The 58,920-nt window shown below is 42.9% G+C and overlaps 3 protein-coding genes across 6 annotated transcripts; 2 read left to right on the forward strand and 1 right to left on the reverse strand.

Moving 5' to 3' along the window:
- Window positions 1-1,691: 1,691 nt before the first annotated feature.
- LOC116444064 (T-cell surface glycoprotein CD8 alpha chain-like) lies at window positions 1,692-3,348 on the forward strand. The gene is made up of 3 exons (XM_032109122.1): window positions 1,692-2,022; window positions 2,621-2,728; window positions 3,206-3,348. Exons 1-3 carry the CDS (start codon window positions 1,692-1,694, stop codon window positions 3,346-3,348), a joined length of 582 nt encoding a protein of 193 aa, XP_031965013.1.
- A 5,998-nt stretch (window positions 3,349-9,346) lies between these two features.
- RMND5A (required for meiotic nuclear division 5 homolog A) lies at window positions 9,347-34,712 on the reverse strand. Its single transcript, XM_032108335.1, has 9 exons — window positions 34,444-34,712; window positions 29,759-29,901; window positions 23,343-23,477; window positions 23,082-23,182; window positions 18,303-18,469; window positions 17,438-17,603; window positions 14,806-14,908; window positions 12,575-12,729; window positions 9,347-11,087 (listed from the first exon to the last, which is right to left on the reverse strand). Exons 1-9 carry the CDS (start codon window positions 34,583-34,585, stop codon window positions 11,024-11,026), a joined length of 1,176 nt encoding a protein of 391 aa, XP_031964226.1. The 5' UTR covers window positions 34,586-34,712; the 3' UTR covers window positions 9,347-11,023.
- A 178-nt stretch (window positions 34,713-34,890) lies between these two features.
- RNF103 (ring finger protein 103) lies at window positions 34,891-56,701 on the forward strand. Of its 4 annotated transcripts, none has more exons than XM_032108332.1 (6): window positions 34,891-35,023; window positions 39,707-39,791; window positions 40,528-40,783; window positions 42,850-42,989; window positions 52,386-52,501; window positions 54,571-56,701. In XM_032108332.1, the coding sequence occupies exons 2-6, from the start codon at window positions 39,732-39,734 to the stop codon at window positions 56,147-56,149; spliced, it is 2,151 nt and encodes a 716-aa protein (XP_031964223.1). In that variant the 5' UTR covers window positions 34,891-35,023; window positions 39,707-39,731; the 3' UTR covers window positions 56,150-56,701. The 4 variants fall into 4 exon arrangements, with proteins under 4 accessions (XP_031964223.1, XP_031964225.1, XP_031964224.1 ...); XM_032108333.1 differs by lacking the exon at window positions 34,891-35,023 and adding an exon at window positions 35,849-39,093; XM_032108331.1 differs by lacking the exon at window positions 34,891-35,023 and having other exon boundaries at window positions 35,849-39,791.
- Window positions 56,702-58,920: the final 2,219 nt, after the last annotated feature.

Raw genomic sequence — 58,920 nt, forward strand, 5'->3', positions numbered from 1 at the left:
CATCTCAGCTGTGCTGCACTGTCTCCAAGGACAGACGCCCCAGGACAAGATGGCCTGGTCATCTCATGCTCTGAGTAGCAGCACCAATATCAAGGGCATCAAACTCAGCAGCACCTGGTTTCTGACGGACCAAGGAAAATAAGGAGCTTCTCTGCAAAGGTGTAATAAAAAAAGAAGAGCAATCAACAGGAAAGTAAAGAAGAAAGAAATAAATCAAACATCAGCCCAGCCCCTTGCACTCTGGTGAAATGTTTCTTTCCGTGCATGCAAAGGTCCAGGAAGCATCACCCATCCCCATGTGCAAGTGGTCACCTCGAGGCAGCAGCAAGGGCCCTCTCTGGTGAAGCATAGAAGGGTATTTTTGAAGAGTAGAAGACCCTGTGGTGAAAGAAGAGAACCACAAGTTTTGAAAACAAAGAGAAAGCAAAACACTCACTTGTGCAAGGGGCAGTCTCAACAGGTTCCAGCTCCTAGACCAACTACCTTGTATGAAAAGGCTTTTGCTGAGCAATAGCAAAGAAGAACTGAACAAAGAAGAAGTGCAACAAGAACAATAGAGAAATACCTGTCTGTGTGCCAGAAACCTGTGCTTGGAGACAAACCACACCTGTGGATCTACACCATGAAGCACCTGTGTCACTGTGGGCTCTGCCATGCACATGGGACTCCATGAATGTGCTCAAGAGAAAGAGGCAGAATCCCTGCCAAGAAAAGCATTCTAGGGCCCGCACCAAAGGATGGGACTGCTCTGTATCTTCTGCACAGAATCTGTGAGGAGGGAACAGCAGGCTGTGGTGCCTGATCCTACCTCAGCCATGAGCAGCATCACTCTGGATCTCTATGAAAGTCATCCAGGAAAAATCCTTGAGGCGCTTCTAAGAAATGATGAGGTTAAAGGAACCCAAATTTTGGACTTGAACTGAATGTGTCCTGATGGTGGGGTCCTGATGACATCACATCCTCCCCAAAGAGCGACACAGCCTCCCAAGTGAAGGGACAAAGATCATCTCAGCTGCACTGCACCAGCCCCAAGCGCAGACACCCCAGGAGAAGATGGACAGGTCTCCTGCCCTGCTCCTGCTGCTCACTCTGGGACTCTGTGAGTACCGACACGGGGTTGTGCAGCCCCTCCACTGGGACGGGCAAGGAAAACCCTTCTATCAAATTCAAGACATAGGACTAACTAGTTAAAGGGGAGGAAAAAATCAAACCAGAAAGGCTGGCTTTGAGGTGTGCTCAGTAATTGTGGGGGGAGAGGCAGAATCACCTCAGCCGGCAAAGGGCAGCCAGAGGGGTGGCTGCAGCACCACCCGCCCTGGGAAGGGAGACTGCTCGGATGAGTGGCTCTGGAAGGGAGGGAGAAGGGCAGAAAAAAAGAGGTTTATAAGTTAAGAGCTTGTATAGCTTATCACTTTGGAGAAGCAGGGAAGGGGTAATGTCCCTGAGAAGGCACTGGAAGGGCAGCACCCACCGTGGCTGATTGCTGAGCACCCTCCTTGCACCAGCCCAGCAAGGACTCCAAGAAAACCTTCACATCATCCAGACAGCGCGGTCTTCCCTCTGCATTTGTACCTCCAACCCATGGCTGGGGAGGGAAGTGTCCTCAGAGAACCCTTTTAGTCTTCCCAAGAGCTTCCAGCAAGGATTTCTCTCCTGCAGGCTGCCCTGGGATCCATGGCCAGTCACTTGAGATGAAGGTCAGGTCTCCCAAGGACATCACCCAGCTCCGCGTGGGACAGAGGCTGGAGCTGGAGTGTCAGACTGACAAGAACAGTGGCGCATTCTGGATCCACCAGGACAAGAGTGGGACCCTTCACTTCATCGTCTTCATCAGTTCTGTTTCCCAGACCACACTCAGCAGGGATCAGAGAACATCCCCTCGCTTTGAGGCGAGCAAACACAACTCGATCTATCTGTTGGTAGTGAAGTCTTTCACACCGCAGGACGAGGGGAACTATTTCTGCATGATGAATTTCAACCAGATGCTGTTCTTCAGCCCTGGCCAGCCTGCTTTCCTTCCAGGTCAGCAACACCTTCACCCAACCTCACTCAGCCCTGACAAAATGCCCAGCACCTCCTGCCCATGCCCTTTTTCACAGCTGTCTCTCCCACAAACCCCATTTCCCTCCTTGCTTGCCCAAGGCATCCTGTGACCAACCCACTCGTCCTCCTGCCAGAGGCTCCCTGCTTGCCACCTCTGTTCCTGGGACTGCTCCTGCCCAAAGGCAAAGATGACTGGGCAGACCCAGCATTGCCTCCCCATCCTCACTTCCCCATGCCACCCATGGCTCTGAAGGGAGAAGGCTAAAGCAAAGTCCACCACCACCATCCCCTGCTTCCTCAGCACACACAGCTCCCAAAAGTACTGCCAGGCTCAGGGGCTCAGGCTTTCTGAGCATGGTGTCAGAAAGTGAGAAATAAGGAGGCTGCAGCTCCCTCCTGGCTCTTGGGAGACCCTCCCTGGGGGACACCCCATCCAAATGGGCTCTATGTAAAGTTCCCCCCAGCTGAGCCCTTTGCTGTGCACAGGAACAGCAGTGCCCGGGTAGGAGAGAAGAAAGGCAGGAGAGTTATTTCACTGTATTTCCCTACATTCCGAATTCATCCCTTTCACTTACAGACACCACCACTGTACCAGCAGCCACCACACCAGGACCCACCACACCAGGATACACCACCCAGGGCGGCATCACTGAAAAGGATTCCTGCCAGAAGACATCAGATCCAGGTAGCCTGGATGCAGGGAGGGAAAGGGAAGAGCTGGATTCTCATCACTGATAACAAGGGGCATCCTGCAGATATTTTGGGTTGGGGGAAGAGTGAAAATCCATACAGCTTTAGCAGAATAGGAAGGATTAAATTCCAGTGTTTCATCCCCCAGAGGAAAGGCTAAGGATGATGTAAAAAGCATGAGCACATTCCATGCCTGGGCACACCAGAAACAGGGTGCAAGAGGGTAGGACCTTGGGGTCCAGGGCTGCTTTTAGCCTCATCAGAGGACACAGAAGAGCTTTTGGCCACGTGTCCTTCCTCCAATGCCCAAGAAAACACTGACAGGAGTAGAACATCTCTGCAGGCCCAGGGGAAGCTCTCTGCCTCAGGCACGCCAGGCAGGGCCCTGGGCAGCTCCCTTGGCTCCACCAGAACTGGCAGTAACACCAGCTGTGAGCACCCAGTGGACCTTCCCTCTTCTCTATTCCTGCAGACAAAAGAATGCAGGAAGATCTGGAGTACTTCTGTCTCATCTTCCTCTGGGTCCCCTTGGCAGGCCTCTGTCTCCTGCTTCTCCAGCTGCTGGCCACCACCATCGTGCTGTGTCGACATAAGGCTCACCACAACCCCCTCTAGGTTCATCTCTGGCCTGAAACCACATCCCTGTCCCTCAGGAAGATAGATGGATGTTCTGGCTGCTTTGCAAGGCATGGGATAAACAGGTCAATGCAAGAGAAGGACCCCTGTTATCATCACTGCCTGGTATCTTCCAAAAAACCATCTCCACACTTCCAGAGTGACCTTCCCCTCCCACTCCAGCTCTTTCCAAAGATTTTATACAAATGAGGTGCAACAATCTGACTGCAGCATCAGAGCTTCTTTCCCAACAAAAGGCCACACATTATGAATGGGAAGCTTTGCCTTGAAAAAGTATTTTCTCTATTCAGTGTCGTTGAATGTGACAGGTGACACACACCAAAATTAAATGTATTAACATTGAACAGAAAGCCGTTCAGAAAACTGAGTGAAAGCATTTTTCTGGATTTCAATCCCTGTAAGTTTTGTTATTCTTCCTAATTAAATTACTATGTCATGACCCAGAGATTAATTTATTGCCTGTTGTAGTACTTGGGAGCCTACAGAGGACAATCACGTGGGGAGAAGCAGGACATAGGTATTTAAATTCAAAAAAGCATTTCAATAAGATGAACACATGCACAACAAAGTCCTCACTACTGCATTGAATCCTACTGTAGGATAAACAGAGAGAAACAAAACCCCAAGCAATAAAAAAGACCTATATTTGGGCATTAACTGATGTTACTAACAGCGATGCTCCACCATGCAGTGCTGCACTAAGACCCCAGTCCTGAAGCAATATTGATCCAGGCAAGTTCTTCTTGCAGTGAAGAACTGGAAGTAGGAAATCTTTGGGTTTGGTTTTTTTGGTCATTTTGTAGGGCTTGCTTGTTAGTGCTTTTTCTGCAGTATTTCATTTGCACAGGAAATCAACGTCCAGAAAAAGAATTGCAACACTGACAGTGGTAATTACCCCCCTGAACACAGCTCCAAATCCACTGCACAGCGGAATCTTCCCATTTTGGACCTCTAGTACCACTGTAACAGACATAATGAGTTAGCATAAGCCTATAAGAGAAGGGAGTAGAAAAGCAGATCCAGCTCTCCAGCTGTGGGTTTTCTGTGAGATCCTACACTGTTGCAGTGGGGATACTGCAACACGCATATATCAAACCAGGAGTCCCGTGGAAAGGAAATATATATGGACAGACAGATTCTTGATAGCTGTTTCAGAGATGTTTATTTCTCCAGCCGCATGGCCGGAGCTCTGCCCAGGAACTGCTCCAGTCACGGGACCAAGGGTCCTTCTGCCCGCGCAGGGAACACAAACCAACCCATGGGAACGAGGCTGAGCAGGGGCAGGGAAGCCCCGTGTCTGTGCCCTCAGGGCCCCTCTCCCAGGGCTACACGGCGGGGGAGGGACCCCAACACTACACATTCATGGACTGCTGCCCATCCCAAGATACCTGGGGGTAAAACTCGTCCTTTTGTCTCTTCTTACATGAGGCTTTCTATCACTGAGCTCCTTAAATTTTAGTATGTTTTACAAATATACCCAATACGCTGCACTGAACTGCTCTGATTCCACCTTTGCTGCAAAAGCAGCACAATCCTCTTTGCAGAAGGTCAGAAGGCTGAGGGGGCCAGAACAGCTTGGAGCAAGCACTAAAACCCTTTTGTAGTCACTGCCCCAGTTTCTCCCTGAATACCCCAAAAATTACCAACTTCACCACAGAAGCCTCCAGCAGAGGCAGTGACCCAGCACAGCTCTCCAAAGCAACACTGACTTTGCTTTGCAAGCTCTTCATTCCTCGTTGATCAGCTCATGTTCCAGCACAGCTCAGCTTCACCCAGCACTGCACCTTGGATCTAAACCTATGGCTCAAAAGAGCCTCTGATGTTTTCCATTGACAGGTGGAGCTGAGGAACAATATTCTTTATAATCCACTTACAATCTGGATTTTCTTTAGAAGACCTTTGCAACCCTACTAATAAGGTACCAGTAGAAGGCAAAACCAAAACCACATCTTTTGTACTAAAATGTTAAGAAGCAATTGCAAATAAAAGTGCAGCAGTGAGAAGGGAAAGTCCCAAGAGCAACTCCAGCCCTGCATGCATACACCTCTAGCAAATCATGCAAGTTCAGAGCAGACTGGCTGGGTTTGTGGTCGAGTGGCAATGTCTGGCCAAGGAGCCTGGACTGCTGCTTGCACTAATAAAAAGAGGAGGACTGGCTGCACTGGAGTCCAGAGAAGCAGCTCAAGGGTGCTTGCTTGTGCATGCAGGAAGCTGCTGTTGGACAGGCCCTAGACACCAGACAGCTTTTTGCTTACAGCATATGGAAGAAGTTCTAGTTCCACAAAAAGGAGACTGAGCAGGGTGCAGAGGCAAAGGCTGGAAGCTGCTACAGGCTGACACAAAGCAAACTGGAGCCTGGCATAAAGAATGACTTTCAAAGAGGAGCAGAAGGAATACATTTGTTCAGAGCTTGATGGTTACCTAATTGCACACTTGCTCTATACTAATAATGGAGTAGCTCAAAACTCTCAGAATCTGATGGGCTAAAGACAAACAACCCAGGAGTTAACACTTAATGGTGGGGAGAGCAAGAGCTGTTGCACAACCTAACCACAACCTCAACTAATAAAGGAAAAAAGAGTACAAGATGGTCACTGAAAGCCTATGAAGACGAGGCAGGCATCAGATGCCCCCAAAACAGAGCATCCAGAATTTGTTGATAAACCCCTGGTTCTACCCCATCCACAGCTTCACTTATTCAGTGAACTTTTCTGAGTGAGCACGGATTTTGATAAATAAGCTCCAGATACATAATACAGCCCAGATGACCCCACCAGAGCCAGTAACTGGACTGGTCAGTTAAAGTCACTTTGTCTGTTCAAGCCTGTATTTGACAGATGACCTCCACAGGGAAGGCACCTAAACTCCACCCAGACTCCTCAGACTAATTCTGTGGTGCATTTTGTGCAAGTGCTTGGAACCATACCCTTGGTGCTGCTTCTGCAGCATTCAACACAGAAAAGCAGATTTAGGCAAGGAAAAAAGTACAAAAAGCCCGTGGAAGAACAGTAAATAGGCAGTGAAACACAACCTTCCTGTAAGTAGGTTTCTTTCTTCTGATTCATCTGACATCAAATCTGTTTGACATGCAGGATCAGCACAACCTATCCATTCTGATCATTGCTGATTCCCATCCTGATCTGTGCTGAATAAATTGACTACATGTAAATTTTTGTCATGGGAGATCAATCACATCTGTTTGTGTTCCACATTCCTGGAAACCTCCCAGGCAACTTAGAAACCTTGCAAAATACTGAATTTACTCTCAGTTCTGAGGGGAAAAAACTGTCAGTCAAAATAGCTATGTTCATATATTTATTTCCTCTCCCCCCAGGCAAATGTCTCATGGATAATGCTCAAGACTTGAATGGAGCATTCAAGGTGCATTATTTGCACCTTCCCCATCCCCTTGTTTCTTAAGCAAAGTAAAGGAAAAGTTACAGCCATAACCTGACAGTAAGAAGGAGGAAACCAAGAGCAGCGCCACCAGGTCTGAAAATAAACACAAGGCAGAGGAAATGCAGGAGAAAAGGGGATCTCCTTTTACAACTGCTGAACTCAGGGAAGGTTTGCTCACTGCAGCCCAGGTCACAGCACCCACCAGCTTCTGAGTCTGCAGCAAAGCACTAAGTCTCTGTGCCAGTCTGCACTGCTGTTCTACAACACCCTCTAGAAAGTGAGAAGTTCTGAAGTGGAATAGGAACTGGATACTTCCAGGGCTTTTGCATTTGAATACATAGATACAGCTGTCCTGTAAAAATTAGTTCAAGTTAATGTGATCCAAAACACCAGTTCCTACATATAGGCCCAGCAGGACTCAGTAAGAGCTTATAAGAGGCCGTAAACAACTCCAGTTTCCGTATTTCTCTGCAGGACTGCCAATTTAATGCAAACTTGAAGTCACAGAGAAAGATTAAGTCACTCTCATCTCACATATATACATTTTTGTAAAGCACTCTTCCTTTTTACATACTAACACTTGAATTAAATTCAGAGTAGTGATGTAACACCACATTACAGTGTTACTACAAATCATTGCTGCCACTTTTATTTTTTTCTCTGGTTCTCAAAGCTTCTTTTCCTATTTCTCTTATTCACAAAAGGAAAACAGTAAGAACTGGGATGTATTAAAGAGGATTATATCCCTCCCTGCCCAAGAGACAAACCAATCTCCGAAGTGATAAGCACAGAAAGAAACTGTATCTTGCAGTGGGCAAACAAACCTTGCAAGGAAAATCTAACCCAAACTTACTGCCTTTAACTTGGCAAGTTGGCTCCGAGTGGTCACTCCAACCTTGAATTTTAGCAGCAGCCATCCTGTAAAGTGTCAAGAAGAAAGATTCAAAGCAACAGGATGGAGACAGGTCTAAGCTACCAGGGATCAGAAGCTCTGACTCATTACTGGTAACACACAGCATCCACTTCAGTTTCTCCACAAAATTAACCTGACAGAAAGAAGACTGAAATCAATACAGTGTTTCCACTGAGGAACACTGATTTTAGGAGGGAAGATTGTTAGTTCATCCATGTCTAGTTGCAATGTGCAGTGCTGAGGTCACAGCAGGAAAAGACTTAATTAAGAAATACTTCAGAGAGCAGCTGCACATCGAGAGTACTAACAGGAGGTGAGGACATGAACTTTGTGTTAATGACAGCCAAAAAGGAACAAAACCTTTGAAGCTTAAAAAGGCTATGTACTAATTCACTTTCTACTCTTTTTAAGTTTTGATAATGCTATATAACACAAGTCAGACTCAAAACCCCACAAGAACATATCACAATACATTTCCTATTTAAGGCATTTACAAAAATTAAAACTCAAGTCTATTAATAGACATTGAACTAACACTACAAATAAGCTGCTGCTACAAAAAAAACCAAGTTTATAAACATCCATTCCTTTCGGAGCACCCAGAAGTTAAACTTGATATAAGCATGGTCAAAAAATTCTTGGCTTGATGCCCATCCACACCACTAACCAGTGCATTTGCTGCCACAGAGCTGCTGTTCTGACACAGTTTGCAGAGAGGAGAAGCATCAGCCAAGAATTTTTTGACCATGCTTATATCAAGTCCTGTACAGTCCAAGGAGTGACACAGTGATCTGGATACAGATACAAACATGCTGAATGTCTTTACTCCCATCCTGCAGCACTAAAAAACTCTTGGGGCACACAGGGCTAGTTTAGGGACTAGTTAAAGGCTTCACAACCCGGTCCAAAAGTGTAATGGAGACAGATCTCAGATACCACTGTAGCTTCAACATCCAACACTTTTTTTACCGTGGATACTCCCACCCCCTGTTAGGGACAATGCACATCAGGTGCCAACAATATTTTAAGTATGAAAACCACAGGGTTTTATTCACTTTTCCCCTGCAAGTACTTGCTCCAGTTACCAGAAGTGTATCAGGCAGGAGAGAACCCACATCACAGGGCAAAATGTGCCAACCAAACTGCAGAACTGCTTCCCAAATGCCCAGCACAGCCTCCAGTTAGGGTGAGCACACAGGCTCTCAACACTGAACCGTGAGCATCATCTGTTGGTGGAGCTGCACAACTGCAGGCAAGGACTTTTGAGTCAACATAGAGGCAGATAGGAAAAGAATGGCAATGATCTGGTGAAAACAGCTGAGTTTTTGAATTAGCTATGGATCTATAACATGCACTAGTGAAGTGGTATTTAATACCTAAGGTGAATTTGTACCTTATTTCCGTTTAACAACTGTTCTATTCTTGGACTCTAAGCTATCAACATTTACTGGTGTTCACGCCAGTGCCAAAATACCATCAGTGTAAGAGAGAAAGATGCAGCAGCACTCATACTTCAGGCTGGTTGTGAGGGGGTTTGTTATTACTGGTTGGGTTTGCTGGGTTTTTAATTACTTCATATGCCATTTCATATAGATCCAAAGCATTAAGCAGTTCCAGTCAAAAGAAAATATTAAAAGCAATTTCAGCAAGACTAGGAAACCTACATGGAAAATAATATCCTCACCCGTTTATTGTTGATTTTACCACTTGGTAACGCGGCTGTTTGGAACTCAGTGTGAATACAATGAGGTTTTGCAGAAAATCACACACCAGTATTTTTTCACATGTATCAAAACACATCTGAAGTTTAAAATTTGTGTGCCTTGACTCGCTCCTCATTTTATAATGCCTCTGTAGGTTTGTCCATTGTCACTGATCCCATAAGAGTCCGACTCAGTCTCTCCAGTCAGGTGACAGACAAATTCAAAAGGTGTAGATTTCCCAAAGACGGTCTTCTCTGTAGTGCATTGTGCTAGTGCATTCAACCAGTGTGTCAGTGTTCAACCAGACAAGCTCGGGGTTGGTTGGTTGCTGTTTTTTAACTACACAATACAGAAATATAATTTTACATGTAGCTTTGCATGCCTTATGGCTGCTTTGCCCTACTATAGGACAGTGCAATAAATACAAATATATGCACACTAAAAAAGATTTAACTGCCGTGATCTACATCTCCTTTATGAGTACAAATTTATCTAGTCAACAATATGACAAATTTAGCAGAAAAAGTGGCAATGGCAGTAATATTCTACTACAAAAACAAGGCTAGAAGCAAAGTGTTCTCAAGCTACAGAAAACTTGCTACCTCCTAATATATGATGTAGGGCCCAGTTCTGCCAAGTGCAGAGTCATGATCAGTAGATTGCATCAGAACATGCTTTTCCCCCCATTTAACAATGAATACTTCTACAATTTATTTGGTTTTGATAACTGTTTATAAATAGCACACTATAATGACTATTAAACTATACAGCAACATGACGTTTATAGCCTAATCCTGAATACAAAGTTCAAAGAACATGACTACAAAGGCCAGAGAGCAAATGTCATCGACTAAAAGCATTTCCACTTCAGAATTTATTGAATGTTCTCTTACACAAACACTGTTCAATCGTGAAACCAGAGGAACAGGATTTCCTACTCCCTCTCTGCCCCAGTAGTAATTTAGCCACACATCACCCTTATAAATTAGTGATGGATTTTAACAGGTAGCCCCTTGGGGCTATATATTTTATATACTTTATATATATATGCACATTTACTTTGAATTCTATGTAAAAGTTGAAAAAATGTTTGAAAGAAAAACTCAGAATATATCACAGCATTTTCAGCGAAAAAAATACAAATTAGTTTTATAACGACTATTCAATTTATCAAACTTTTTTTTTTCTGAAGTATTGACCTTTAATTATGTACACATTACAGGAAATAAAACTTTGTCCACAAACATTCTCTAAGATGACAGTTATCAGTAAAATGATAGAATAATAGCAGGAAGAATATTAAACAAATGGGGGTGATCAATTTCTGCTTCTAAAAAGTAAAAAGTCACCATATAATTAAGTACAAAAACCTGCATTGAATGACAACTGCTGGTGTAGTAACTTGATCAGGTATGGAGACCTGATATGGAGAGTATAGTAAAGCCCTATGGTAATATTTCTGTAGCATTTCCACTTGGTATGTATATACTAAATGTTGGCAAAGTTTCTGTAGCATTATCTTATACAAACATATGAGTCCTCAGTCTGCTGCATAAAAGGGAACAAGTGTGTTTTAATTCTCCTGAAATGCACCTGAAATCCAGAGTGTCACTTACAAACTGCATAATGAAACTTTTCTTCAGAAAAATATCTGTTTGGCATCTCCAGGGCTCTGCTCCATTGGACAATAGGGGCATTTTAATCTGGGGACAAAGACAACGTGTTAGAATTGGGGCAATGTGTGACAACAGAGCATTAAAGGTATTGAGTTTTCCCCCTCAAACTGCACTCTTTAAGCCACAACACTTTACTCAGCTCCACTGAAAGTCACCTTTAGCTGAGAGAGGACTTACCATGCTTTTCCTTCTAGTTATAATCTTTTTCATCTTTCACCCACAAGCCCCTGAATTATTAGATTAATCATAAAGAGCAATTTCTCTGTAGTTGTAATTTCTACTTCTGTATTCACTTGTTGCATTTTAGAATCACAGAATGGTTTGGGTTGGAAGGGACCTTAAGGACCATCTCGTTCCAACCCTGCTGCCATGGGCAGGGACACTTTCCACTAGACCAGGTTGCCTGAAGTCCCATCCAGCCTGGCCTTGCAGTAATTTTAAATCAGCTGGTAGCTTTCCACTGTGACTTCCTCAATATCCAGTTCATTTTACTGTCTGGTTCCCAAAATGCTGTCGTTTTCCAACCCACTTAGATCAGCTCTGGCAGGCTATAACTGAAGGATCTCCCTGTTGAGGTCTCCACTGATACAATCATACCTGCTTACAGTATTTTTTCTTTTTAAACAAATAGGGTTTTTTTGAAGCATTGATCCATTTTGCCCCCCATCTCATACATTTGGGTACTTTACCTTCTCCCCCCACCCCAAGTTAATACCATCAGAGCTGTGCTGTCACTAAAGCTGGTCAATGAAAGCATCAGGACTGAGTGATCAGGGACAGGAACAATGTAGCAGCAACTTTACTGCTTAAAATGGCTAAAGTCACCCAAAGTCACCCACAAAGGCATCCCTTAAGGCTTTTCTAACAGGGCACAGAATGCAAACATCACTTAATATTTTCATTCATAGCCTCACTTACTTTCACACTGGATTTCCCAGAATGACTTACAGCTCTAAATTAAGCTGACAGCCTCCACAGAAGCTGTATATATTCAATCCAAATAACCACTGTTCTTCCTCAAGAAAATCTGTATAGCTTTCTTTCTCCCGTTTCCTGCTTCCCAAAAGCCTGAAGCACCCCACGGATGTCTAAGGAGGAGTATTTCCAGTTATAATCCCCCTCCTTGCTCAATTACTAAGCCATATTTCCCCCAGAGGTTTGATTTTATTTTTTTAAGAGATTTTTCAAGCATTACTAACCTTGTTCCTAAGGAAAAGCTGTGTGTAAAGCCTTCCAGTTTGAATTTAAGACAACACAATGGTGGTTACAACGTGAAAAATTACTCTGCTCACTACATTCCTTCACGCAAGCTCACTTTCAACAACATCAGAGTGTTTATTTATGCTTTTCTCCAGTGCCTCAGCCCAGCTTTTCCAGCTTTTAAGCCATTCTCCAAGATTAACACGCTTCCACCAATAACATAATTATGGACTCAGTTTTCCCAAAACACAGCATTCTAGTTTTAAGATTAGACCTTGTGTATATGTTGCTTGAAATAAAAGAATGGTACTTACTTGCTGCCATTAAACATTTTATTCAAAGCATCTCTTGATATAATATGACCACAGACTAATTTCATAGGTGGATTATTATCTGTTGTTTGCTGACGAAGAATGGGACAGGCAAATATTGAATGATACCAGCACTTTTTACCGAGGTCCACTTCAATCTGTGAAAGAAATTAACATAAAAATTTATCTTGGGAAATTACATTTCCAGATAATTATCCCTTTAGGTCATGGCCCTTACTTAACAGATTTCACAATTCAGCTGTAAAAGCAACAAAATCCAATGTGTGGATGCCTGACAATTTCCCACCCAAAAATACTTAATTGTGATCTTAAAATGGTGATTTATGTTGGGGATGGGGAGTAACAACAAAACAGCATATTCTGCCAAGGAACAAGTCCAAATTTTGTTGCAGATCTATGCCCTGGCAGGAAAACTGAGCTGGTGACCCAACAAGACTTTCTGGAAATTACTGGCCAGGAAATAAAATGTAGCTTATAGATTTCATTTTAGGGGGAAATTTAAAAAGAGAAAAAACCCTTGGATTGACTCTGTTCATGTCCTACAGCTTCTTGAAAGGCTCTGCCAACACCTTCATGTCATGTGAATAATAAAGTGTATCAGAATCACTAATTTTCAGTGCCAACATAGAAGATACTTGCGCAGCACAACTCTTGCCATAAGGACAAAATTATTTCAGAAAGGGACATGTAGCAGAGAAGAACAAGGCTGTGGCTTCAGTAATTAACAGAGAACTGCAAAAATTACAGCTTGTGTACCTAAAGCACCTGGCTCTGACCAGTCCTCTGTTCCAAAAGCTTAACCTTCAACAAAACCTGACAATGTGACCTTTTCATGCTACTTAATCTGTCTTTGCACCATGAAAGTAAAGTTTCCCACCCCCATGCTGCCTTAGCAGAACACACTAGAGACCCTTCACTTTAGAAAATGCAAGGAGACACACGTGTGTTATTAACTTATTTGCATGGGACACCAATCTTTTTCCAAATGCTCCCTAGCTGTTCATTCCTGGCTGGACAGCACAGCAGAAATCTGCCACGCTTGGAGGTTACACTCTCAGCATTACAGAAAACACAGCTGGGAGAAAACTCAGCACTCATCCGTACTCTATAAATGAATCTCTTCCAGCTGCAGTCGAAGAGGCTAACTCAGTTCATGCCCAGTTTGCACTAAATAAGTTTCCTTTCCAAATCAGGAGCAGGTCACTGGAGAGCTGCACTCGCTCGGTAAGAGCTATAAAGGGAAATGGGGGTTTCATAACAACTGAACTTCATTTCAACTGATATAAATGAGATGTGCTGGAAGCATAATGCACTGGATCCCAATTCCCATGTCCCCAGATGCAGCACTAATTCTTTCATCTCCTGTCTGCCTGATAAAGAGCCAGTGCAATGCAAGCTCTGGACTGAGCTCAAGCCTAGCTAGGGGAAGTGAATGTTTCTCTGTGGGATCTATTTTCTTTCCAGTTATACAGAAACATCTCTGGGTAAGTGGAAGGTGAGAGCATCATTTTCTTTAAGGTCATTTATCAAAGACCTCTGCAATGCAAAAGGGGATAACAAGTGAAAGGGGGAGCAGCAAACAAAACTGAGAGGTACAAACCTGACAGACAAAAAGAATGGAGACAAAAACAAGAAACAACCTTCACGGCTACACTGAGAGGTCATCAAGAAACTGCAACCAAACCCGGACTTTGCAACAGATAGGAATCTAAACCTGAGGGTCTCTGAGGAGAGGGGGCCAGTAGAAGTATACAAACTGTAAGAGAAAAGTGCAGGGGAAGGGGACTGGGAAGGAACAGCTGGAAAAGGGTGTAAAAGGGGCTAGAAGGGCCATGCTGTGATTGAGGACCTATGGGCAGGTGTTTACCTGTGAATCTGGAGTTTGTGCTTTTACTGGTGAATGTCAATCATTTCCAGCCAAGGAGAAGGAAGGGATCTGGGCTGACTGTGCTTGTGTTTTGTGCAAGTCCTGTGTGGGAGCTGCTGAGGGCAGTGCTGTGTCTGTGGCAGACTGTGTGGCCAGTTGGGTCAGTGTCTGGGTGTGTGGGGGTATCTGTGAGCCCCAGGGCCCTGGGCAGCAGAGAGCCACAAGCCCCAGAGCTGCTGGAGGTGGTGGCCACATAAAACATCCCATAACATGCAGCACAAAAGAAACCTGAGAACAGCATTTTGCTGTTAGAAACCTGCCCTGGGACAGCTCAGCATCAACTCACCGGGAGTTCGTCCTTCTGGTTCCAAACCCCTGTGCACTGCCTTTGCTCAATAACTGCCTTGATATTAATTAGAGCTGGTAATGCTACACAACCTGCCGAAAAACTGCAGAAAAAGGACACATTACTACAAGGTGCATGCATGTTAGGAGACCATTTTTCACATTTCTACTTTAAAGGTTAACTGGGACACACGGGTTTTGTATTTTTTCATTCACATTTTGTTCTACTTGGAGGAGGCTTAGAAGTACAGACCAGCAAGAGTTTTGGGGCAGTTATCCTGTATTTTAGGCTGGGGCCCTCAGGTACTACATTCTGGACAGAAAACAACAGTTAATCACTCCTCTGAATCTTATAATTAATTGATTTCTTCTACCACCTACTTTGATTTGATTTTGAGCTGTACAGGAAGAAGACATCACGTTAGTTTGGTTGCTCTCAGCTATGGTGGAGTACGTGCAGCCTAAGAGTTTCCATGTAACCCACACATACACACAACCCATAATCCTTTAATCACACATAATTACCATGTAAAGAAACATGTCTTTCCACTTTTACCTTAAACCATGCAAAGAAACGTAGAAAAAACAGGTAGGTAAGGGAAGGAAGGAAACCAGGGCTTGTGATAAGAACAGCAGTATAAAACTGCCCAAAGTCTGTGTCCCAACAAACAGTTCAGCCTCCTCTGGGATTTACCCACTACCAGAATTTAGCACATTATTTGGAAATACTTCAGTGTGTTACAAAAGAAAGTATGACACAGTTTCCACAAGTTAACAGATGATTTGATGAGTTTAAATCTAATGACAGTACTGCAAATCACCAGCAACAGAAACAGGATTTGACCTTGGTATCAACCTGCTCTGTTTGTTTGGCAGATTATTTTACTTTTTGTGCAAGTTTTATTGTCTACATAAGTCATGCCCTTCCTCTGCCTGAAACCTGTGGATCTCTTGCCTAAGCTAAAATATATATACATATATGTATAAATAAATTATATATATCTCATCTCCAACTGGCCATTTTAACCCTTACACTTTGCTTTTTTGTTATTTCAGCCCTGAGTGTAACTTGTGTTAACCCTGTGAAAAGTTTAGACAAATAGTATTTGTGTGAAAACATCTCTGAAGAGTCCTTTCAGAGTATAAAAACTCAAGTAAATAGTAAATTCAAATTCCTGTAGTCCTTCAAGACCCTGAACCACAACCTCCATAACACAAGAGTTTTTCCACTGTCCACAGTAAGTCAGACCATGAGGCCTGTACAGGATTAGATAAATACTGGAGAAGCCAATCAGCATTAAAAAAGTGCCCACTACTAATGTTCTAGTAAGCAAAGTATTTTATAGCAGGGATTTCACTTCAAGCTTGTTTAGTTCCTAAAGGATCTGCAGCACTCCAAGGTCACACCAATTTAGAACAGTCTTGTTTATGATAAGAGCATCAATACAACCTATATAGTAAATACATTTCAGCACAATCAGTTCCACACCAGGAGCAGAGCAAATGTCCAACCACTCCAAACATCAGTAACAGGGATTTTCCACTTCACTGAAAATCTCTTGGCCATTTGCACTGAAAACTGCATTGCAGCACCAGTGCACGAGCAATGAAAATCTAAAGGACTGCTGCTAACTTGAATGAAACCAGAGGAAGATGAAAGTAAAAACCAGAGATTTAAGCTCTAGATACATCTAAAACTCTCAAACTGAAACTTGAAAGTTTATTGTAGAAAAACAATTAGTCTGAAGTGCTCCCTTTTTGTTGTTTCTGTTGTATTTTGTGACAGGTACAAACAGGAAAAGCAGAAGGCGAGCTCTAAACCAAGCACAGAAGTCTAACAACAGTGACTGGAAACAGGGAAAAAAAAAACCGAAACAAAAAACCCAAACAAACAAAAAGAGGAAGCAGTGAAGCTTCTGTTAAGTACCAAATCCAGCCTAGAAAGATACATATAAATTATTTTCACTTTAACATCTGAAATGAAAATGAGAACATCAGGGGAGTGTATTGGGGGAATTGACATGCAAAGGCTAAATAGCAGCTGATCTGTTTTATCTTCAGAGAAGCTCCAAAGAGATTAGGTTGGGTTTTCTTCATATTTCCAAGCCTCCTACAGATTTGCATTTTGTCAGATTAGCTACTGAGCTTAAAAGTGCCTCTTTCTTCTTTGCAAATGAGGCCCAGCAGACAATTTAGAAATTTTAGCAGCTGAAACCACAACATAACTCTTAAACATTCTTCTAAGAAGACCAGTAATGTGTGGATTAAAAACCAAAATTATCAAATGCTGATGTAATCATGGCCACGTTTTTGGGGTTATTTTTCAGTTAAACAGCAGGGACAGTTGTCACACATTTGCTGTGGGAATAACTGGCTGATTGCCATCCTCATCTTTCACACTTATGTCTGAACTATGGAAGATAAATTTCACCCAGGAATGCTTTCTCTTGAGCTGCAGTGGTGCAGGGTGAAGCCCAGCACACAGGAACCTCTGGTTATTAATCTTTGCAGATACCCTGTATTTAATGTAAGCTAGATGAGACTACTTAAGAGCCACTTCTTTTGTCCTTAACAAGAAATAGGAACCAAACCACAAAGTACCTGGTCTCAAAAGCAAGAGAAAAGCAGCATACCTAACACTGAGAGGGGATTCAACTGAGAGGCCCAGGAGAGCACAGGCATCCCTTGTGAAGATGTCACAGATGTCAGCCCACTGGTTTGCATCCAAGAGGTGAACGTACGGGGAGTTCTCGATGCCTTGCCGCAGGTACACCAGGCTGCCCATCAGAACCTGGATATCTGGGAGGGACCAGGAACAGCAGAGTTTGTGCAACAAACAAAAGCTTGTGGCTCCAGCTTTCACATGGAAAACAGGCAGATACACCAGATCAACAGCACACAGCCTCACCTCTACAAAGCACAATTACAGCCACCACTGCCAGGAGAGCTCCGCTCCACTAAGGACTGACTGGGGAGTTGCCAGGGTGTGCTGCCTGGGAATTTGCTTCTAGCAGGTTTACTCTTTTTGTAAGCCTTCTGACACACACAGTACCCTAAAAAATAGGCTTTCATGGATTCAGCTTGAGATGGTTCATTTAACTCACATGTTCTCCATTTTACAAAAGTTTAATTTCTCTTTGTATTACCCCATGCAGCAGAAAATAGCAGATGACTATTCCAAGAACATTCCTCTGCATTTTTAGCACTTTACTCTGGCAGCAGGCCTATTCTGGATGTAATCTACATTTTATTTGAAGAGTCAAAAACCTTAAATTTACGCAAATGTGCATTCAGGCATTATTTTTGTGCCCTCTTGAAGAAAAAAAGAAGATAACTCAAAATGTAAGGATTTGGGTTATACATGTTAAATACAAAAAGAAGAAGCCTTTAACAAGCTGAAAATAATGGAGTAAAACATATTTGGAACATGATTTATATCTTACTACAAGGTGCCATATCCCAGTGCTTTAAATCCCCTTAATGTGACCAAAAATTTACCTTTCTGATGATTTAGGGCGAACGGCTGGAAGTTTTTCGCATACTGAAGTGCTTCTCTTTGATTTGCTGTTCCACCCATCAATAAACTAATGAAATATAATCTGTGCAGTTTAAATTCCAACGAACTGTTCTGTGCCATGAGCATCTCTCTGTTGGATACCGCCCACCTGGAAGAAGCGAGGAGGTACAATGGGACATGACACGAGAGTAATTAAGTGTCAGCCCACACCACATGAAATCATTGCAATTATCTATTATCTACCATCTATTTCAAGGAAAGTGTGACTGTTCCCTGAACTTCTGAGAGCCTCTACAGAGCACAGAAAATGACAAGGCCCTTTACAAGTAATGGAGGTACACAGGGTGCACAAAATGTGGACGATGTTAATTCTGGTGCTGCTGTAGAGGTTAAGCACTGCAAAATTCAACATTCACTGGCTGAAAGACAAGACTAAATTAGGCACAATATAAGGCAGAAATAGCTCAAGTCTATTGTATTTTAATTAATAGCACTCTGAATCTTAACAATTACTGACAGTTCTTCAGCTGCATGTCGAGAAGTTTGACCAAGAACATTTTCCAACATCCTCATTCACTAAACATGTTGTCCAAGCCACTATGTTTGTGTGTGTGCATCTGTTGCCCTGGAGAGGGGAATTGCATTTACAGGATCTCAAAGACCGACATTATCAAGATCCCACAGTGGGGGAAAGAAAATCAGTTTTAATATCATATTTTACCCTGCTTAAACTTTGCTTTCTGTGCTATTTTCAACTTGGACAATAGAAATATTTTTCACGTTCTGTCTCTCATTCACCACGACAACACTCATGTTTGGCTACTAAATAAAATGAAAGAATTCTTAAACATACATAGAATAACAGGAACTAAAATTTTCAAAGCATTTTATACAAGTTTTTTATTATTTAGAATTTATCCATCCCTTTCTTGGTTTTTTGGAAGGTTTTTCTGGTGCTGGCTTTTTTTTTCTTTAATTCAAATTAGACAGGCCTAAATCAATCCAATCTTTCTCTTAAGAAAGTCAAGTTTCAATGGTCTCCAGTACATCTGTTTCTCATTAGTGGTAATTAGTTCTACTATTTTCACTTTTTACAAGGAAGTGAGGAAGCCTCTGTTCCTTAAAAAAACCAGGGTATGTGAGGCTTCTTTTCAATCAATACTAAAATGAGAAAATTTAGTATTCTTACAGTATTGGGAAGGCTTTCAAAGCAAGTCAGCCTTCTGCATTAGGATGTAGCATTAATGAGCAGGTATCCACTTTCAATTTGTTGTGGTGGAAGTACCAGGAGTCTGACTTCACTGTCAAGGCTTTGTAAAGACACAGGAACCTTTCAGTCAGAAACAGCGACAAATGGAGCCTTTGAACTAAGAACAAGCCCTACTGTCCCCAGTTTCAGGCAGTTTCAGTTGAGCAGCCCCAGAATCTCCACCAGGAGGGAGGAGCACACTCACTAACCATGGGTGGTGGGTGGGTTTTGGGGTGGTTTCGTAAGTTTGGGGTTTTTTTAAATTGTATTTTTATGATCAGTGTGCACAGTTTAAACAGGATATAGTGGCAATAAAGTTCAATCCCAGCTACAAAAACAAGAGCCTGAAGTTTAGGCTCTGCAGTTTTTTATGAAAACCATAGACTAATAAGTAGATGAAGGACAAAAAGCTATTATAAATAAACACTAAGACTAGTCCCACAGTGCCCTCAATGAGATATTAATCTCTACTGCATCAAAAGGGCCTCCATCCTCTCCCTGCCAATATTTGCACCCACATGACAGAGTACTTCATCTTGCTGAGGTCGAGTCTATTTTTCCAAATTAGCTTTTAGGCAGGCTTTCCATTTTTAGTTATTTGAGTGGCAGCACAGATTTGTATCAAAAGAAAGCAACCACAGAGGCAAGGCCTGAGGTGCTCGGTCTGGGACGTGCTGTTCCTGTTTCCAACAGAAAAACAAAAAAACCAGCAAGGGAGGTTTAAAACATTCAACCCACATATTCTCTATGAATGTCCAAAATTATTAGCAATCACATCACCTGTCTTTCTACCTCCTCTCAAAATGACACTCTGAGTGTTTTCACTTCTGAGACTCAAATCCATCTGAATTTTTTTAAAGTTTACACTATACTTTGCAAACCAAAAGTACACAGAACTCTCTTCAGCTCCCACATGGGATTTAGATGCTAAAATTAGTTTAACAAACCCTAGTAAAGATTAAATTTAGACCATACTCCAAGGACCCAGCAAATACCAGGACCTGTGCACCCTGGTGTTTACAGGCAGAAAAGAAAGCACCTCTTTCCCAAATTACAGCCAAAGCTTTGAACTTCCAAGTCATTTCCACCAGGACCTCACATGGAGACCCAACCTGGGCTCTGAAGGGCCAGAATACACCCAGAAAAATAACTATGGATTTCCTTTTCCCATCACCAAATCCGAGTGAGAAAAGTCACTGGAAATTAATGGGATCTTGCAGGCATACAGAGATTACACATCTTAGAGTGCAGTGCCACACTAGGCATCTACAAAAGCACACCCCACAAGGGAAAACAAAAAAGTTATGGCCAGTCGCATTCTATTGAATCTGAAAGGTCGTATTTTTAAGCGTTGAAATTTGTACGAGAAAGAAAACCTGGACAACAAAAACAGTTAGGGTCTTTGAAACACAAATACTAATTTCTATCATCTCAGCAGGGCTTTGAAAGCCTTTTTGTAAAGTCATTAATCTGACAACTACCTTCCCGTGGCAGTGACCAGGAGCTACCTGTGTTTGTTTGGTTTCCCGCACTGAGTTAAGCTGAGCACAAGCACAGAGTGCTGGCAGAGCCAGAGAGACTGGTTACCTTTTAATCTCAACCTTTCACAACTTTGCATGGATAAAACCTGCTACACTCCATTTTCTGGCTCAGGAGACTGTAATTAACCAGCCTTGTGTGACACTTTGCTTCAACACCACTGTCAGCAGCCTGACCCTGCAATGGGCCCATCTGGGACTGCTTGATGCACCCCTGAAGCTTTATTTACTGATGCCAATTTTAGCCCAAGGAGCACAGTGCCACTCTCTCTGTCTGTCATAGGGAGGCCATTCACACAGGAGTGGTTTCTATCCCTCCTCCTGAACAGTCATGTGTGCTAGGAAATAAAAAGGTAAATACCTTCGCAAGCATCAGCAGTTCTGTGGGCAGTTAAGGCATGGGTTACCTCCTAAACCAGAGAGGTTAAACTGTGACATTTTGTCACATGTTGATCATCCTCCCCAAGAGCCATGGTTTTTACATCAGCAGCACCACTATAAATAAGGCCCCTGTGTGCCCAGCAGCAGCCAAGAGAGGCAGACAGCTTTTGCACTGTCCAGTTTAAACAGAATAAACATTATACACAGAAATAAGATGGGGAGGGAGAAGACCAACACACAAACTGTGCTGACAATACACCCTATTGTCTGCCCATTCAGCTGGAAAATAAAAATTCCTTTGAGGGACAGCCATGCCTTGTCCTTTGTTTGAAAAATATTAAATAAATTGCAGAAACTACAAGATACAACTCAGTAGCAACAAGTAAGGCCTAAAGCACTCCAAACTGGAGCTAAAACGAATTTAGAGATTTCAAGAGAACAGACATAACAGCAAGTTACTGCTCCTCAGGGATTATCCTTTACAACAGCTCTGTTATTATTTGAACTACATGAGATATGTGGTGTAGCTGACAGTAAATCTTGTTTCAGTTGTAATACCAGTGCTGCTTCCCTTCAATTAGCCCATTCAACAGCAATAAACCACCCCAGCTTTCCACCTGTGTAACTAGATTCAAAGACCAACTATTTAGGTCAAACTTTGCATGACCCAGAGGCATTACCCAGGATTTAGTCGATGAACACCAGGGTTTGAATATCAGAGTGTCCCCGCACTTAGTTTAGATGCCAGTTAAGTGCTCAATTGACACACCCATGTTGTTTCATGTTAAAGGGAGAAGAAAATGTTGTTAATATGAAAATGTACTTAAGTGAACTATGCAAAAAATTCTATCTCAAGTATATGATTTATGCTCTGGAATGAAAAACAAATTTTAAATTTGTTTTGGTTTCACTGTTTGTATTTTTGAAAGGTCACTTTAAAGTTGGTTAGGTTGTTTTGTTTGGTTGGTTGTTTCTTGTGTTTTGATTTTTTTTTCTTACTTTTGAGACCAATCTTAGAAGAGTTTAAAAAAAAACAGGATGAGGGGGTTTCAGGGGGATTCTTATTGTTTTGCTCAGGAGGAATCCCACTAACAAGTGTCACTGTCAGCTACAGGCTCTTCCCACCCTCTGGTCCCTTGTCTGGAAAGGGAGGGTGACTGCAGGACAAGCGAGAACTTTGACCCCAAGTCAGGTTCTGCTCACCCCAAAGCCTTCATGGTACCCAATGTCTTTAATAAGTGCTGGTATCCTTCACAATGGGACCTTTTAAAAGGTTCACTAATGATTCAATAAAAGGCCAAGCACCATCACTGGCAGACAACTTTTCTTCCACACGATGTTTCTACCTTAAATCAGCACCACAAATGATTAAGTGAATCCTTAATCTAAGAAAGAGACCCTCAGTTAAGCACTTCCCATGGGGAGTGACACAGAGGGGATGGAAAAGGAAAGGTCCCCTCAATAACTACCCCTCTCAAAGGACAAGCAGGGACACATCAGAATATACTAAAGTGAGTATTGAAAGTGAAAAACTGAAGAACTGCTAAAAGCATTCTTTAAAAAAAGTGATGAGGAAAAAAGAGTAGACTCACTCTAGTGCAGGTCTCAAAACTCTAACTTTTAATGCTTCCAATATTCGATTTAACTCCACAAATGGTTCTTTTTGACTTTGATCTATTGATAGACCAGATTCCTGGAAAAAAAAAAAAAAAAAAAAAAGGCCCATTTTAGTTAAAGCATGAAAAACAATGGGTTTTCTGACAGTTTAAATATTCACCTGAAACATTCAAATAAGGAAACTAAACACAAAGCTAACACAGTGGATAACCTTCAACATCCACACTTATCATTACCTGACAAAGTTCCTCAGCTACATCCAGCATTCCCTGCCGGAAGAAGTGCTCCACCATCACCTCATTGAGGATTCTCTGGCTGTCAGCCTGCCAGCACCCATCTATCCCCACACTGCTGATGTCCGAGTCAAAATTCTGAAACACACAAATTAACAGTTAATATGCTGGCACAAATCATCCCACATCATTTTTCTTTAATTATGCAGGACACCTGAGTCTCCACCCTGATGCCTTGTGCCTATGACTCAGTTGGCCCTCAATTATCTCCAAAGGGAAATAAATATATGTCAGCTTCCTTCCTTACCTCCTGTGTAGGAAGAAGAAATCTTTTAGCTTGCTCATTTCAGGTCTGTAGTGAATATTATTCACTACAAGGAATTACACCAACAAATTACAAGTCTAGCTAGAAAGTTAGAAATCTAGTTAACTAATAAAGGGGTTTCCAGCCCATGATGTATTTCTAAAGGAAGCATCTGCAGAAAAGGCTTTTTCCACATGTGAAAACTGAAAACAGAGAATAGAAAGTAAAATCACACTAGAATCAAAGCACCATTATCAATGCATCTCTGTCACTACAGCACACCAAGCTACAAGCAAAAGCTTTAACCCAATGATTTTTTACATAGCTGGGTGGTAGACTGAAAAAGCAAAAGTCACTTCTCCCCACATCCAAACAGTGAAACTGAAATCTCTGAACACCTCAACATCCCAACAACAGGATGAGCTTTGACGATCCAAGAGGTCTTTTTTAGATTCAACCCAGATGATCCCAGTGCCATGTATTTTTAGGCCAGTGGCCTACGGACATATTCCAGGAATAACTAAAGATACTGTCGCGCTGACTCCTTGGTAACACTTGGCACTGCTTGGCACTTTGCCTCTTGGCAGCAGGAGAGCAACGTTTATTCTAATCCAAGATATAAAGTAGGATTTTTAACTGCTAACATGTTTTATGATCAGGGCAAGCAGGTTAATTTTAATAAAAATCCACTGCTTAAAACAAACCTCTTGCAAAATAAAGAGTCTAGAAGTCAGTGCATTGCTTGCTGCCTGACCTGATGACCACGGCTCTCTCTCAAGGACCTTCAAAAATCAGAATTTCAGTGAAAATAGCAGTGCTTCAGCTGTGGCTATGTGAGGATCCACAGCCCTGCACAACATGGGAACACCAACCTCACACAAACACAGGCTTCTGTCACAGCAGGCAGGGTAGACAACACCCAACTGGTACCAGCTATCTTCCCATGCACAGCTCAGCTTCACACTGCACCTTCCTGTTACTCACCACTTAACTAATTTCCTTCATCAGCACCCCTTTGATGCTCCTCTGTGTCATCATGAGAAAGGGGCATCCCTGCACACACAGCTCCACAGTCACTTCTCCCTTCAGGGCTCCCAGCAAACTTCCAGTAAAACATTAACCTTACTCTACCAAACTGTCTCTTCCATCTTTCTGAGATGGTGGAGCAAGGTGAGCATTTGAATTATTGCCATAGATTCATGTGTCACACTTAACAACATTTTTACTTGGGTGTCTTAACCTGTAAGCTCCTTGTCATGCTGTTCATCTCTAAGCTGTATCTTGAAAAACTTAAGCATCCTGAAGACTAAATAATACTGTTCTTATTTGTGCCACCATTTGAATCCTTAGAAGTCCACCACCATTTGCTGAGTCTGGTCTCAGTGTCCAACCACCAGCAGCAGGTAACATAAACTCACCAACAAAGCACTAAAGCTGTCTCACAACTATGAGAGACAAGATTCAGAATGCACAAGCTTGCTTTTATTACCCAGCTCCAGGGTGGAGATCGTCAGTAATCTAAAAATAATCGACTTCAAGTTATTCTTCATGCAATTCCAAGTACCAGCAATGATACAACCCCCTAAGCAGAAACTATCCTTCTGGGCAGTTACCAACCATTAAAGCTGCACCTATGCCTCAAACACCATCACATCATTCTTAGTGCTTGGGGGCAGAGGTGGTGTAACTAATCAGCTCCGTGCTCTCACAAAATGTTCGTTTTCTTCTGAAACAGCAAACCTTGTAAATCTTTACAAAACCTCACCATTAGATCTTTTCAAGTCACATAAAAGAAGTTATCAAGTTCCATCATACAACCTGAGGACCTCGGTTGTTCTCTGACCAACCCAGTCTTGACCATGTTCTCATTTCAATATTTTTTTTTTAGTTTCTTTTAAACGATTCTGAGGTCTGTATTATATGTGGGATTCTACAGCTCTGCCTCCTCTGGGTCCCAAAAAGTTTCAGAAACTGACTGCACAGATTACAGTGAGTGACTGCCACATGTCAGAACAAATTATCACTTGCCTTTGGCTTATATATTTCACAACTGTCACGCGTACAGAATCTGCTGGTGACTGCAACCCTCAGTTTTGTTTTGTAAATGCTAACAGTATGCTAACTGACAGCATGTGGGGTTAGATAAGATTTCAAAAGTTAAAAGAACTTCTGGAAGTTAAAAACTCCAGAAAGCTTAAAACCCAAAAACCACAAAATAACGCAAGTGTCAGTTAGTATTCCTGAGAAACACATCTTTTTTAAAAGCTTAACTAGCAAGCCTACGGCCAAAATGCAGAGTATTATGTGCTAAATACACCAATGATACAATGTACAGCACATTACCAATAATTGCTAGGATGTGATGACTTCAAGATGCTCACAAACACAGGATGGACCTTTTTAACCAACATGGTTACAACTCTCCATGTTATTCATAACAGGATACAAAGAAGGACGATGATTAAGGACAGTTCTATTCCTCAGTTACTCAGTTGAGATTATTTTGTGTGTTCCTCCCTTCTGAATTCTTACCCAAAATACAAATAAAACATTTGTTTACCTTCTCTGTTCAATCTGTTTACGTGTAAGATAAAGCTCAACTTGCAAGGACTCTGTATTTATGTAGCCCCATTTTTCAAAGCAACACAATTAAATTATGTTCAGTAAAGGTTTTTAGTATTTCATATAGAAGTTTTTACATGAAACAAACACTAACTTAGGCAAAAGTTTGCTTTCCCAAAACAAAGACTGGATTATAATGTTGGCCTTATAACAGATACAAAATTCAAGGGGAAAATGGAAGGAACTACCCTTTACTCTGCTTACTTTCCTAAATGAAGGCATTTAACCATTACTCAGACAGATTGCTGCTAGAGGGAAAACATTTACCAGCCCATCAAACATACTTTGAGATGAATTCAAACCATTCTAGAAGAGTGATTGATTGACAGGGACGATGCTGGGTCTTGCTGAACAACCGCGACATGATGAGTTCTGGAAGCAGAGCAACTGCTAGTACAATACAGAAAAAACTGGATGCAAACACTTCCTTTCAAAGGAGAAAATGCTCTTTGGAAGAAAGGGTAGCCTTTCATGGATCAGAAGCATGCAATCCACATAGAACTACCACGACAAAAGGTTTAGTTTATTAGATAAACTTTCCAAGCAACACACAATGCTCTGGCTTTTCAGACTTTAATGTACTTGACGCCAAATTTGAACTTCATTTTGCTCTAAGGGTTTCTGTTCTCAGAGTGGACTCTGCAGGCAGACAAGTCTAGGGCCCATCCAAGTTTGCAAGCAATTACTACAGTAACTTAAAAACTGACCAGACTAAACTTTTTATGTAGGTATAACCCTGCCTCAATACGTGAAAAAAAGAAATTTACCTGAAACTGCCACGAGCACATAATACAGCAAGTTCTTTCACAATCCAAGCTTGCTAAATAGGAAGTCTATTGATTCTACATGCAACAACAGCTACCATTTGGCTGTGTCACATGAAATTGGTACCAGTATTAGCGTGTTTCCCAATCTCAAACCAGGCCATTTACGTGTGCCTGAGCATGCACAGTTAGTAAGACCATAAGCAGTGTTTTGGAGATGTTCATCTGTCTGTAAAGTGAGGACTTACATGGGACAGAAACAAAACTCCAGTCCCATGAATCAAGGCAAGGGCTGTGCTTCCTTAAATTCTATTGACTGTTTTATTTTGGAAGCAGCAGTATTTTGACCAAGATGTGTTGAGAATCAATTCACTACATCAATTACACTTAATTACTTCTACTGGTTTAAGCTTAAGTATATTATGGTGAAGGGACAGGGGAGGGCAATTCCAGTTTGGGAACTGGGTGCCAACAAAGACTTTGCTGGCAGGTTGTAAGCATATTTTCCAGCAGCACAGAGAAATTGCATTAAGTACATATGGAAGACTTGCTTCAAATGCTACTGTTCAGGGAAATGCTGAATTCCACCTGGATTTAAACATTACACATATTCATCTGACGAACAGGCCAAGACTTTGGTGTATATTTTAAAGTAGTCCCCTTAAGGTACTACATTTGGGGAAAACTAATAAAATTCAAACTACTGGCATTAAAAAAAAAAAAAAAAAGTTCTACCAAGCACATATTTAAGGAGACAATCCTAACTTGTGCTCTGAACTTCATGGAACTACACATCCTTTGTTACAAGCAGAACTGGGTATCTGTGCAGTTCCCAATTTTTAATTTTTTAATGCAAGCACCACAGACAATAACTGACATTGAAAATCCAGAGGAGCAAGCACACTGCACACAGCCGGTTGAGCTCATTTTTGAAGACCTCACTGAAACAGCCTGACACTCAACAGGAACAGAGCATATTAATGGGATCCTTTCTACTATTTTACCAAGCCACATATTTGAAATTTTTAAAATGCTTTTATTTACATCAATTTTTTTTCAAATAAAAAAGGTACATAAACTTAAAACAGCAGGACAGAATACTGGAAAAACTATTCCCATGACAACTGAAACAGCAATTTGGAGATTAGACTCAAGCCTAAGCTTCACTAAGCTTGCAAGTGTTTTCTTTGGCTTATAAGAAATAACATTACCAATTTCTACTGAACACTTACACCCTCTCCATACCTGGGGCTGTTCCACGTCAGAGGATTTAAATGGAGAAAGTATGGCTAAACCTGAAAGTGTATTTGTAAAAGTCCACTTGCTAAAGCAGAATTGGAAAGTTTAAAAACTTAGGACAAGATTACATAGATTTATTTCAGGCTTCAAGCTGGTAATAAGGATGGAATTTTACTCTAGTTAATTGGTTTAGATACAGCAGCAAGGATTTGAGACAGATGCATCCTTAAGCTTTGGATAACAGTGACATGGATTAAAGCTATTAGTACAAAGGTTGAACTCTCCACGATGGTCAGTCAGATATAAACAAAAAATGTAAGTTTCATGGACGTTCTGCCCAACGATGCAGCATTATGTACTTTGTTTCTTCATCACATTATTATTACATTATGCTTTAGCAGATTATCATTACTAGCAAAGTTTAAATGAGATTCCCAAAGGATAAATCAGTGCTGTGTAATGCTGCAAATGTCTTTGTCCCGGTGAACATTATCTTCCTTAATAAGATAATAAGGTGCACCTCAAACCGAATGTTCAGACCCTGTCAGAGTCATGTTCTGATGTGAAGCTATCACAAAATGTCCATAAAAGCAAGTACCAGACTCCCTGCATACAGAACTATTTTTATATAAGAACAGAGATGGAGAAAAGCATGCCCTGAAAGTATACATGTAGCACCACTTCAGTATCATTTCAAAGAATTGTTAATATTTACCTAAAAATAGTTACAAAAATATTCCTGCCCAGTTACAGTTGAACTGGAATTCATATCTCATATGTAAAGCACCAAAGATAAGCTGCCCTACCTTATGATTTATTACAGCACAGACATAGACTGAGATGCTGAATCCACTCTCTTCACATTAAGAATACTGTCACAAAATTAACCCCTAAAACCAGTAACATCCCTGAAATAGGTACAAAATGCCTTTCTTAAAAAATTCTCTGGTCTTACAGAACCACTGAATGTTTTAGATTGGACCTTAAAGATATCTTGTTCCAACCCCCTGCTATGGGCAGGGACTTTCCATTGGACCAGACTGCTCAAAATCCCATCCAGACTGGCCTTGAACACTTCCAGGGATGGGGCAGCCACTTACACTGCAAAATGGCACTTCTGAGTTACCTGCTACGGACAATTAACTAGAAATACATATAAAAATCCCACAGTGTTTCTTACTGAGGCAGACATCGAAGCAAACATTTTGCTAAATTGATAACACACAAAATATTTCTAAGTCCTGTAGCATCTATAGGGTATGTTCTGTAAGAAATTAGGAGATTTGAGCTGTCCCAGAAGGACTAGGCTGAGTTTCTGCAGTGACTTCCGAAAGCAAATACTGCGCAGCCCACTGGCTCGCCTTTGCTTCTGTAGCTGGCAGAAGATTTAGTTAAGACTAATTGTAGCAAAAATTCCAATTTTGGAAAGCAGAGCACACACCACACGTGTGCTGTAATGTGATAATGCAGTCAAACCACAAAATAAATACCTTATCAATGGCTTTTCCAACTCGGGATACACTGCTGTGAATATCTTTATGATCCGAGGCCAGTTTTTGGACTGTGTCTTTTATTCTTTTACAACACTGGGTCATAACAAGTGAAATCGTCCCCGACAAGTCCCCATCTTGATCTAGACAAAAGAGAGGAAAATTACCAACTTTGTTACAAACAAATGGCAATATTAAATCTCTTAATATGCAACAATATAAAAAGATAAAAAGTGGTATTAAAAGAAAGAAATGCAATCTAGAGAGTATTTGCAAAGCAAGATCAGCTTAACTGGAGGCAGATGTACAGGAATTCACCTGTGTGAGAACTCTCCTGTGGAATTAGGAATCCAGCTGGGTGCACAGTAACATTGAACAAGTGCAACACTTTAAAAAATTAATGTAAAGTTCTCATGTGGCTCAGTCACAGCAGATGAATAAACATCTCAAGAAACAGTTCACAAATCTCTCAGGATGTAACAGAAGGATACTGAAGCTACTACAGGATCAGTTTTACCCAAAGGTACATGGGAACATCCTGTTCAACAAGGTGCCAGCAAAATAAGGGTGCAAGCAAAATGTGGATTAATGATGGCCCAATTAATTCTTGCCCCCACAAGCCACCCTCTGCTATTGGACTCTGTGTTTGAGCTGCATGAAACTTTTGCTTCCTGACTTGTGGCAGTAGCTCTGAACTGTCTCCAATTCCCCTCAATAGATGAGAAGCAGTCTGTGGAGGACCTGTGGACCTTGTTATGAGATTTATTCTCTAGAAACTGTGACATTTCTTAGCTGATGTCCAACAGGTTCAGTGCTGTATGACCTATTCTGTGAACAAAATAATAAACAGGACAGGCTTACAGGCCCCTGACCACATCACAGCACTTCACAGCTAACACCCTTTGTGCCTTGATTCAAACATCACTCAGAAGCTTGAGTCAGGAAAAAAAAAAAAAAAATTTTTTTTTTTGAGCTTTATTCTGGTCCTTTCTTCCTGCTTTTGATTTAAAAATACAAGAAAAATCTCCTTTCCAGTCTTACCTCTGAAGGTCTCTCCTTTCTCAAAGTTCATTCTACATGAAGAATTTTTCCTTTAGGGACACAGACTTGGCAGCCTTCCACTGCATGGGAAGGCTACTTCAAGTGGGAGAGCAGCTCAGAAATGTCTCCCTAATATTCCAGACCCAAAACCTTCATGTGAAAAAAACAAAACCACCAAAATATCTCTGTAGAAGAAGGATTTTATAGAAAACGTGTTCGCTTTTTAAGTTTGTTCCTTTTTCATTTCATATTTTAAAACATCTTTGGTTTCAGCAGCATGTTAAGAGCACAGCTTCTGGAGAGAGCAAAGGAAATCCAGAAAAAACTGCAATCATAAGGAGTAGATAATAATTTCACAGCCACTTTTTCTGGGCACCTTCCTTCATGCACCCTCTGAAGGCTGCTGCTGACACTGTTAGACACTGAGCCACCTCCCTCTGACCCGCAAACTGCTGCTGTCCAGCCCCACAAGCCCCAGCTGAGGAAGCTTCAACAGCATCTTTCTAACAGCCAGAGGTTTTAAGAAAGAAAATAAGCTTTACCCTGCTTTTTTCTCCCTCCAGTCCCATGAAGCCAAGGATCATCTCCTGGGCAAAAGGCTAATGGGGCTCTGTATTTTTTTTCTAGTGGATGACTGAGGAGTAATAGGACTGAAACAGTCACTGCAGTGATTCTGTGCATCCCAAATTAAAATCAAAAATTCCACTCAGCTATTCAAAAAAGTTCATCTCCCAAAACTATTTCAAGAATAATCATTATTTCTTAGTTTCTACTTAATTTTTTTGACAAACGTTTAAAATAACATGAAGGATCTTCAACTGTCTCGTGAACTTTGCTATGACAAAATGACCAGCCAGAGATTATGCAACGAGCAAAACGGATATACTCATTCCCCAACAAAGAGAGGCTAAAATGCACTTTCTGAAAGCCATTAAGATAAAACCCAAAAAATCCACATGGGTGCCTGCTTTTACCCCAAGCAAATAAGTGAATTACTGACCCCTGACACTGTAGCAAAACCCCAACTCCAGTAAAGCAATGAAAATGTCTACAGAGGAAAAGGCATCAGAGCTGTAAAAGGTTTCTCCTCTGCACCCCTCTCTTTCAGCTCCAATCAAACTATGAGCTACTTGCACTAAATCAGCAGGAGAAAGCCTGCAGCCATCCCTGCTGGTAATTCAGGGTTCACAGGACACCACAGCCCCACAGCTTTTCTGTGTGTGCACAGTCACAATTAAAAAAAATTTAAATATATCGGCCCACAAACACTGAGCACAGAGCAGAGTCCAGTGCCAAGTTTACTCAGCCAGACACACTTATACCACTGAAGAATATGCAATCCTTGGCTACTCCAGAAGGACAGATATATTAAGGGAATAGAGAAGAAAAACAAACTTTGTCTTCCCATTCACAGGCCTGAGCATAGGGCTGGTCTGTCCTTAGGCTTTAACATGAAAGCAGCTTAAGTTTTAGAAACTGTGAGGGGAGGAAAAGAAAACCAGTTTAGAGGTTAAAGCAGTTTCTAATAGTTTCTTTTTCTCCACCCACTTCCTTTTTATATCCACTGCCTATTTAAGGTCTTCTCATACATCATTGCTCTCAGATCTTGTCCTACAGTATTAACCTCTTCTTCAGCACTGAGGGCCTTCATTTCTCTTTCTTTTTTTTCCTTCATTACATTCAGGAGCCTATTTCTGCAGTTCATATCCCTGAATTAGGGTTCCATATTAAGATGTCTGGCTGCTTTCAATCCCATACATTTCAAAAATCCTGAAGATAGTGTATAAAAGCTGAAAATACCTGTTCTTTTTAGAAAGTTATAAATAACATGTTAAAGAAAAGAGAAAATAGTAAAAAATTTGGCCCCTATGAAGCCAGCTCACCCTCAGATGCCAAAACTGGGGAGTCAGAGTGCACTAACAATGTATTGGCTTCATTCTAAAGCATTTACTCAAAGAAAGCTCAATTTAGGATGTGCTCTCTGGGACAGCATCACTTGGTAAGCACTGAAAGTATGTCCAAAGCCTTCACTGGAGAGTGCCAAAAACTGCTGACCCAAGCCTGGATGGAAAACCCAAAGAGGACCCTGAAGGAATCACACACTGGAACCTTCTACATTTATTACAAAGAGAGTAAAAGCTCTGGATCTTCAACAGGAATCTCACAGTCAAACCTTTACAGCCCAACAAAGACCAACACAAGCGTGAGGGTCACACACACAGCTCTCCAGGCAAGGTCAGCACCTCAGTTTGTGAAGACACATATTTTAGTGACTGCCCTCAATGCCCAAGCCCAGACTGTTTTAAACAGCACAAATAACAGTTACTGAAACACAGTTCAGAACAATGTCAAAAAGACCAAGCCTTATTTCATCCCAAATAAACACCTCACAATTGGAATTCACTGTTTGCTCTCTATAGAAACTGCTGGGTACACACAGAGCAGCTCCAGCACACTCGTGCTTGTGTTCCTGGAATTATCCACACTACTGAGTGAGCTTTGCACCTGTATTTACACAGGACCACGGGAAACACATTTTTCCCCGACCCAAACAAAAACAAATGCAGAGCAGCAGCACAGTTGCTCTCAAGTTTGGTCTCAGGAGCCTGCAAGTTCCTATTTTTAATCCCTGAGCCATCACTCGCTTCCTGCATGGCCTTGGGTAAATCACTTCAGCTGCCTCTCCGTTCCCTCCCACTCCATCAATAAACACGGCACTACCTCCATCTCCGGGATTTCGCAAGGTTTAAATGCCCCGTGTTTACAGCCCTCGCAACTGCCCAGCATCAGCTGTGGCACAGAGACAAGGCTTGTTTACCTCCTGCTAAGCGCGGCTTTACCCCGATCACCGCCAAACCCAGCCACAGCAAAGGAACGCAAAGGGACACAGGAAAAGACAGACAAAAAAAAGAAAAGAAATGGGGGCAGAGAATGGAGCAGGGAAAGCAAACAGGTCAGCTCTGCCATATTTCCACTGTCCTTCCCCTGGGGTGACCAACCCCTTTGTAACCCCAACATAAAGGGTTATGAACACACTGACCAGGGTCACGCCAGACCTGCTGACCAGGAACAAACAAACCTCTCCAGCAGCACACACGAGGCAGGAGAGGCCCGCCAGGGCCGAGAGCGATCACAGATTCATGGAATATGCTGAGTTGGAAGGGTCCCACCAGAACCATCGAGTCCGGCTCCTGGCCCTGTACAGGACAACCCCAACAATCCCACCCTGTGCCTGAGAGCATTGTCCAAACACTTCTTGAACTCTGCCAGCCTTGGTGCTGTGACCACTTCCCTGAGGAGCCTTTACAGTGCCCAACCACTCTCTGGGCGAAAAACCTTTTTCTGATATCCAATCTAAACCTCCCCTGCTCCCACCTTTTGAATCTTCCCTGTCAACAACGACCCCAAAGCTCCGGGAGCCGAGGGGGAAGACCCCCGGCTCAACCCCCAGCACAGAACCCTCAAGCTGGGGGGGGGTCCCTGGAGCAAGGACTCTCCTTAGGGGGGTTCCCAGCCCACAAAGGCCAAAGTTTTGGGGGGTGTCCAGCCCACATCACCCCAAATTTTGGGCTTCCCCTCCCCGGGAGGAGGAGCGGGGCAGCGTCCCCTCGGCAGAGGGGGGCGCGGGGGGGGTCTCCACGTACTCTCGGTCTGCAGGATCTCCCTGCGCAGCCCTCCCGCGTACTGGATCAGCTCCTCCAGGCTGCGCTCGCAGAGCTGCCCATATCCCGAGAACTTCTGCAGCACCTTCTCCAGCTCCCGCTCCACCGTCACGCACTGGTCCATCGCGCCCGGGCCGCGCTCCTCCTCCTCCTCCTCCTGCTCCTGCTCCTCCTGCTGCCCCGCGCCCGGGCCCCCCGCGCCGCCCGGGCCCCCCGCCAGCCCCGGCCCTCGGGCGGCCCCGGCCCCGCTCCCGCGCGGCACCGTCGCCTCGGGCCGCCGCACTTCCGCGCAGGCAGCGCCGCAGACACGCAGGGGCCTCGCAGCGCTCCGCGCAGGCAGCGCCGCGGACACCTCAGGGAGGGGCCTTCGCGCAACGCGGGGCGGAGCGGCGGTTTTCAGTCAGGCGGCGCGGCGGGCACCTCTAGCCCCCCCGCCGGCGGGGGTGGGCGGGTCGCTTTTCCCGGTGTCCCGGTGGGATCAGGAAGCGTTTCCCGGTCAGGTGGCGCGTGGGAGTCAGCCTGGGGAAGGGTATCCGGCGGGTGTTGCGGATCAGGCAGGGAGGTGGGCAGCTAAGCGCGGGGGCCTTGAGGGCGCTGTTGTCATGGCGACGCCGAGGCCTGAAGAGGCGCCGGGCCCGGCGAGGCCTCGGGGGGGTTGTGGTGTCTCTTTTGGTTCTTGATCCTTTGGGCCGAGGAGCGGCTTAGGGCCGTGGGGTGGGTGTGGTGCCATCGGTGGGGTGACCCCCGGGTGGTGCCCGCGGCACAAAGGGTTCTCTCCCAGCCCCGTTGTGGGGGTGGCGTTTCGCAGCTGCCGCAAACATCGCAGAAGTAACGCCGAGCAGCGGCTCTAAGCTGCGCCAGGGCTGAGTTAAGAAGCCCGGCGAGCCGAAAACGAAGTATTTAACCTGTCGTTGGGTTGTTAACTGGTCGGTAAACTTCCTGCTCGGTTTTGTTGGCCGACAGACTGAAGTGCATTGCACTGGCAGCGGCTTATGAAAATGTGCTCTAAGAGATGCCTCAGATCGAATTCCACTTGGTTAACACCAGCTCCAGGCGAATTCAGAGGAGACCGCCAAGTTGATGAGAGGATGAATTTTCTCACTTCTGTGAGAAAAGGTTGAGAAAATTCAGATTGCTCAGCCTGGAAGAGAGGAGGCTTTGGGGTGACCTGATTGTGTCATTTCAGTACCTAAAGGGAACTTACAGGAAAGATGGGGCAAGAGTATTGACAAGGGCATGTCGTGACAGGACAAGGGGGAATGGCTTCAAACTGAAAGAGAGTGGGTTTAGATTGGATATTAGGAAAAAATTCTTTGCTGTGAGGGTGGGGAGGCACTGGAACAGACTGCCCAGGGAAGTTGTGGATGCCCCATACCTGGGAGAATTCAAGGCCAGGCTGGATGGGGCTTTGAGTAACCTGGACTAGTGGAAGGTGTCCCTGTGTATGGCAGGGGGTTCAAACTAAATGGTCTTCAAGGTCTCTTCCACCTCAAACCATGCTGTGATTTTATGATGATGAACTTCGGTATTGGGAGGCAGTAGCGCAGGACACACAGGACTCTGTGTTTTTGTGTAGTACAGTACAAGTAAAGCTCCTAATAAATTTGGACAGAGTTGACTGGAAAACTAGCATTTGGTCTGAGCCTGGGGCAGTGTTGCTTCATCTGTGTCCACTTTGCTGGGCAGGATGGGAAAATCAAGAGTTCTGTATTCTCACAAGAACACAGGACTTGTGTGATGCTTACATTCAGAAATTGGTCAGATTTCGGCCCAAACTGCTGTTTTATGTGTTTTTGCTCTTTATTCATCACAAATTATGCTTAAGCACAAGCACTGTCTCTGGTTTCATAGATCATCAGGACAGGGGTTTCATTTGTGAAGTTCTCTAGTGCTGTGGGCTCCTTGGTCATCTCAGCACACTCAAGCAAGGCCTCCTTATTTATTTATTTTGGACATTAAACAGAGCTTATCTTCTCCAAGGGGACAACAAATAGTTCTTCACTAGTGCAAAAACAGAAAATGCAAACTGCCTAGGAAAAAAGTGTCTTTATTTGAAGCTTTAATTAATCTATTCTGCTCCTGTAGGTTGGTTTGTCCCGGTTGATGTCCGTTTCTGTGCCGTTAATCACTGTGTGTTTATAGGCAAATCAGATTCCCGCAGGGGGTGACCATCAGCTCCAGCTGTGGCTGCAGAAAGCCCTGATCACCTGCCGGGGTGTCACAGCTGACCCTGAACAGGGGGTTGGGCTTCAGAACCTCCTGGCGACCTGTCCAACCTAAATTCCTGTGTGAATCACCGGGACTGCCTCACCCAAATGGCAGGGGGTGGAACTGGATGGTCTTTGAGGTCCCTCCCAACCCAAACCATGCCAGAATTCCGTGGTTAAACAGCCAGGGCTTTAGCTGAGCTGTCAGTAGTGGTCACTATGTTACAGATTCTCACCTCTGTTAAATCTACTTCCCATTGGCCACTAGTACATAGCAGGAAACATCTTCTGATTTAAAATTCCTCTGCCTACAACACAATAATGTCTGGACTGCTGCCGTCTTGCTTTGAGACTCTTATAAAAGCTTCTTTGTTTTATTTAATATCAGATTACACGGAGGTACAGTTTCATATCACACCTGAAAACATGTTGAGATGCACCCATATTGATAAAGAAGCCCATCAAGAATTTCTGTGTTAGTGAATTCCCAGAAATTCACGGAATCATAGAATATCCTGAGTTGGAAGGGACCCACAAGGATCATCGAGGTCCAATTCTTGTCATCGAAGTAAATTGTATTTACAGAGTTGGCTCTTGGGAAAACTGTCTTTCAGGTTGTTTGAATACTAGTTTGCTGAACTCTTACCTTGAAAAACTCATAAAAAAGGTGTGACGTTATTTTAACATGGTAAAGGATTGAATTACGATTTTAAATCCTCTGTTTTACTGTTTTCAAAATGACAGTACTTATGTTCCCCACAGAAGTCTGGAAAGCGGATTATTGTCCGTATTCCCAGGCTGCACAGTCAGCAACTGCTCGTAGGAAAAGATGGGGGAGGAGAGGGAATCCTTGCCATTTATCAAGGGGCAGCAGATAAAAAGACTGCAGGTTTGGCTGTCTGACAGGGAAAGGTGGCTGTCCCAGTTCTCAGCATTTGGGCTCATTAGCTCCTAAATGAGAGTAAACTAGTTTTGCTGCCAAAATTATTTAAAAGCAGATCCTTGCTTTGGGCTTTTGTTTAAAGGTGGAATTTATATTCTCCATTCTCGTCACATTTGTAATATTTGCTCTGTGAGCATAGGACTGACTGACTGATGACTGTTTAATGCTGTTAATTAAGTAGTGTTAACCCTGGGGTCTTTAAAAATGCCAGCACGTGTCATCTTTGTGTTCAGCCCAAATTAATTTCAATTCACTGTTAAGATATTTAGATTTTCCAGATAATTAAAACTCCCTGAAAGATTGTTTGCAGGTGACATGTCAAAGACATTCTAGTTGCAACTGAAAACTAAAGGACAGTTACATCTAGAAAACAGAACATTTTCTGGAAAGGTCATCTTGGTGCATCAGATATGTGGAGATGGGGAGGGAAAAGAGGACCAGAGGGCCTGGGAGAGGTGCTGGATCCATTTAGGTTTGCTCTGCCAGACCTTTGGTCAGCTCATCACCTGCAGTTCCTGGTTGTACCCACCCCTCACCCGGGTGCTTCAGTGTTGGCAGCTGCTTTGTTTTGGGTTGTTTTTGGGGATTTTGAATAGTGGCTTGAAATACCATTTGTACTTTCCTGAAACGACTCCAGGGCTTCTTGAGTTCTGGCAGATGATTGGCTTTGTCTCTGCAGGGGCCTCATTTAGTTCAGCCCATGAGCACTCGGAAATGATACACTGGTGACAGCCTCCTCAGCAGTTGGTGTTGCAAATAGTTCAGCTGTGAGTGTAGTAATTGTTGTGAGGTGCCTTCCTGCAGGGGGAAGCGAGGGCATCCCCGAAGAAATTACAGGGGAGAAACACAGGGATCTACTGGAGCAGGGTCTGAGGTGCTCATGTAAAACAAACCAAAACAAAAACCAAACCCAAACAAACAAAAAACCCCAACCCAACCATGTTTTCCAACTAAATATACAAAGTTCTTCTTCAAACTCCCACCCATCACTTCACACGGGTGGGAGTTACTTCACGCTCACTTGAAACAAAAGGTAGAGAAATCAGGCAAGTTCTTGTATGTGTGACAAAAGAAAGGGGCCTTCACAAAGCTTCTGAAAAAGAACCTGGGGCACTTCAGGGCTCAGAGCCTGCCTGAGCCCCCCTGACAGGTGATGGGAAATGCCTATTTTATTGACTGTCCCCTGGCTCCACCAGCTGCCGGGACAAAGCCCCTCCCTTGGTTTTTGCCAAGGGCAAAGGATTCATTTTATTGATGCTTTGCCACCTGCTCATTAGGGAGATGGGCCCTGGCTTTGGCAGGGGAAGTTCTCCAAGCTGCAGTGGCTGTGAAGGAAGAGAAGAGCACTTGACCCCCTCTGTGAGCCCCTCCACCCCTGGTACCTTCTGTCCCACCTGGACCTGCCACCCGAAGCTCACTGCAAACCCAGCAGAGCTGCCAAAATCCCTTTGTATTTAACCAAGCAACACCAGCAGATACAAGGTTTGCAGTCCACTTTTATGTTTTCCAGATAAAAATGTTGAAGAATAACGTTGTATATGACTCCCAGTGGAAGAGCACAACATTTACCAGCCCATAAGGGCTTTGAGAGCAGCTACATCTGCAATCCCTCCACTCTTCCCTTTTCAAGAACTAAAATGAGCCCATTCTTGAAGAACACAGTGTCATGATTTTCTTCTGAAAGAGGCTGTGGTGGCTGTGTCACAGAACGAGCTGAACCTGGATTGTTGATTTATTTTTCCTTTTTAAATCATATCAGCACACTGAGAAACCTGTAAATGTGTTTTAAAGGCTCTGAGGAGTACAGTGATTTAAATGCTTTTTTCCAGATCAATATTAGTGTGCCTTTTTGAAAATTGATAGTACAGAATTACAGCGTGTACACTCTGGGGAGTTCTCAGTGTTTTTAAAATTAAGCTGTGCTATTTTTGTGCTCATCTGTGTGAGCTGCCAATTTTCATGCAAATTATGGATTCTTAAAATAACCAAACATACAAAAGCAATGTTGAGTTTCCTTCAGAGGAGAGCCTTCATCTCAACGCAGCAGCTTGATTTTAGTACGGTTTTTGTAGCAGACTAAATTGTATCTTTGCAGGCCAACATCTCTGGTACAGCCCGGGATGGTTCTTCGTGGATCCACTTCAGCGGGGACCCACGCTGTGCTCCAAAATGCTTCCAATGTGAGCACAGATCCAACCTAAACCCTTATCCGAAGTCGGGGTGCAGCTCATGCTTGCCTTTGGCTGTCCCTTTGGCACAAGCTCTCAGCGCTCGAGTGCCAAGGCAAAGCTGCAGAGTCCGAGTTCCGACCCGTGCAGATGAATCTCGCTGTGGAATTTGCTTTCGCGCCAGCCAGGGGCTGGGAGCGGGGCTGGCGTGCAGGAATGAGGAGCGGACGGATCATCCCTACACACAGCAGCCCGAATCCAAATAAACTCTGAGCACTAAGCTGCCTTAAAACTGCCCGAACAGATCGGCCCTGCAAATATCGGCCCCCAGTTCTGGCTCTGTAAATATTTTTCTTCTCATGAAAAGTGCCGGCCGGGTCGGATCCTGCCCTCTCCCTCCCCGATATCGGAGGTATTTTATATGTTATTTTTCTCGCAGCAAACACAGCCGCAGGGTCCAAAGTTGCAACCGGGGGCAGGGACGCGACCGCCCCCCGAGCCCGGTGATGCGGGGTCGGGCCGCAGTGCTGAATCACGGCGGGGGAGAAGGAGAAGGGGAAGGGGAAAAGGGGAAGGGGGAAAAGGGGAAAAAGGGGCAGGGGGGCGGTGCCGGCTGCTCACGTCACTGTTATGTCTCCGCGGCTCCGCCGGGGCGGGGACAGCGACAGCGGCGGGCGGGAGGCGGGGGGGCCGCGGCCCCGCTCCCCTGACAGCCCCCGCTCCCCTCCCTCCCTCCCTCCCTCCCCAGCCCGGCCTCCGGCTCGGCGCTCCCGGGAAGATGTGGGTGAAGCTGTGCTGTTTGCTGCTCTACTTCCTGGCGCTCTTCGTGCTGGCCCGGGTGTTCGAGGCCGTGGCGTGGTACGAGAGCGGCTTCCTCGCCACGCAGCTGGTGGACCCGGTGGCGCTGAGCTTCAGGAAGCTGCGGACCATCCTGGAGTGCCGCGGGCTGGGGCACTCGGGGCTGCCCGAGAAGAAGGATGTGCGGGAGCTGGTGGAGAAGTCAGGTACGCGGAGCTCCCCGTGACCCGGGGGGACGAACGGAGGTCGGTGTCCGGCCACCCCGCGTGGGCTCTGGCCGCCCTTGGATGGAGACCCGGGCGCTGCTTCCCTTCGGAGGGCGGGTTTGGGGAGCGAGCTGGCTCCCCCCAGCAAGGGGGCCCATGGAGGGAGGCCGGGGACCTCGGGGGGTGACGGTCAAAGCCCGGCGGCGTTGTGAGCCCGAGCGGGCTGCGCCGAGGGAAAGGCCTGCGCTGGACGGGGCACCAGCAGCGGCCCTTCCCTCCCCTTCGCCGGGAGTTCCGCTGCGGGCGGTCGGGTCAGTGCGGGTGGCACAGATGGGAGCGAATGTCGTCTGCCGTGAAAAACGAGGAGGAGAGACACCAAATAGCTGCGGTAGGCTACTGTTTACAGCTGGGGCCAGCTTGGTCCCGTGTATTCCCACCCGTTTGCTGGGTTTATTACAGGTACGGCTATCAAGATGGGCCTCAAGGAAAGCGATGATTTCATAGCTGAGGAGCAGAAGGGATGGGTACCCAAGGTTGAGGTGGTTTTATACAAGGAGAGCAGAACTAGTTCCTGCATACAAAAAACAGCTTGGAAAAAGGCAGGGAGGCATTTCGGAAGTAAGGAGAACCAGGTGAAGGAGGTGGACTTCTTGGGGGTGATGAACAGCGAGGGATGGAGAGCAGTGGAGATGTAAGAATGGCAGAAGTGTCCTGAAAGTAAGGATGCTGCCTGGAGCAGTCGGAGGGAGCTGGCCCCAAGGACTGGGAGATGGGGCTGATGTAATAGCTGTAGTGCCAGCCAAGCAGGAAAATGTGCGTAGCTGGTTTTAAATCAATGATGGAAGGGCTGCTGATCCAGGAGAGAGAGAAATCCCAGCGATCAGGATAGGCAGTGAGGGTCTCTAATATCTGGACAGAGAGGGAGGAGGATTTAGAAGGATGTAGTGCCTGCCATATAACCTTAAGAATTCTAGTTTAAATAATTGATATTAATCCTGGGCATTTAAATCTAATTTGCTGTTACTGTTCATTGTTTGTTTATGTTTTTATGTTGTTTATTGGCTTTGCTGCTCCAACAGTAAAAAGCATTAGGCACTTTCACTTTTGTTTCCAATCACTTTCACTCCTTGGCTGTCAGGTACTTTCATGATGTCATGATGTTTGGGTTGCATATGCTGCAGGGAAGTGTTTAACTCCAAACAAACTGTATTAACCAACTTCTTCAAATGTCATGGAAACACTTGTCATACCAACAGGCTTTGCAGCATTTTTCCGTGGTTGTGTTTTGGTGGTTGTTTTTCCTCTAAATTTTATGAATATTTTTGCAAACCCCTCAAGGGTTTCAGCTGTTACACTTATTTTTGTATTTTTAAGGAAACTGGTTTTGGACAAGACTTCATTTCTTAAAGCTTAGTAGATTAGTTACTAGAATGCTGGTTGTCATTAACAGTGTTTGTAATGATTGTGAAACAGAACATGAGAAGGAAATGAGATTGCGAAGGAATCATAATCAGATGATTTTACTGTGAGCTCTTTACATCGCTGCAACTGGAGTTCATGGGAACTTTTCCCAACTGTGCAAACAGAAGCCAACAGCTAAACTGCCTGAGATTTTTACTTTACACTGGGTTTTGGTCCAAAATTAATGATTGACATTTTGGAAGTCTGTTTGAATTATCAGTGTTAAGAAGTTGCTTGCTGCAAAATTGCAAGCCTGTGAAATGAAAGCAAAGATGTACCGACTAAAATTGCTCTCAACCACTGAATGTTGTTATTTGCAGAGAATGAACCTTAGATGTTTTTATTCCTTTGTGTGCTCATGCGTGTGGTACATCTGTGTAATCAGAAACAGAGCGTTCGTGTCTTCTGTGGTCTTACTGAAGTCAATTTGTTCATAGTCATGTCACCAGAGATAGAATTATAGTAACTACTTTAGCTACCTTTGTGCTGAAAAGGTTCTCTGAGCAACCGTTCAAATATAGTTAGTTAAGCTGTTACTAGAATTCGTGAAGTAATCTTTCTCCAGTGCCATTTTAGTCGAATTTCTCCAATTGTCTCTTTTTCAGGAGACCTCATGGAAGGAGAGCTTTATTCAGCTCTCAAAGAGGAAGAGGCCTCTGAATCAGTTTCCAGTACAAACTTCAGTGGTGAAATGCATTTCTATGAGCTTGTAGAAGACACAAAAGATGGGATCTGGCTGGTACAGGTATATAAATTTTATTGTTTATTTTTGTATATTTATCACATCCAAAATGTGTTTCAAAGGAGGAGTTTATGAGGGCAGTTAACTAGTTGTAAAAATGTGTAACAAAGAGATGGTGACAAAGATAAACTTCATCTGGAAGATGAGGAATAAAAGAATAAAACAAGAAAGGCTGGAAGTGCCAGAGTTCCTATACAGACAGGAAGAAAAAAAAGCCTGTTATTCTTTAGATTGCTTTTTGAAAAGCAGGCACTTTAGAACCAGAAAACAAGTGAAGCAGCACACACTGAAGTACACAGAATATGTGAGTCCTTGGCCCTGGGATTGTAAGAGCCTGTGTAATGTGTGAAGTAGGTGCATTAGTACAGATGCTCCCAGCTGGTACAGGCTCCTGGTGCTGCTCTTCCTTTTGGCTGCATTACATGCTCAGACCCAACCAGTTTAAGTTTCTGCTTGTCTGAGAGGTTAGAGCACTTGTAAAATCTCTGTTGGCTCTTCACAAAGGCAGGAAGGATCTCAGTCTGCTAACTTCCCAGACTAGCAGACTGCTTCTACAACATATTCCAGTGGCTTAAAGTTAACTTTCTCCCAAACATTTTGGGCCCAGCAATTTTAGAGCGTGCTTCCCTACTGCTGCATGAGAACAAGAGATCATTTAGGAAAATAAAGACAGACTTTTTCCAATAGGATTCTGAAGCAATTAATCATCATTCCTGAGAACATAAGTAGCCTAGACCAAAATGTAGAAATTATTTTTCTGTGTCAACTTCTCTGTTGATAAGAGGGTGTTTTTAAGTCATAAGTTCCCTGCTAACAGCCACATCAGGCAAATCCCCCACCAGGCAATTAATTGTTCAGTTGACAGCTCCTACCTGATTTGTCTGGTTTCACTTCATGTTTTCTCTTTAACAGCAAGTCATTAAATCTTGATAATCTATTTATTAGACCTGCACTGTCACCAGATCAGATCTCACCCCAAAATAGACAAGAGGACAGATTATCTTCAAACTTGAAATGGCATTTGTGTTTTGGAAAGATGTATTTGGAGTTTATTGAATCTGAGTTTGTGGTTTAAGTCATACAGGAGGGCAGAGAGAGAGTGTTGAAAGGAAGTTTACATGTCCCCAAGCTAGCTGACAAATACAAGCATGAATATGCTGTGAAAAACCTTCCCTCCTCCTCGTGCAGTGCCAAAGGGTGAAATATGATAGTTCTCTGTTGTCTGTTGCTTGCAGAATTTTACTTGTAATATATTTTCCACTAGCATCCTAATAGCAGGTCAGATAGACTGTGTTTTGATATCTCTAGTGTGATGAATGTTGTCATCATTCTGGGAGTATTTGCACAGCTATTCAGTTGGTCACAATAGCTGTGGAAAAAAAAATAGTGGAATTTACTGAATGATTTACTTGCTGAACACTATTTGTCTGTTTCTCTACAATAAAAACCACAAGACATGTCTAATTTCTATTTTTCATTCTTGCTTTTCAAGTTTTCATCACTTTGGAGTTTTCGTTTGCTCCATTCCCCACCACAACTCCTGTCTGGATAACTCCCATGCTGGATTCTTTATGTCCTTTTCACAGGTTTTCCCACACTCTTTTCTTAGACCTCATCCCTGCAGAGCTAGTTTTTGCCATCACTTCCCGGTTCTAACTCTTGATTCTCTCCCTTGCCCATCCTCCTTTGCCATTAGGAATCCTGTGGAAACTTTCCAGCTAATTAACCAGCTCAATGCTCGTGCAGGGGAGCGAGGATGCCTCATGGTTGGGTTTGGTGACCTTGGGCAAGGTTGGAGATTCCCCTACTGTGTTGGTACTGGCTGGGAAGCAGAAAGGATCTCCAGATCCTTTTCAGTATCCTGAGCCTTGAATCCCTGTTCTGTGGGGTTGCTGGAAAGGAGCAGAGGGAGAGGAGCAGTTCTGGCTCAGCTGGCACAGTGGCTGTCGCTTGAGTTGGTTTGAACACTGTGATGATGTATGAGAGGACTGAGACTTTGAAGATGATTTTTATTTTCCAGTGCATATAAATGAAATTTCTGGTGTGGCACAGGCTGAGAATGTGACAGTCATCACTGTCTGCAGAGAATCAAAAGGAAAAAAGGAAAGGATTACTATTTTTTTATATGTTTGACAAAAATTGAGGTGTGAATTTATTATTTAGAATCAGCAAGATGAATTCCTTGAAGAAAGTCAAAGTCAATACATAAGGAATCAGTGTTTCGTGGCTTTGTTTCTATATTTTCTGGAAATCCACATGCAAAGCATCCCAGTTCAGTGGGAATTTGTTTACCAGTGTAGCTGTTCACAGGTCCCGTGTGGCGCTTCCGTAGAGGCACAGACAGCAGCATGTTCTTTCTCCTATTAGCTCATGATCTCATCACCTTTCCTTTTATGCCATTCTTGCTTGTCAGCTGCTGTTGTGCACTTCTTTGGCTGGCAAGGAGGGTGACTGATAGTTTCTGGAGCTGCTTCTCTTGTTGGTTAGAAGAGTAACATGCCTTACTTTTCCAGGCTCTGGTTGGTCTCTAGAAGCCTGTCACATCCAACAATATTGTAGTCATTATGGCTTTTGAAAAAGATCTACAGATAAAAATCCTCTTTGAATGAAGTTAAAATCTAAATGAATGTGTATTTTTTATTTTAAAAGTCTCTGCTGTAACATAGTGGCAGAGAGAAGTAAAGGGGACTTTCTTCCTGGCATTGAAGTATTAGGACGGACATTTTGATTGTGTCTGGTAGAGGTGCAAAGGCCATTATTATGGATATAAAATTCTGCAGTCTGTTCTGCATCTCAGTTTCTAGTTCAAGTGGTGTAGTCACAGGGCAAGGGATGTGCTTGCAGTGTTCTGGTGGTGATGGTTTGTTCTTTCTTTTGCTTGCATGTAGGATGAATAATTTTCATATTTATTTGCCTTTTGAGTTTTACCAGGTGATCAGCTGTTTTTGCTAGAAGGACACAAAGTAGAAACACTCAATCTTTCAAAACACATCATTCAGTATTTGTGTCTTTTCCAATAGCCCTTCAGGATCATTTACCATAGGATACCTGATTTTAAGTTTCTGTTTTCTTCTTGAGAGGCTTCATATCCAGTCAAGGGTGCATGATACCATCAGCTGGAATGTAATAGTCCTTGTATTGCCTGTGTGTCTGTGTTAATTCATTGCAGAAGCTCATTTATTCTCAACCTCTGACTTAACTGAGAGCTTAACTGACTGTCCAGATCAGTGCATAGATCACCTCATCTCCCTTGAGAAACTACACGTAATTTTGAGGTGGTTAATTTTTGCGTGCTATGATGGATGTAGTCTTTGTCTATTTTAACGTGATTTCTCACAATCTCTTTCTCAGTTAAGAAAGGCAAAAAATCTTCAGATATCTTCAGTCCATATGGGTGGATTCTGAATGAGTTGTGAATTCTTAGGAAAGAGAGTCTAAGTGGAAATTCAGTTCCATCAACACATTGTCAAATAATAAACAGAAAGTGAGATGTCTCAGAGTTAACAGAAGTGCAGACATTCATGTAGAAACCTACTGACATTATGTGGAATAAGTGAGCTTTTTTCCAAGTTTCTAATAAGTAAATTACCCATCCATTTATACTTAATTGTATGTTTACTTCTATTTTATCTATAGAAGCAGAGTTTGCAGCATAGTTGTTGATGAGAAAGGGTTCTGTGACTAGAGTGTTTGAAACTTTTTATCTTTGTGGATCCCTAAAAATCTTCCAGGGCATGCATGGTATCTGTACAGTAATACTGAGTTTCCTCTGCTCTTTTACCCTCTGCAAGCACTGTAGCAGAGTTCATGGGTGTCTCAAACTGGAAACCACTGAACCAAACAGACAATTCTCATGTTTATACAACCTTACCAGTTCATTAAATCAGTTAGAAATCAGTTTTGTCTTTGGCAAAACTACACAGTTTTTTTCCAATTCAAATGTCTGTATTCCCTTACGTGGAGAGTGACTTGCTGAGGCAGGGTGAGGACTGACTGCTCCTGAGAGAACTACCTGTATGTGTGTATGTGCAGCAGGGAATGATGTCTCTTACTTAATGGGTTTTGTTCTTCCTGGTGGTTTGAAGTCTGTCACGGTACCCTAGTGTCCAGAGTTGAGGAGCACTTGAAGTTGTCGTCTTCATGGCTGAGCTGTAAAACCAAGTTTTGACTGTGTGTCCAAAATTGTGTGCTGTTGGTATGAGCAGGTGTGCCTGACACTTGCCATCCCAGCTAGAATTGGTTAAAATAATGAGAGCTGGAGTACATGAGGTGTTTGTTCTGCATTTGCCCATCTCTGGCTCATTGTCATGCCTTGTGATATTCGAGCACTTTTAGTTGTGAGTGAGCCTCAAAACTTACTGAGAACAAATCTCGTTCCTGTGACCTGCTTTGAAATCTCTGCATGCCTGTCTGAAAGAAATTGAACAAAATCTGATTTAAATGCACAGAAAACAGGAGAATGCTCAAGTGAGGTCATTCTCATGCCATGCTCAAGTACTTCAGGGGTACCAGGAGAGGAGTCTGTCTTTGCATATTGCATTGCTACAGCAAACTCTAACATCAGCTGTTTCCTCAAGTCTCCTCAATTTCAGTCATACTTTTACTTGTATTTTAGGAAACTATGTTTCATAAAATAATCTTTTAAAATGCTTAATGATACCTGGAAATTAAGGAGTAGCTGGATTGATGATGGTTATAAAGTAGCTATTGCAATACTGATGCACCTGTCCAATACACGTTGGGTTTAGATTAGGCGAGAGAGGCAAAGTGCTTTGCTGACTTAGTCCTGTTTCTCCAAGTGTTTGTATCTTTCTGGCTCCAGGATATTTGCTTTTAAAGTCTATTCTTTAATATCATAACTATGACTAGTTTAACATATAGATCAAAAAAATTATATTTTTCTAATTTACTAATTTTTCTAATTACTTTCTTGATTGAACTCTTTGGGAATAATTCTGTGTAACTCAATGTCATGAGAACTCTTCCAATGCAAAAGCTCCCTATTCAACTGTCTTTTGAAATCATCAGGATCTCAGCATTTTCAGTATTACAGAGATGGTAATTCAGACCCTGCAGTCAGAGCCAATCCTCTGGCCTGGGTTAGGTGTGAGTTAGGGAGCAGATCCATTCTGTGATGTGCACTTGTTGAGTAGCAGGGTTACTGTGATCCTATTGGATTCCCTTAGCCTATTAAGATGATTAATGAATTAATTGAGTTACCCTCATTGTCTTACTTGTCACTCTGACATGTGATATGTCACAGATTGTGAACATAGCTAATAATAAGCAAAGCTGGAAGGATTTGGCTTCTCCAAACGTGGTATTTGTTTCCCAGCTGTGTTAGCTGATCTCCTAAAAGGTACCTTCTATGAGCTTGGGCTTTATTTCTGTAACATTAAATGGAGTGTATGATTGAAAAGGATCTTTTTGATGAGCTAGTTCAGCTTTCTGCTACACTGTAGAATTTGTGTTTAGAAAATATCTTGCTGTCTCTCTTACACTGTAAGTTGTTCAAATACTCCTGTTGACTGTTTTCTTCTTGGAAATGTGTGTCTGACTTCTGCTTGGCTGCATTCAGGGCTAATTTGTATTGGGCATAAATTGACATTGCCTTTTAGTTTCACTGAGTCCTGATGTCAGCCCCACTCCTCCCAGTAAGTGAGGTCAATCAACCAGTTTGTTTTGTAAGGTGTGATGTATCCTGGGCTTTGCTTGTTTTGCAGCCAGTTAATATTGATGGCTCATGTTTTCTTGTGGAGCAACTGATAGCCCCAAGCGTTTCTTCCCATCGCTGTTTCTAACTGATGAACTCCCCAAGTGTCCTGTTCATTACTGAATTCAATTTCATGTGTGACACTCTGCATTACAAGATTTGTGCAGCTCTTCCTACATGGTGTTATAATCCTCTTTCCCACATAGATGTGCTTCTCAGTTTTATGTCGTCTACAAATGGCTTTGGGAGACTTCAAGTTCCCACAGGAAGGGCATTAATGGGAATATATGCTGAACTGAGCTCTAAGGTAAATCTATTAAGATGTCTGTTAGCACCTTTCTGGCATTTTGATGTCTTTTTGCTGTAGCCGATTTCTTGCTCATTTTAAAACTTTTTTTTTTTTTACTTACTATAAAAGCCTATCTGCAACTCTCATGTAAATTTTCCATGTGGCATAATACATGATACAAACTACAAACAGGGTACTACATTCCCTTTTTCTCTTGAAGCTTTGTTCTTTTCCTTCAGGGAAAATATCTCTCAATCAGGAATGTATCTTTAGTAATTACATGCTGGAAAGGGGTAGAAAATGCCATTGTCTCTGCATCTCTAAAATTTCTTCTACACTTTTGCATCCTATTGAAATCAAACTGGTGGGATTTTTTTTTTTTTTCATTTGCTCTTTAAATATAGCTACAAACTTGTTATTGTCCTGTCAAAATGTGAATTGTTCTGACATTCTGACAGGGTTTTGTAAGAATTTTTCACAGGTTCACCTGTGATCCTGTGTGTGTGCTTGTGCTACGGTTCTGGAATGGAGATTTCCTGCTTCATCTGATTTAAGTGCATTAAGTTATTTGAGTTCTGCTTTCACCTTCAGGTTGATACAGTTTCTTCCCATTAATTTGCTAACTGGTCCATGGCCAGCTGCCTCCCCTTCACAAAAAACTGAGTCACAGCATTAATTTAACTTTAAAAAGAAAATTATCTTACATTTCTGTCCTGTCTTCATTGTTTGGTGATCCTGATGCTTCTCCCCCTGTTCTATTCTTATTCATATGACTGAAAAACCTTTTGGTACAACTTTTAATAGTCTTTGTGTGGTCTAACTTGAATAGCTCTTTTTTCCTTACTTTTTTTTTCCTTGCATATCTTCCTTTGATAGCTCTTCCTTTTGACCTTTTTTCAATCTTTGTAGATTGTCAAACTATTTCTAACCTCTCTTTGGAAGTGATTGCTAGGAAGAAGTAAAGGACTTGACAACCTTTTTTTCTTCCTTACTTGAAATATAAAATTCTGATAGCTTTAACACCATGGGCTTGAAGAACTTCCAGGCCTCTTCCACGTTCAAATTCCCAGTCTCCTCAGTCACAGGTTTTTAAGCTAAATTTCTTAACTTACCAAAATTCACACTTCTTAAATAAAATCTGTTACAAGTGTTTGCAGGTTATTTTTAATTTAAACTGAAGTACATTTTGATTGCTTAACCTGCAGTATTTTCTTGGACTCCCTCATGCACAGAGGTGGTGACTGCTTTCCAAAATACAAAGCCTTGCCTCGGCTTGGTGAACTCCCAGTGCTGTAAGTGGGTGTTGTCTGCAAGGAGCAGCTGCAATGGACGTGTTTATTTGGATTTTTTTCCATAATGACATAAAAAAGCATGAGCCCAAAATATTTTACAAAGCTTCAGTGTGCAAAACCATAGTAGGGTTCCTCTACGTAGTTACAAAATACAGACTGCTACTTAGGTCGTTGTTCTTCAATATAAATAACTTTCTCCAAGAGGAAAGACTTTTTCATAGGAAAGGAATTAAGCTGGTGTTAAAAATTCCACCAGTACAGGCAGATGACAGTAAAATATAATGGTGACTGTAATAATGGCAACAAATTTTTGTCTTGACATTTAAAGTGAATGTTGTGGTGCCAGGCAGAAGGAACAGTGAGCAGGATCTATCCTCCTGCACACAACATTAGCATTCTCTCATTACTGTTTTGGAACATGCACACAAGAGTTTTGGAAGAAGCCAATCTCTGAGTAGTTGTACCAAGGAGTAATTCAGTCACAAGTTTTACTTCTGTGCCTACTAATATAGTAGTTCCTTGCCATGTTGGATGCATTTATCATGCCATAGTAGCTCCGAGGATATTCTGGTTTTAAGGTGTCCTTAGGAATTTGGTCTCTCTTGATTGAAGTGTATAAAAGGAAGAAGTTTAAAATATCCAAGGCTTCAGTTACATTGGGTGATTAAAGAAGCCTCAGTAATACAGCAGATTTCCCAGCTGGTTGTCTCGGTGCATGATGGTTACATTTATCTAATGAAAAAGGGGTTTCTATGTGATGTGTATGTTTTGAGAATAACTTGAAGGATTCTTACCTAGGTGTTCACCTCTGGTGTTATTTAAACATTTTGGGCTTAGTGGAATGGGAATGTAATCTGTGACTTCAGTTTGTTTCCCTATGTAGAATGTTCTGCTTGGTGAATTCTTTTATTTTAAGATTCTGCGAGGCTGCTACTTAGCACAAAGCAGATAATATGTATGAGTCTCAAAGGCTGGACTCGCTTTCTAGGTTGAATCTCAGCATGTCCACAGAGAACTGTTAATCATGGTGACAGCCCAACTTCCAGGGGCAAGCTGACATTTGAGGTTATTAAGTCAGAAAACGATTGGAATAAGTTTACTGGCGAGTAAACAAATATCTAACAAATGGAAGTTTCAAGATTTAATTTAAAAATATATTTTAAGTGGCTGCCAGTCAGCCTGCAGAAGCATGTGAGGCATTTCTAAAATAGAAAATGTGACGGCTCATGGAATAGTGCATGATCAGTCATGTCATTCAAAATTACCTGTCAGCTGCAGGAAGGCAGGGTTTTCTTTTCCTTGTGGGCTTTTTCCCCCTCCCTATACAGTTATAAGTCAGAGGATGAATGCTGCTTCTTTGTCATCTGTGTCAGCAGAAGCTTACGGCAAGGTAACCTGAAGTATGACTTTAATATACTGTGTTAGAACAAATTAAACCTTGGGATAGATCACAGCAAATGATCATCCTGAAATGGCAGATGGGACACTGGAGTTGGTGGAACAGTCACATAAAGTTACAGAGTGAGTCACGGGCAAAGCCAGAAAGGAGTCAAGATTCTTAGGGATTATCTGGGAGTTTGATCAGTAGTTTCCACTGCTCAGGAATGGCTGTTGGCAGTTTAATCTGGTACCAGGTACATGCATTCCCACTCATTCTACTTGCTCTGAGACAACATTTCTTTGGTATGTTGTAACTTTTGAGGGAGAATTGAAATGAAATAATGGTCTTTTTTTTATTGCAAAGAAGAGGAACCTGCTGCATCCCTTTCCTTTCTCCCCTACTGTCGACTGGGTAATGATAGTTTTGTTATTTTACCACAAAGTGGTGAAGTTTTTGTTAACTACTACTGATTTTAGTATCTTTACATGTACTTAATATGATGATGCACTTCTGTCTCTCTGTAGAAACCACATTTCTGTCTTAGAGCTCACTTGCCAAAGACATTTACCATGATTCCCAGTTGTACGTTCCTACTCTATGTCCTAACAGAAGGGGAAAGAGTATCAAGCATGACTGTCTCTGTTTTCTTGAAACTTGATCTTCATTTCAGGAACCAAACTGACTAGTATTGTGATACTAAACTAATACTTCTTTTTGGCAATAGGTCATAGCAAATGACAGAAGCCCACTGGTGGGTAAAGTCCACTGGGAGAAAATGGTGAAGAAAGTCTCAAGATTCGGCATACGTACTGGCACTTTTAACTGTTCCAGTGACCCCAGGTATATCCTTAAAGGATTATCTAAATCCCAAGAATATCTTAAGACTCAGCTGTGTTCTTGCAGCAGGGCTTGCTGTGTTGTAAAAGTAGCTGTGACAGAAGGTGGCTTTATTCATGTTTTTATCTCTCCTAAAGTCTGCTCAGAATGCTCCATTACATTATTTATCAGCTCTGCAGCTTCCTAAAGCGTCGTGTGGGAAATGCATGAGTAGACTGTGGACAGCATAATACCGCAGTGGAGAGGAATGAACACAAGAGTTTGGCCTTCCAGTCCAGGCATTCAGGGACAGGAATTGTGCTTGCTTAGGACAAAGCCAAATATATCAGTTTTAGAGTTGTTGTATCACCATCTGGAAGGGGGAAGCACAGGTTAGCATGAACCTTGCATACAGTGCCTGCCTCCCAGAATTACTGACAAATCCTGTTCCCTGACAAATGTATGTTTATATATAAACTGGCACACACCCTTGGACAACACACAGTGTGCTGTGCAAGAGTCACTGTGTTTGCATATGATTTCAAACAAGGAAGAAGAGCAGACCCAAAGAAGCTATTAATAATTCTCTGTTACTGTAAAAAGAGGCTTTTTTTTTTAACATTTTGTTGGAGGCGTTTGCTTTACATGACAGGAGACTTTGTCTAGAATTCCAGTGGCATGTATGGATACACACATCTTATACAGCTTAAGTCCTAAATGTTTACAGAAATCTCAATGTTAATCATAAGAGGAAATTCTTAGGCTTTGTAGTGCTTATGCAAAATAATCTTGTATAATCAAAACTCTGGTATTTGAACATCTTAAAAATTTGGCAGTGTTTCTCTTTGCATAGCTCCTAAGTAGCCTTAATGTTCTGATCAAATACTATGTTTTAAATTAATTCTTTTTTTTTATGTTTTGTCAGAAAGAAATGTTTTGTCAGGTAAACCCGTGTAAATAGATTTCATCAGGTTGCAGCTGAAATTCAGAAGAATACTGCATGCTGCAGTAATCAGGATACCTTTATTAGTAGGGTAATACCTTATGGCTCCTTCTAAAAATGCTGCATTCAGATTCCTGGGAAGGGGAGTTGTAATTGTCTAAATACATGTTAACAGACCAAAACAAGAGAGGATGTAGGTAAGATGGCTGGTGAATGAGGCTGTTGGTCCCCAATGTGCAGGGTTGTCAGAGATAGTTTGTGTGCCTGTTGGCTCTGTCATATTTTGATTGTTGAAGCTTGCCAGATATTTCCTTAAAGGAGGACTAGATAATTTGGTGTAGTGATATTGGTAGGAAAGATGCATGAGAGAAGGGATCTTGTGAGTCAGCAGATTAATCTCAAGAGTTACTGGGCTCTGGACCATGGGTCAGGGTTCAGCCATGAAGAGCCTCTTCTTTTAGGTATGGATTTGGGGTTCATCCCATCTTCCTGCCAGACAGGATTATTTTTTAGCCCAAATCATCCAGCAGCATGTGTCTGCTTCCCACTCCGCTGGTTTTGTGGCCGGCTCTCTCACCTCACCCCTTAGCCTGTCTGCATCCTGCCAAAATGGTCCCAGTAGGAAGTGGCACTTGTCAGCTTCATTAAAGGAACTGCGAACAGAGCAGTGTCTGCTCAACTTCACCCCATGGCTGCTTAGCAAAACCAGGATGGAAGGAATCACTGGGAAAGCTGTGGGATATTGAGTTACACTGGAGTGGTTTTCTTCTTGGCTGGAAGGCCGAGGAAAAGTAGCTTCTAATACTAAAGCTTTAAAGTAAAGAGTCAGCTTGTGTATTATTCAAATCCAGTTACAAAGCATGAATGGCTCCATGGCTTTGTTTTCTTTAATGACCTGTGAAAATTAACACTATTTCTCTTCCTGTTTTATGAATACCTAATCTCTTTACAATATTCCTGTAAAATATAAACATATGGTAAGAACAAATATGCTTTGCCAGAGAATATTTGGTGCCCTTATTTCCTGCTGTTATATTGTAAGGGTTCCCAGGTGCTCAGCATGTCTCATTTTTGGGCTTAGAATAGAAATGTAAGGACTCAGTTCTGGGGCTATGAAACTCTGTAATCTAACCTGCCGTTTTCTTTGTAGATACTGCAAGAGGAGGGGTTGGCTGAAATCCACCCTCATTATGTCGGTTCCACAAACCAGTACTTCCAAGGGAAAAGTCATGCTTAAGGAATACAGCGGGCGCAAGATTGAAGTGGAGCACATTTTCAAATGGATCACGGCCCACGCTGCCTCTCGGATCAAAACCATCTACAACTCGGAACATCTGAAAGAAGAATGGAACAAAAGTGACCAGTACCGAGTGAAAATTTACCTATTTGCCAACCTTGACCAGCCTCCAGCGTTCTTCTCTGCACTAAGTGTAAAGTTTACTGGAAGAGTAGAGTTTATTTTTGTGAACGTGGAAAAGTGGGACAATAAAAGTTACATGGCAGAAATCGGTATCTACAAGACACCATCGTACATACTTAGGACTCCTGAGGGGATTTACAGGTATGGAAATAACACTGGTGAATTTATATCACTACGTGCCATGGATTCCTTTTTGCGCTCATTGCAACCAGAAGTTAATGATTTATTTGTTTTAAGTTTAGTTTTGGTTAATCTGATGGCTTGGATGGACCTGTTTATTACACAAGGTGCCACTATAAAGCGTTTTGTGGTTCTTATAAGCACTTTAGGGACGTACAATTCACTATTAATTATTTCCTGGCTACCAGTGTTAGGTTTTTTGCAACTACCCTACTTAGACAGCTTTTATGAGTACAGTTTAAAACTCTTCAGGTACTCTAACACAACTACTTTGGCTTCTTGGGTGAGGGCTGATTGGATGTTCTACTCTTCACATCCAGCCCTCTTCCTCAGCACATACCTTGGCCATGGTTTACTAATTGATTACTTTGAGAAGAAGCGAAGACGCAATAACAACACGGATGAAGTAAACGCTAATAATCTGGAGTGGCTGTCGAGCCTGTGGGACTGGTACACCAGCTACTTGTTTCATCCCATTGCTTCTTTTCAACATTTCCCTTTTGACTCAGATTGGGATGAAGACCCAGATTTGTTCTTGGAGCGGTTGGCCTTCCCTGATCTCTGGCTTCACCCTCTGATACCAACTGATTATATAAAAAACTTACCCATGTGGAGGTTTCAATGCCTCGGCGCCCATTCTGATGAGGAAATGCTGGAAACCTTTCCAGACAGCGAAAGTGACTCTGACAGTGAAAACAAAGAGGTCTTCAGTAGCGACAGAGAAGTCTCGGAGGACGATGAGCTGAGCACGTTTCACAGGTGCAGTGAAGGAGAGCGTCGGTGCGGCGTCGAGACCTGTTTGTGTGCCAGTCAGTATTGTCACCATGAGCCATCTGAACGCAAAGCCAGGTCCTACGGCTCGTACAGCTCCACAGGTGACATGGAGCCAGACTGGTCCGCCTGGCCCTCCGACATGTTGCACTGTACGGAATGTGTGGTGTGTCTAGAAAATTTTGCAAAGGGCTGCCTGCTGATGGGCTTGCCGTGCGGCCATGTGTTCCACCAGAATTGCATCGTGATGTGGCTGGCGGGTGGGCGACACTGCTGCCCCGTCTGCAGGTGGGCATCCTACAAAAAAAAGCAGCCATACATACACCCGCAGCCTTTGTCGAGTGAGCCCCCGTCTTAGCTGTGTGCCCATGTCCTTTGTAAGCTTTCAGGATATTACTGCTTGCCTTTTAAATGTTAGTCACTTAAAAGATTACGTGGTTTGAAGTTTTAGTTTAAATGTTAGTGCAGTGAACTAAAATATACATGATGCTAACGTTAATGACAGAATCATTTGGTTGCCTTGTATGTTGAACTGAATGCAAACTTACCGTACAATAACTTGTCCTCTTCAACATCTGGAAACTTGATGCTGTTTTTGTAAGCACAAAAATCAAGCCTACAAGAGAAGCGTATTCCAGCAAACGTTTACAAGTTAGGATGTGGGTGAAATTGAAATTCTAATCGGAGACAATTGCTTAATTTAAGTGTTTCTTATTTTAGAGTCTGTTCTGGACATCTTTGTTGAATAATGTATGTTGTAAGACAGTACCATTTAAAAAGAAATTGATGAAATAAATTATTTTAAAAGGAGATTTGTAATGTTAATTGTTTTGATAAATATTTTTTGTGTATGGTTACAGATGTCTTGCTGGCCTGATTTATCTGTGAAGACAATAAAAATATAACACAACTTTTGTGACTAATAAATCATCTCCTAGGGATGCAGGAATTTAGTGCTCTGAGCCACTAGCCAAGGAGAAGGCAATGGTGTTTCACTGGGAACTACTTCCTTCATAAGTCTGCTGTGTTGATGTGCTTCTCTGCTTGATCAGTGGTTTTCAGTTGATTACAAGCTGCTTTTCCAGATGGAGACCCTCTTCTACCAGCTGTCTCTCCAGCACCCTCATCTGCAGACATCTAGGGAGACTTTAGGATAGCTCCCTCTACAGCCTCAAAGTAAACTGTTGTGAAGGAGCAGAGTATTGTCATGCAGTGACAAAAGTGGTTCGTAATGGTAAAAATTGCCAGCTTCCAACTGTGCTGGTATTCTGAAGTGATTTCTGGTTTCTCTGATAGTTCTTTGGTACCATAAAAAATTGAGTCTGTTGTTTTCTTTATATTTTAATATGAAGCTCTGATTTTGGTTGTACCTTTCAGAAATCATCTGGCTGAAAATAGAGAGGAACTGTTGGTTGGAAAGAAAAAGGTGTGTGGGGGGGGAAGAGCAGGAGATGATATGAGTAGAGGAAAAGCCTAACTAGAAAGATATTTTCTATTGTCTTGTTTAATTTCTTTCCTAAATCTTGCCTATGTGATATGAAAGGAGAATAATGACATAAAGATGATGATGATGATAATAGGAAATACAAACACAGTTCCCTGTTGCAGTTACAGCCCTCTCCCTCTGTCTTTATAGATTTGTGGGGCTGGTGCTCACAGAGCTGCTGACATTTTTTTATCTGTCCAGGGTACCTGGGCACACTCTTTTTTATAAACAAATGTTTCACGGCTCTGTCACCAGGTGTGTTCCCAAGAGGATCTTCATGTAATTAGCAGAAGAGCTGTTTTTAATTTACTGAGTCCTTTTTCCTCTCTCATTTCCTTTTTCCCGTGGCAGTACTGAAGCAGAGAGGTTCAAGGGGCACAATATCAGCAACTCTCCTGTGGTCCAGAAAGTCATTTTCATTCCAGTTGAGACCTGCCAGTACATGCCCTGTCTCTGTCATTACAGCCTCAGCAGAGCAGTGGAGAGGCATAATGAGGGCAAAGATCATTTCTGCTTCCAATTTGTGCAGCACTGTGGCATATGTGCTTGTCATGAGTAGCTGAAATCCACATTGTTTCAGGATTGTTTTGAAACCTGCACTGAGGCCAAGGCAATGGAGAAGTTTTGGGAGTATAGATAAGGCTGTAGCTGAGGTGCTGACACACACAAGCGAGGTGCTGTATCACAGCCTGCTGTAGCCTTTCGCTGGTACGTCGGCAATTTGCCAAACGCTGTGAGTGCTAAGCTGGAGTATTGCTGTGTCCTTGGAGCACTGAGTGCTTGTGGAGCACACCTCTGCTGCTGAAGGCTGACCTCCTCACCCTCACTCACAGCTCCAGCAGCTCTGCCTCTGTGCCCTGGGTCAGCCTTGTTTGCAAACCTTTGTGCACACCTGTTTCAGCTAAAGACTTGTTTTAATGGTCTCAGTTGCGCTGCTCATCCAGTTCTTTTGATGGATGACCCAAACTGCTGTTTAATTAGCAGGAGGGCCACTGAGGGCACATCCATAGGAGCAGGTAATTATGACCAGTAGGTAGCTGTGGCAGAAGGTTTGGTCCCCTCGTGTCTGGGTTTATATAAATTGTTGTGGTTCAGTTCCCAGCAACGCATCTGTTACAGAATCTTGAGCAGCTGGCACAGTGTATTGGGAGTCCCAGCAGGACAGAAAAAGCAGTTGGATGTGTTTATTTTATGAAATGCTCGTGTCAGTAGCAGCAGAAGCATCCAAGTAACATTGTTTTCTACCGAGTGCAGGATCTCAGACAACCCTTCCTCACACGGTGACAGTTGAACATCCGGAGAAGGGAGCAAAGGAGCAAAGACTGTGCCTGTAGCAGGGTCAGCAGTTTCGCTGCTCACATGTTTTGCCTCGCAGGGCTGGGTTGTGCTAGTACTTGTGAAGTGTCTTAACTGAGATGCTAAACATTCCTAAAGTGGTGTTTTATTCTCTCATGCCTCGTGCCTGGAAGCTAGAGACCAATTGCAAACAGAAAATGTCAAAACACTTGAGGTGAGGGTATTAACTTACTTGTTAGGTTTAATAAAGGCGATGGATGTTTTGTGCTGCTATTACAAAGGATGAATTTAAATAATCTCTGAAGCTCTTTGCCGCTCTTGATTTCACCAATTCTTGTTTTATTAAC

This window comes from Corvus moneduloides, chromosome 5 (assembly GCF_009650955.1).
Source record: "Corvus moneduloides isolate bCorMon1 chromosome 5, bCorMon1.pri, whole genome shotgun sequence".
In the NCBI taxonomy this organism is placed as follows: Eukaryota; Metazoa; Chordata; class Aves; order Passeriformes; family Corvidae; genus Corvus; species Corvus moneduloides.

Bases quoted from the DNA above. Each gene is read 5' to 3' on its own strand.
- LOC116444064 (XM_032109122.1), top strand. From the start codon at position 1,692: ATGAAGGTCAGGTCTCCCAAGGACATCACCCAGCTCCGCGTGGGACAG. The intron at 2,023-2,620 runs GTCAGCAACACC...TTTCACTTACAG, and splicing joins CCAGCCTGCTTTCCTTCCAG to ACACCACCACTGTACCAGCA. The intron at 2,729-3,205 runs GTAGCCTGGATG...CTATTCCTGCAG, and splicing joins CCAGAAGACATCAGATCCAG to ACAAAAGAATGCAGGAAGAT.
- RMND5A (XM_032108335.1), bottom strand. From the start codon at position 34,585: ATGGACCAGTGCGTGACGGTGGAGCGGGAGCTGGAGAAGGTGCTGCAG. The intron at 29,902-34,443 runs GTACGTGGAGAC...TCTTTTGTCTAG, and splicing joins GGAGATCCTGCAGACCGAGA to ATCAAGATGGGGACTTGTCG. The intron at 23,183-23,342 runs GTAATGATAAGT...TTTTTTTTCCAG, and splicing joins TAGCTGAGGAACTTTGTCAG to GAATCTGGTCTATCAATAGA.
- RNF103 (XM_032108332.1), top strand. From the start codon at position 39,732: ATGGTTCTTCGTGGATCCACTTCAGCGGGGACCCACGCTGTGCTCCAA. The intron at 42,990-52,385 runs GTATATAAATTT...TTTTGGCAATAG, and splicing joins ATGGGATCTGGCTGGTACAG to GTCATAGCAAATGACAGAAG. The intron at 52,502-54,570 runs GTATATCCTTAA...TTTTCTTTGTAG, and splicing joins AACTGTTCCAGTGACCCCAG to ATACTGCAAGAGGAGGGGTT.